Source organism: Camellia sinensis, chromosome 12, assembly GCF_055761805.1.
Source record: "Camellia sinensis isolate YWXY chromosome 12, ASM5576180v1, whole genome shotgun sequence".
In the NCBI taxonomy this organism is placed as follows: domain Eukaryota; kingdom Viridiplantae; phylum Streptophyta; class Magnoliopsida; order Ericales; family Theaceae; genus Camellia; species Camellia sinensis.
This window is the reverse complement of record NC_138972.1, coordinates 51,410,265-51,482,353: the sequence shown is the minus strand read 5'-3', so window position 1 is coordinate 51,482,353 and position 72,089 is coordinate 51,410,265. Positions and strand designations below refer to the sequence as shown.

Below are 72,089 nucleotides of genomic sequence, written 5' to 3'. Positions count from 1 at the left end.
GCATCTGTTTCCACAATTTTCTTCCAATCAGGATTAGGTAAGTGTAAACAAGGTATCTGTTGAACTTTAGCCTTAATTTTTTGGACAGCTAGAGTATGCTCTGGAGACCATGGAGGTGGATTCTTTCTTAATCTCTGATAAAGAATAGCAACATCAGCAGATAAATTATGATAGTAGTCTCGAACATAATTAAGACTACCTAAAAATCTCTGTAACTGAGTTTTGTCCTTAATTTCATCAGGAAATTTAGAGGCAAACTCCATACTTCGGTTAATAGGGATAATACTTCCGTTAGAAATATTATGTCCTAAATATCTGATGGTGGTTTGAAATAATTGCATTTTTGGTGCAGAAAGCACTAATCCATTCCGGATAATAATATTCTTAAAAATATTACGATGTTTAATATGCTGGTCAATTGATGAAGAAAATATTAACACATCATCAATATAAGACAGAGTAAATTCAGAAAATGGATTAAAAATATCATTCATAATATGCTGAAATTCTGATAGGGCATTTTTCAAGCCAAAGGGCATGACATTCCATTCATAATGCCCAAAGGGTACTGTGAAAGCTGTTTTGTAACGATCCTGTTCAGCAATTTCAATTTGCCAATATCCTGATTTTAAATCAAATTTTGAAAAGATTATCGCATCCTGGAGACGATCTAAAAGATCTTTTTTATTCGGAATTGGATATCTAATCCATTTCAGTTTATCATTTAACGGTTTATAGTTAATCACAAGGCGAGGAACACCTCGTTCTAACTCAGCATTTTTATTTACATAAAAAGCGGTACAACTCCACGGGGGGTGACTAGGTCTGATGAGTCTCTTGTCAAGAAGATTTTGAATTTCTGTTTTACATAATTCCATATATTCCTTTTTCATCTGACTAGGGCAAGCTCTAGTTGGAATATATTTTTCATCAAAATCTGGTTCATATGGTAATGTTACTGTATACTTTTTGCGATTCCAAAAAGCATTAGGAACAGTACCACAAACTTCTGTTTGAAATTCTTTTTCAATTAATTTAATTTTTTGTTGAAAAGCAGGTTGTTGTAACCTTTGTTCTGTTGTCAAAAATTGGACTTCTTTTTGAATCAAATTTATCTGGTTTTGTTTGACAGAAATTAAATCACGAATTTGATCTAATTCTTTTGTATACGGTTGAGTAATAAATTCAAAAATTACTGATTTTCCCTGTAATTGAGAATAAATACCGGTTGAGTCAATTTTCTGAATAGGCATCAAAAGACATAAAAAAGGTGTGCCTAAAATGATATTTGTTACAAGATTTCTAACTAGCACAAAAGACGTTGGAAAGCAGAGATCTTGATTACAAATATAAGCTTCTGGAATTTTATACCTGATTTGGAGAGAATTTCCACTGGCATTGGTTAGACTCTGAGTGGTTTTCTCAAAATACCTGGTTGGAACTATACCTTCCTGGATACAGTTCATATCTGCTCCACTATCAACTAGGGCAATGGCATCCTTAATGATAAAATCCGGTTTAATCATAAAAGAAATTTTAATATACCATTTTTGGAAAGTTACCTGATTAACAAGCAATAAATAAGGAGTAGAGGATTCTGGTTCATTCTTATTTAAATCAAGTTTCTGTTCAGTTTCTTTTTCTTTCTGTTTAGGAATTTGAGCACGAAGATATTTAATATCTTCTGTTGCAGCAGCACTTGCTGTTTGCAAGTGTTTAACTTCTGTTTTGAGGATATTAATTTCCATTTTTAAATCCTGAAGGGAAGTAGGCTGTTCGACTACCAATTTAGTTTGGATTCTGTTTATTACAGTCTGAAGATTATATGAGTAATCTGGTATAGGAGGAGTTTCCTGAATTAACTGTTGATGATCATAACACATTTTTAAATATTTAATTTTTACTTCTGGATCCTGGATCTGATCTGCTACTGCTAACATATCTTTTTGAGTATCTGTTAGAACATTAATACTGCTAGGTTCTCCTATATTTAAACCATTCATTTCTACAATGGATTTCCAATAGTTAATTTCGGAGATTTGTTCCTGATTAGTGCTGCAAGGGCAAGATTCTTCTGGTTCACTATCACTGCCTGAAGTGGAGTATAGCTGGTTAATTTCATCGTCAGACGGAATTTCTTCGTCGGTAGAAACTTCTTCGGCTTCTAAAGCTTGAATTAGTTGTTCTTTGATATCTGGATGAAGGTTAAGTTCATTAACCTTAGATTTGGCTTTTGATTTACACCGATTTGCGTAATGTCCTGTTTGGCCACATTTGTAGCATTTAACTTCTGATTTATTTTTCCTTTTTGGTTTACTGGTTGGTGTTTTGGGATAAAACTTCTTAGTAAGTTTCGGATGGCTAGTCTTATGTAACTTTCTGCGGAAATGTTTAGAAGATTTCCTATGGGAAATTTTTCTAGTTTTGGCCGGATATTTAATACCTGGTTTGTAGGCGAATTGGTCACAGAATTCTCCTAATTCTTTTCGTCTTGTTAAGTTTTGTTGTTTCATTTGGTACTGGAGTTTGAGGTCATTACACAAGGAAAGGCCTTCGTCTGTGATGATGGACACAAGTTGTCCATAGGTATACCGGTCGTAAGGAATAGACATCCGGTCATGGCGATCCCAAAGTTTTTTCCGAACGCGTTCGGCAAAAAGAGTGGGAAGGCCATCAATAAATTTGGCTTTCCAGTGGGTACTGTTGGCATCAGGTCGTTGGGTGACCTTGAGAAGAAAAACATCTTTATACCACCGAAAATGGGTTAAAGATGGACAACGAAGATTCTGGAGTAACTCACGGCCACGATCTTGAGTCGAAGTACTGCTACCAATAAAATGGTAGATAATGGTTTAGATGAGGGTATACACAGCATCCTGTTGTTGGACGGGTTGATTTGTGGTAGGATCAACCTCCACCTTGACAGCGGTTAAAATTTCTGTTTGTTGGACTGGAGTAATGATATTATCCCACCAACCTTTAAGAACACCAGTGAAACCATTAATAATAAACTTGGCAATGGCCTGGTCATTATTGCTGTATTGACGGCAAACGGTTGCATACATCATCATCTGATGTAATTTCTTATAAATGCCATATTCAGCTTCACCATCTATATTCCATTCATAGATGGTTTTTCCCTGGTAACTGTTCTGATCATTAAGATAAGTCTCTTCATAGAGAATATCAGGAGGAGTAGGTCGGGAATAGTAATTGCGAGATAAAGGTAGAGTAGCTGGTCGAGAGTTAGAATAAGAATACGAACTCATTTTATTAACGGATGATGGTTCTTGGAAATTCATCTGGTCAGGAGTTAATTCGTCCTGTTGTGGGTTAGTTTCTGCACGGAGCATGTGGATTGATCCACTGCTAGATTGGCCTGGTGGTTTAGGAGGTTCAGGAGGGCGAATATTGAATGTATGCATTTTCTGTAGAAGAGTGTCCATAAACTCAGTATTAGATGCTTTTAATTTAAAATTCGTAATATCTAAAGATGGTTTAATGGATACTGGATGGAGTGTTGAGACTCCTGTTACTGGAGGAGCTAGGGTTCTATCCTTAAAGGTAGACACAGCTTCTTCAATCCTGATTAATTGTTTGCTCATAGTTTGGCAAATTAAATTAGTATAATTATTCTGTTTGACCAAAGAGGCTTCTGAACGGGAAAGTTTTGATGACTGGGCATCAATATAAGCAGAGGCCACTATCGGTAGAATGGTGAGTTCACCATTAGGGGCTAACTCTAAAGCTTGTGCAGGCGGATGAATAGAATGGATAATTTTTCCTTCTGTGGTAGTCCAGGTCTTATACTGGTCTTCTATGGCTGTTATTTGTAGTTGGGTAACAGAATTATACCATTCAACAAAAGGTATGATTTTCTGGTGTAAATCAAGATGTTGATAGAATTGAGTTTTATATTCTGTTAATTGTTCAGGAGTATGGTTATCAAAATACCATTTTCTAAATTCTTTATATTTATTCTGATTAAATTCCTGGTTAATTATTTTTCTATTTTCACTTCCTGGTGTAAAATCCATTAAATTTCAAAATTCATATCACTGGCCGTTGGGCTTTCTGGTGATGGTGTTGGGGCAGTATAAACACCATGAGGAATCCGATTGTGGGAAAGACGAATTCCCTGAATTTCTGAAGTCATAGGGTCATCCTGTGGATCACTGGGTGGTCTACTAGGAGGTCTCGAAGGTAGCTGTTGGAGAATATTTTCAATTTGTCGTCTGGAAGGTAGATTATCAACAGATTGTCTACTGGATTCTGGATAGTCCACTTGATATGGTGGAACAGATCTAAAGCTGTTATTGGAGAAACTTCTAGATGCAGTTCTAAAACTAGCATTAGAAGAATTGCTTCTTGTAAGCATAGGTTTCTGGAATCGGAGGTAAACATTACCTCTGTCGGTTTGGATAACATCATCGATGTTATGTTGTATGAGTGGTTTTGGAGGGACAGCATTGGGAATTTCCCATCTGTCAGGAAAAGTTATATCCTTCCAAGGGAGGATCTTGGGAACTGCTACTTGACTACTGTAAAGATTTGTTTCAATCAATACAATTTTTCCTGTTTCAGTTTTCTTTTTGACATAAGGATTTAAAGTTGTTAAAGCCTTAATGCAAATTCTGGAATGAACTGAAAAGGGGGGCGTTCCTGGTTTATACTCATAGCCATGAGTAAGAACTCGAAGTTCAAGAGTTTCTGAAAGATTAGTGTCACACAAAGCAACACTAAGATTCGGATAAATGTCAAAGTAAACTGGCCCATGAGACAAACTTGTCTCAATAGCTCCCATAAGTGAGGCACGCCAATTACGGCATCGACCATCACGAAGGGTACACTGAATACTGGTGTTTTGACCAAGAAGGGTCAAAGGTTTGAAGGTGATTTGTACTAATCCAATATGGATGTACTTGTACTGTTTAACAAATGGAATAAAATCATTTATGTGAATTAAATGAATGATTTCATCATTATTCTGGATACAAGATGCATGTTCAAATGTCTTGATTATCTTTTTACTAAGAAAGTTAAAAGTTCCTTTGTTATAAATGGTTGCTGGATCCACTGTTGGGATAGTCCATCTATCTAGGGCTTCCTTAACATCCTGATAAGCTACTAACTCAGCGGCTTCGGCTAATGAGGAAACTGTATTTCCTACTGATGTTACTGATCCTGATTCTGGTATTGCTTCTGCAGTGTTTGGTTGTTCTAACATAGTTGTATGGTGATCATATATGCCTAATTTATTAAATTTATATGCATATTATATGATAACTAAAACTTGGCTCTGATACCATGAGAGGTGCTCACTAAAGGTACAGCTAGCATGTCTGTCAACGGCTTACGGGCATCATACGGTCAAACGCAATCTCTGCAACATGACCTAAACCCTACGCGACTTGGGTGACGTCCCACTAACCCTAACCATTAATTAACCTTACAAAAGCACAAACCCAAGAATTAATACACACATAATAATCATATAAATAAAACAAATTACAGCATATATGATCTCATATACCTTACTGTTGAGGGGGTGGCGGTGGCCTTCTGGCCGCCCAAGCCACCAGATTCTCGGTGATCAGCACCTAGATTTCTTCGAGGTTCTGTTCACAACGGGCTAACTGGTCTGAGATGTACTGTTGGGTATATCGGTCAGGGGGAAGACTAAGATAATATCTTTTCCTAGTAAGCCAGAATTGTTGTGCTGACAATGCTAATTCTAATAAATTAACAGAAGGCATACATATTGAAACACAATTGGCAAACTTTTATTGAGGAAGTAAAATATTTTACAAGTGGGGGTTGGAGAGAGGTTACAAAAGAAAAAGGACAGAAAATATAAACGAAAATTCTAAAATTCTGCCTCAACAAGGATGAGGGCATCCCTTTAAATACTACTACGAAGATAATTAAGAAAGAATCCACCTCCATGGTCTCCAGAGCATACTCTAGCTGTCCAAAAAATTAAGGCTAAAGTTCAACAGATACCTTGTTTACACTTAACTAATCCTGATTGGAAGAAAATTGTGGAAACAAATGCTTCCAATGAAGGTTTTGGTGGTATTTTAAAACAGTTTAATCCCAAAACTCAGAAAGAAGAAATTCTACGCTTTCATTCTGGGCATTGGAATCAAGCTGCTTTAAATTATCCGACCATTAAACAGGAATGTTTAGCCATTGTTAAATGTGTCATTAAATTCCAGGATGATTTATTAAATCAGCATTTTATCAATAGAGTTGACTGCTCTGCTGCAAAACAGATATTTAAACAAGATGTTCATAATCTTGCTTCTAAACAGATATTCTCAAGCTGGCAAAGTTATTTATCTAATTTCGATTTTGATATTGAATATATTAAAGGAGAAACTAACTCTTTGCCTGACTTTTTAACCCGGGAGTATTTGCAAAAATCAGTAAATGACCAGTAGAGGCCAGCGTGGGCGTGGTCGTGGCCGGGGTTCTAACCCTCGCTATGATCCATCAGAATACACCAAACAGTATTTCTGACGAAACTGTTCTTTGGATTGAACCATCTGATGAACAGTGGATGTCTGACCCGTGGGAGATTAAACGCCGTTATCTCACCACTCAACAGTCCCCACCTCACTTTGACCAGTACAGGTATATTTATGAACAGATCATGATTGAAACTGGCGCTGCTGAAATCAAGCATACTCTGCATGATGTCAACAAAGCTGCCAGTCCTATCCAATTCAGTAAAATTGTTATCCGTAATATTATGCCCATATCTACCTGGGGCATTCATCCGCATACTACCCGGGATCTTGATCTCCGAAACAAACAGACTAAATATTCTTACTGGGATTACATTGATGCCTTTACCCAGGTTTTCTATTACCAAAACCCGATCAAGAACCACTCTTGGTTTCTCCGTATCACGACCGATGTCCTCAAAAATGATGTTCCCCACTGGTTCCTCATTTGGTGGGATAAGTTCGGTCTTTCCTTAGACATTTTACCCGAATCCGTCATAACAGAATACAACCTTTGGCATGTAGCTTACTCTCGTGCCTATTCATATTTGAATAAAAATAGAGAATTATCCATCAGAAAATCAGTTGTCCATTTTTCAATCCGCTTCAGTATCCCTTGGATATGGAAATGGGACTTTGCATGTGACTACCAGCAAAATATTCCCCGTCTTAAAAGGATCTATTTTGTAAAATGGTGGGATAAAATGGATCTCAAGGATCTCATTCTAAAAATTCAACAGCATACCAAGGCTTGCTGGGATTCTGTTAAGCAGCCTGCTCTACCAGCCAGTTCTCCAGTTACCAATCCTTTTGTCCAGATGCAGAAGGAATTAAAAAAAAAATTTCCTAATCTTTCAGATAATGAATTAATTCTAAAAAGCATGGATTATCTGAAAGAGCAATTTCTTCAATCTGTTAATCCCGAAGATGACGTCTCCATGAGGTCAGGTACCAGTCATACTCAATCCGAACCAGAGACAGATCCAACCGACCACGTGTTAGCAGGAGAGTCTCAATCTGAAGATGAGGTGGAACCCACTCTTGGCGACTTTTGGGATTCCTTCACAGCTGTAATTGCGGAAAAGATGGCCCAGGACAAAAGTAATAAAGGAAAGGACCCCGAGCTTTAGGCGTCGGCGCATCAGGACAAACAACTTTCAGAAAAGCAGATGCTCCATCAGTATCAGGGATATAGATGTTCCCCATTCCGTCAAAGTTGAAGATAAGTAGATAGGTGTAATCTGTCGGTGCAATGAAAGATCTCCACCTGTCCCTTTGTAATAATCTCCCTTATCTTCGTAGTAGTATTTAAAGGGATGCCCTCACCCTTGTTGAGGCAGAATTTTAGAATTTTCGTTTATATTTTCTCTCCTTTCTCTTTTGTAACCTCTCTCCAACCCCCACTTGTAAAATATTTTACTTCCTCAATAAAAGTTTGCCAATTGTGTTTTAATATGTATGCCCTCTGTTAATTTATTAGAATTAGCATTGTCAGCACAACAATTCTGGCTTACCAGGAAAAGATATTATCTTAGTCTTCCCCCAGACCGATATACCCAACAGTACATCTCAGACCAGTTAGCCCGTTGTGAACAGAACCTCGAAGAAATCCAGGTGCTGATCACCGAGAATCTGGTGGCTTGGGCGGCCAGAAGGCCACCGCCACCCCCCTCAACAGTAAGGTATATGAGATCATATATGCTGTAATTTGTTTTATTTATATGATTATTATGTGTGTATTAATTCTTGGGTTTGTGCTTTTGTAAGGTTAATTAATGGTTAGGGTTAGTGGGACGTCACCCAAGTCGCGTAGGGTTTAGGTCGTGTTGCAGAGATTGCGTTTGACCGTATGATGCCCGTAAGCCGTTGACAGACGTGCTAGCTGTACCTTTTGTGAGCACCTCTCATGGTATCAGAGCCAGGTTTTCTATTACCAGAACCCGATCAAGAACCACTCTTGGTTTCTCCGTATCACGACCGATGTCCTCAAAAATGATGTTCCCCACTGGTTCCTCATTTGGTGGGATAAGTTCGGTCTTTCCTTAGACATTTTACCCGAATCCGTCAGAACAGAATACAACCTTTGGCGTGTAGCTTACTCTCGTGCCTATTCATATTTGAATAAAAACAGAGAATTGTCCATCAGAAAATCAGTTGTCCATTTTTCAATCCGTTTCAGTATCCCTTGGATATGGAAATGGGACTTTGCATGTGACTACCAACAAAATATTCCCCGTCTTAAAAGGATCTATTTTGTAAAATGGTGGGATAAAATGGATCTCAAGGATCTCATTCTAAAAATTCAACAGCATACCAAGGCTTGCTGGGATTCTGTTAAGCAGCCTGCTCTACCAGCCAGTTCTCCAGTTACCAATCCTTTTGTCCAGATGCAGAAGGAATTAAAACAGAAATTTCCTAATCTTTCAGATAATGAATTAATTCTAAAAAGCATGGATTATCTGAAAGAGCAATTTCTTCAATCTGTTAATCCCGAAGATGACGTCTCCATGAGGTCAGGTACCAGTCATACTCAATCCGAACCAGAGACAGATCCAACCGACCACGTGTTAACAGGAGAGTCTCAATCTGAAGATGAGGTGGAACCCACTCTTGGCGACTTTTGGGATTCCTTCACAGCTGTAATTGCGGAAAAGATGGCCCAGGACAAAAGTAATAAAGGAAAGGGCCCCGAGCTCTAGGCGTCGGCGCATCAGGACAAACAACTTTCAGAAAAGCAGATGCTCCATCAGTATCAGGGATAAAGATGTTCCCCATTCCGTCAAAGTTGAAGATAAGTAGATAGGTGTAATCTGTCGGTGCAATGAAAGATCTCCACCTGTCCCTTTGTAATAATCTCCCTTATCTTCGTAGTAGTATTTAAAGGGATGCCCTCACCCTTGTTGAGGCAGAATTTTAGAATTTTCGTTTATATTTTCTCTCCTTTCTCTTTTGTAACCTCTCTCCAACCCCCACTTGTAAAATATTTTACTTCCTCAATAAAAGTTTGCCAATTGTGTTTTAATATGTATGCCCTCTGTTAATTTATTAGAATTAGCATTGTCAGCACAACAATTCTGGCTTACTAGGAAAAGATATTATCTTAGTCTTCCCCCAGACCGATATACCCAACAGTACATCTCAGACCAGTTAGCCCGTTGTGAACAAAACCTCGAAGAAATCCAGGTGCTGATCACCGAGAATCTGGTGGCTTGGGCGGCCAGAAGGCCACCGCCACCCCCTCAACAGTAAGGTATATGAGATCATATATGCTGTAATTTGTTTTATTTATATGATTATTATGTGTGTATTAATTCTTGGGTTTGTGCTTTTGTAAGGTTAATTAATGGTTAGGGTTAGTGGGACGTCACCCAAGTCGCGTAGGGTTTAGGTCGTGTTGCAGAGATTGCGTTTGACCGTATGATGCCCGTAAGCCGTTGACAGACGTGCTAGCTGTACCTTTAGTGAGCACCTCTCATGGTATCAGAGCCAAGTTTTAGTTATCATATAATATGCATATAAATTTAATAAATTAGGCATATATGATCACCATACAACTATGTCAGAACAACCAAACACTGCAGAAGCAATACCAGAATCAGGATCAGTAACATCAGTAGGAAATACAGTTTCCTCATTAGCCGAAGCCGCTGAGTTAGTAGCTTATCAGGATGTTAAGGAAGCCCTAGATAGATGGACTATCCCAACAGTGGATCCAGCAACCATTTATAACAAAGGAACTTTTAACTTTCTTAGTAAAAAGATAATCAAGACATTTGAGCATGCATCTTGTATCCAGAATAATGATGAAATCATTCATTTAATTCACATAAATGATTTTATTCCATTTGTTAAACAGTACAAGTACATCCATATTGGATTAGTACAAATCGCCTTCAAACCTTTGACCCTTCTTGGTCAAAACACCAGTACCAGTGTACCCTTCGTGATGGTCGATGCCTTAATTGGCGTGCCTCACTTATGGGAGCTATTGAGACAAGTTTGTCTCATGGACCAGTTTACTTTGACATTTATCCGAATCTTAGTGTTGCTTTGTGTGACACTAATCTTTCAGAAACTCTTGAACTTCGAGTTCTTACTCATGGCTATGAGTATAAACCAGGAACGCCCCCCTTTTCAGTTCATTCCAGAATTTGCATTAAGGCTTTAACAACTTTAAATCCTTAAGAAAACTGAAACAGGAAAAACTGTATTGATTGAAACAAATCTTTACAGTAGTCAAGTAGCAGTTCCCAAGATCCTCCCTTGGAAGGATATAACTTTTCCTGACAGATGGGAAATTCCCAATGCTGTCCCTCCAAAACCACTCATACAACATAACATCGATGATGTTATCCAAACCGACAGAGGTAATGTTTACCTCCGATTCCAGAAACCTATGCTTACAAGAAGCAATTCTTCTAATGCTAGTTTTAGAACTGCATCTAGAAGTTTCTCCAATAACAGCTTTAGATCTGTTCCACCATATCAAGTGGACTATCCAGAATCCAGTAGACAATCTGTTGATAATCTACCTTCCAGACGACAAATTGAAAATATTCTCCAACAGCTACCTTCGAGACCTCCTAGTAGACCACCCAGTGATCCACAGGATGACCCTATGACTTCAGAAATTCAGGGAATTCGTCTTTCCCACAATCGGATTCCTCATGGTGTTTATACTGCCCCAACACCATCACCAGAAAGCCCAACGGCCAGTGATATGAATTTTGAAATTTAATGGATTTTACACCAGGAAGTGAAAATAGAAAAATAATTAACCAGGAATTTAATCAGAATAAATATAAAGAATTTAGAAAATGGTATTTTGATAACCATACTCCTGAACAATTAACAGAATATAAAACTCAATTCTATCAACATCTTGATTTACACCAGAAAATCATACCTTTTGTTGAATGGTATAATTCTGTTACCCAACTACAAATAACAGCCATAGAAGACCAGTATAAGACCTGGACTACCACAGAAGGAAAAATTATCCATTTTATTCATCCGCCTGCACAAGCTTTAGAGTTAGCCCCTAATAGTGAACTCACCATTCTACCGATAGTGGCCTCTGCTTATATTGATGCCCAGTCATCAAAACTTTCCCGTTCAGAAGCCTCCTTGGTCAAACAGAATAATTATACTAATTTAATTTGCCAAACTATGAGCAAACACTTAATCAGGATTGAAGAAGCTGTGTCTACCTTTAAGGATAGAACCCTAGCTCCTCCAGTAACAGGAGTCTCAACACTCCATCCAGTATCCATTAAACCATCTTTAGATATTACGAATTTTAAATTAAAAGCATCTAACACTGAGTTTATGGACACTCTTCTACAGAAAATGCATACATTCAATATTCGCCCTCCTGAACCTCCTAAACCACCAGGCCAATCTAGCAGTGGATCAATCCACATGCTCCGTGCAGAAACTAACCCATAACAGGGCGAATTAACTCCTGACCAGATTCATGAAATTCAGATGAATTTCCAAGAACCATCATCCATTAATAAAATGAGTTCGTATTCTTATTCTAACTCTCGACCAGCTACTCTACCTTTATCTCGCAATTACTATTCCCGACCTACTCCTCCTGATATTCTCTATGAAGAGACTTATCTTAATGATCAGAACAGTTACCAGGGAAAAACCATCTATGAATGGAATATAGATGGTGAAGCTGAATATGGCATTTATAAGAAATTACATCAGATGATGATGTATGCAACCGTTTGCCGTCAATACAGCAATAATGACCAGGCCATTGCCAAGTTTATTATTAATGGTTTCACTGGTGTTCTTAAAGGTTGGTGGGATAATATCATTACTCCAGTCCAACAAACAGAAATTTTAACCGCTGTCAAGGTGGAGGTTGATCCTACCACAAATCAACCCCTCCAACAACAGGATGCTGTGTATACCCTCATCCAAACCATTATCTACCATTTTATTGGTAGCCGTACTTCGACTCAGGATCGTGGCCGTGAGTTACTCCAGAATCTTCGTTGTCCATCTTTAACCCATTTTCGGTGGTATAAAGATGTTTTTCTTCTCAAGGTCACCCAACGACCTGATGCCAACAGTACCCACTGGAAAGCCAAATTTATTGATGGCCTTCCCACTCTTTTTGCCGAACGCGTTCGGAAAAAACTTCGGGATCGCCATGACCGGATGTCTATTCCTTACGACCAGTATACCTATGGACAACTTGTGTCCATCATCACAGACGAAGGTCTTTCCTTGTGTAATGACCTCAAACTTCAGTACCAAATGAAACAACAAAACTTAACAGGACGAAAAGAATTAGAAGAATTCTGTGACCAGTTCGCCTATGAACCAGGTATTAAATATCCGGCCAAAACTAGAAAAATTTCCCATAGGAAATCTTCTAAATCTTTCCACAGAAAGTCACATAAGACTAGCCATCCGAAACCTACTAAGAAGTTTTATCCCAAAACACCAACCAGTAAACCAAAAAGGAAAAATAAATCAGAAGTTAAATGCTACAAATGTGGCCAAACAGGACATTACGCAAATCGGTGTAAATCAAAAGCCAAATCTAAGGTTAATGAACTTAACCTTGATCCAGATATAAAAGAACAGCTAATTCAAGCTTTAGAAGCCGAAGAAGTTTCTACCGACGAAGAAATTCCGTCTGACAATGAAATTAACCAGCTATACTCCACTTCAGGCAGTGATAGTGAACCAGAAGAATCTTGCCCTTGCAGCACTAATCAGGAACAAATCTCCGAAATTAACTATTGGAAATCCATTGTAGAAATGAATGGTTTAAATATAGGAGAACTTAGCAGTATTAATGTTCTAACAGATACTCAAAAAGATATGTTAGCAGTAGCAGATCAGATCCAGGATCCAGAAGTAAAAATTAAATATTTAAAAATGTGTTATGATCATCAACAGTCAATTCAGGAAACTCCTCCTATACCAGATTACTCATATAAACTTCAGACTGTAATAAACAGAATCCAAACTAAATCAGTAGTCGAACAGCCTACTTCCCTTCAGGATTTAAAAATGGAAATTAATATCCTCAAAACAGAAGTTAAACACGTGCAAACAGCAAGTGCTGCTGCAACAGAAGATATTAAATATCTTCGTGCTCAAATTCCTAAACAGAAAGAAAAAGAAACTGAACAGAAACTTGATTTAAATAAGAATGAACCAGAATCCTCTACTCCTTATTTATTGCTTGTTAATCAGGTAACTTTCCAAAAATGGTATATTAAAATTTTTTTTATGATTAAACCGGATTTTATCATTAAGGATGCCATTGCCCTAGTTGATAGTGGAGCAGATATGAACTGTATCCAGGAAGGTATAGTTCCAACCAGGTATTTTGAGAAAACCACTCAGAGTCTAACCAGTGCCAGTGGAAATTCTCTCCAAATCAGGTATAAAATTCCAGAAGCTTATATTTGTAATCAAGATCTCTGCCTTCCAACGTCTTTTGTGCTAGTCAGAAATCTTGCAACAAATATCATTTTAGGCACACCTTTTTTATGTCTTTTGATGCCTATTCAGAAAATTGACTCAACCGGTATTTATTCTCAATTACAGGGAAAATCAGTAATTTTTGAATTTATTACTCAACCGTATACAAAAGAATTAGATCAAATTCGTGATTTAATTTCTGTCAAACAAAACCAGATAAATTTGATTCAAAAAGAAGTCCAATTTTTGACAACAGAACAAAGGTTACAACAACCTGCTATTCAACAAAAAATTAAATTAATTGAAAAAGAATTTCAAACAGAAGTTTGTGGTACTGTTCCTAATGCTTTTTGGAATCGCAAAAAGTATACAGTAACATTACCATATGAACCAGATTTTGATGAAAAATATATTCCAACTAGAGCTCGCCCTAGTCAGATGAAAAAGGAATATATGGAATTATGTAAAACAGAAATTCAAAATCTTCTTGACAAGAGACTCATCAGACCTAGTCACTCCCCGTGGAGTTGTACCACTTTTTATGTAAATAAAAATGCTGAGTTAGAACGAGGTGTTCCTCGCCTTGTGATTAACTATAAACCGTTAAATGATAAACTGAAATGGATTAGATATCCAATTCCGAATAAAAAAGATCTTTTAGATCGTCTCCAGGATGCGATAATCTTTTCAAAATTTGATTTAAAATCAGGATATTGGCAAATTGAAATTGCTGAACAGGATCGTTACAAAACAGCTTTCACAGTACCCTTTGGGCATTATGAATAGAATGTCATGCCCTTTGGCTTGAAAAATGCCCCATCAGAATTTCAACATATTATGAATGATATTTTTAATCCATTTTCTGAATTTACTCTGTCTTATATTAATGATGTGTTAATATTTTCTTTATCAATTGACCAGCATATTAAACATCTTAATATTTTTAAGAATGTTATTATCCGAAATGGATTAGTGCTTTCTGCACCAAAAATGCAATTATTTCAAACCACCATCAGATATTTAGGACATAATATTTCTAACGGAAGTATTATCCCTATTAACCGAAGTATGGAGTTTGCCTCTAAATTTCCTGATGAAATTAAGGACAAAACTCAGTTACAGAGATTTTTAGGTAGTCTTAATTATGTTCGAGACTACTATCACAATTTATCTGCTGATACTGCTATTCTTTATCAGAGATTAAGAAAGAATCCACCTCCATGGTCTCCAGAGCATACTCTAGCTGTCCAAAAAATTAAGGCTAAAGTTCAACAGATACCTTGTTTACACTTACCTAATCCTGATTGGAAGAAAATTGTGGAAACAGATGCTTCCAATGAAGGTTTTGGTGGTATTTTAAAACAGTTTAATCCCAAAACTCAGAAAGAAGAAATTCTACGCTTTCATTCTGGGCATTGGAATCAAGCTGCTTTAAATTATCCGACCATTAAACAGGAATGTTTAGCCATTGTTAAATGTGTCATTAAATTCCAGGATGATTTATTAAATCAGCATTTTATCATTAATGTTGACTGCTCTGCTGCAAAACAGATATTTAAACAAGATGTTCATAATCTTGCTTCTAAACAGATATTCTCAAGCTGGCAAAGTTATTTATCTAATTTCGATTTTGATATTGAATATATTAAAAGAGAAACTAACTCTTTGCCTGACTTTTTAACCCGGGAGTATTTGCAAAAATCAGTAAATGACCAGTAGAGGCCAGCGTGGGCGTGGTCGTGGCCGGGGTTCTAACCCTCGCTATGATCCATCAGAATACACTAAACAGTATTTCTGACGAAACTGTTCTTTGGATTGAACCATCTGATGAACAGTGGATGTCTGACCCGTGGGAGATTAAACGCCGTTATCTCACCACTCAACAGTCCCCACCTCACTTTGACCAGTACAGGTATATTTATGAACAGATCATGATTGAAACTGGCGCTGCTGAAATCAAGCATACTCTGCATGATGTCAACAAAGCTGTCAGTCCTATCCAATTCAGTAAAATTGTTATCCGTAATATTATGCCCATATCTACCTGGGGCATTCATCCGCATACTACCCGGGATCTTGATCTCCGAAACAAACAGACTAAATATTCTTACTGGGATTACATTGATGCCTTTACCCAGGTTTTCTATTACCAAAACCCGATCAAGAACCACTCTTGGTTTCTCCGTATCACGACCGATGTCCTCAAAAATGATATTCCCCACTGGTTCCTCATTTGGTGGGATAAGTTCGGTCTTTCCTTAGACATTTTACCCGAATCCGTCTGAACAGAATACAACCTTTGGCATGTAGCTTACTCTCGTGCCTATTCATATTTGAATAAAAACAGAGAATTATCCATCAGAAAATTAGTTGTCCATTTTTCAATCCGTTTCAGTATCCCTTGGATATGGAAATGGGACTTTGCATGTGACTACCAGCAAAATATTTCCCGTCTTAAAAGGATCTATTTTGTAAAATGGTGGGATAAAATGGATCTCAAGGATCTCATTCTAAAAATTCAACAGCATACCAAGGCTTGCTGGGATTCTGTTAAGCAGCCTGCTCTACCAGCCATTTCTCCAGTTACCAATCCTTTTGTCCAGATGCAGAAGGAATTAAAACAGAAATTTCCTAATCTTTCAGATAATGAATTAATTCTAAAAAGCATGGATTATCTGAAAGAGCAATTTCTTCAATCTGTTAATCCCGAAGATGACGTCTCCATGAGGTCAGGTACCAGTCATACTCAATCCGAACCAGAGACAGATCCAACCGACCACGTGTTAGCAGGAGAGTCTCAACTTGAAGATGAGGTGGAACCCACTCTTGGCGACTTTTGGGATTCCTTCACAGCTGTAATTGCGGAAAAGATGGCCCAGGACAAAAGTAATAAAGGAAAAGGCCCGAGCTTTAGGCGTCGGCGCATCAGGACAAACAACTTTCAGAAAAGCAGATGCTCCATTAGTATCAGGGATAAAGATGTTCCCCATTCCGTCAAAGTTGAAGATAAGTAGATAGGTGTAATCTGTCGGTGCAATGAAAGATCTCCACCTGTCCCTTTGTAATAATCTCCCTTATCTTCGTAGTAGTATTTAAAGGGATGCCCTCACCCTTGTTGAGGCAGAATTTTAGAATTTTCGTTTATATTTTCTCTCCTTTCTCTTTTGTAACCTCTCTCCAACCCCCACTTGTAAAATATTTTACTTCCTCAATAAAAGTTTGCCAATTGTGTTTTAATATGCATGCCCTCTGTTAATTTATTACAATTAGCATTGTCAGCACAACAATTCTGGCTTACTAGGAAAAGATATTATCTTAGTCTTCCCACATACCGATATACCCAACAGTACATCTCAGACCAGTTAGCCCGTTGTGAACAGAACCTCGAAGAAATCCAAGTGCTGATCACCGAGAATCTGGTGGCTTGGGCGGCCAGAAGGCCACTGCCACCCCCTCAACAGTAAGGTATATGAGATCATATATGCTGTAATTTGTTTTGTTTATATGATTATTATGTGTGTATTAATTCTTGGGTTTGTGCTTTTGTAAGGTTAATTAGTGGTTAGGGTTAGTGGGGCGTCACCCAAGTCGCGTAGGGTTTAGGTCGTGTTGCAGAGATTGCGTTTGACCGTATGAGGCCTGTAAGCCGTTGACAGACGTGCTAGCTGTACCTTTAGTGAGCACCTCTCTTTCTGTTTAGCAATTTGAGCACGAAGATATTTAATATCTTCTGTTGCAGCAGCACTTGCTGGTTGCAAGTGTTTAACTTCTGTTTTGAGGATATTAATTTCCATTTTTAAATCCTGAAGGGAAGTAGGCTGTTCGACTACCGATTTAGTTTGGATTCTGTTTATTACAGTCTGAAGATTATATGAGTAATCTGGTATAGGAGGAGTTTCCTGAATTGACTGTTGATGATCATAACACATTTTTAAATATTTAATTTTTACTTCTGGATCCTGGATCTGATCTGCTACTGCTAACATATCTTTTTAAGTATCTGTTAGAACATTAATACTGCTAGGTTCTCATATATTTAAACCATTCATTTCTACAATGGATTTCCAATAGTTAATTTCGGAGATTTGTTCCTGATTAGTGCTGCAAGGGCAAGATTCTTCTGGTTCACTATCACTGCCTGAAGTGGAGTATAGCTGGTTAATTTCATCGTCAGACGGAATTTCTTCGTCGGTAGAAACTTCTTCGGCTTCTAAAGCTTGAATTAGCTGTTCTTTGATATCTGGATGAAGGTTAAGTTCATTAACCTTAGATTTGGCTTTTGATTTACACCGATTTGCGTAATGTCCTGTTTGGCCACATTTGTAGCATTTAACTTCTGATTTATTTTTCCTTTTTGGTTTACTGGTTGGTGTTTTGGGATAAAACTTCTTAGTAGGTTTCGGATGGCTAGTCTTATGTGACTTTCTGCGGAAAGGTTTAGAAGATTTCCTATGGGAAATTTTTCTAGTTTTGGCCGGATATTTAATACCTGGTTCATAGACGAACTGGTCACAGAATTCTCCTAATTCTTTTCATCCTGTTAAGTTTTGTTGTTTCATTTGGTACTGGAGTTTGAGGTCATTACACAAGGAAAGACCTTCGTCTGTGATGATGGACACAAGTTGTCCATAGGTATACCGGTCGTAAGGAATAGACATCCGGTCATGGCGATCCCGAAGTTTTTTCCGAATGCGTTCGGCAAAAAGAGTGGGAAGGCCATCAATAAATTTGGCTTTCCAGTGGGTACTGTTGGCATCAGGTCGTTGGGTGACCTTGAGAAGAAAAACATCTTTATACCACCGAAAATGGGTTAAAGATGGACAACGAAGATTCTGGAGTAACTCACGGCTACGATCCTGAGTCGAAGTACTGCTACCAATAAAATGGTAGATAATGGTTTGGATGAGGGTATACATAGCATCCTGTTGTTGGACGGGTTGATTTGTGGTAGGATCAACCTCCACCTTGACAGCGGTTAAAATTTCTGTTTGTTGGACTGGAGTAATGATATTATCCCACCAACCTTTAAGAACACCAGTGAAACCATTAATAATAAACTTGGCAATGGCCTGGTCATTATTGCTGTATTGACGGCAAACGGTTGCATACATCATCATCTGATGTAATTTCTTATAAATGCCATATTCAGCTTCACCATCTACATTCCATTCATAGATGGTTTTTCCCTAGTAACTGTTCTGATCATTAAGATAAGTCTCTTCATAGAGAATATCAGGAGGAGTAGGTCGGGAATAGTAATTGCGAGATAAAGGTAGAGTAGCTGGTCGAGAGTTAGAATAAGAATACGAACTCATTTTATTAACGGGTGATGGTTCTTGGAAATTCATCTGAATTTCATGAATCTGGTCAGGAGTTAATTCGTCCTGTTGTGGGTTAGTTTCTGCACGGAGCATGTGGATTGATCCACTGCTAGATTGGCCTGGTGGTTTAGGAGGTTCAGGAGGGCGAATATTGAATGTATGCATTTTCTGTAGAAGAGTGTCCATAAACTCAGTGTTAGATGCTTTTAATTTAAAATTCGTAATATCTAAAGATGGTTTAATGGATACTGGATGGAGTGTTGAGACTCCTGTTACTGGAGGAGCTAGGGTTCTATCCTTAAAGGTAGACACAGCTTCTTCAATCCTGATTAATTGTTTGCTCATAGTTTGGCAAATTAAATTAGTATAATTATTCTGTTTGACCAAGGAGGCTTCTGAACGGGAATGTTTTGATGACTGGGCATCAATATAAGCAGAGGCCACTAATGGTAGAATGGTGAGTTCACCATTAGGGGCTAACTCTAAAGCTTGTGCAGGCGGATGAATAGAATGGATAATTTTTTCTTCTGTGGTAGTCCAGGTCTTATACTAGTCTTCTATGGCTGTTACTTGTAGTTGGGTAACAGAATTATACCATTCAACAAAAGGTATGATTTTCTGGTGTAAATCAAGATGTTGATAGAATTGAGTTTTATATTCTGTTAATTGTTCAGGAGTATGGTTATCAAAATACCATTTTCTAAATTCTTTATATTTATTCTGATTAAATTCCTAGTTAATTATTTTTCTATTTTCACTTCCTGGTGTAAAATCCATTAAATTTCAAAATTCATATCACTGGCCGTTGGGCTTTCTGGTGATGGTGTTGGGGCAGTATAAACACCATGAGGAATCCGATTGTGGGAAAGACGAATTCCCTGAATTTCTGAAGTCATAGGGTCATCCTGTGGATCACTGGGTGGTCTACTAGGAGGTCTCGAAGGTAGCCGTTGGAGAATATTTTCAATTTGTCGTCTGGAAGGTAGATTATCAACAGATTGTCTACTGGATTCTGGATAGTCCACTTGATATGGTGGAACAGATCTAAAGCTGTTATTGGAGAAACTTCTAGATGCAGTTCTAAAACTAGCATTAGAAGAATTGCTTCTTGTAAGCATAGGTTTCTGGAATCGGAGGTAAACATTACCTCTGTCGGTTTGGATAACATCATCGATGTTATGTTGTATGAGTGGTTTTGGAGGGACAGCATTGGGAATTTCCCATCTGTCAGGAAAAGTTATATCCTTCCAAGGGAGGATCTTGGGAACTGCTACTTGACTACTGTAAAGATTTGTTTCAATCAATACAGTTTTTCCTGTTTCAGTTTTCTTTTTGACATAAGGATTTAAAGTTGTTAAAGCCTTAATGCAAATTCTGGAATGAACTGAAAAGGGAGGCGTTCCTGGTTTATACTCATAGCCATGAGTAAGAACTCGAAGTTCAAGAGTTTCTGAAAGATTAGTGTCACACAAAGCAACACTAAGATTCGGATAAATGTCAAAGTAAACTGGCCCATGAGACAAACTTGTCTCAATAGCTCCCATAAGTGAGGCACGCCAATTAAGGCATCGACCATCACGAAGGGTACACTGAATACTGGTGTTTTGACCAAGAAGGGTCAAAGGTTTGAAGGCGATTTGTACTAATCCAATATGGATGTACTTGTACTGTTTAACAAATGGAATAAAATCATTTATGTGAATTAAATGAATGATTTCATCATTATTCTGGATACAAGATGCATGCTCAAATGTCTTGATTATCTTTTTACTAAGAAAGTTAAAAGTTCCTTTGTTATAAATGGTTGCTGGATCCACTGTTGGGATAGTCCATCTATCTAGGGCTTCCTTAACATCCTGATAAGCTACTAACTCAGCGGCTTCGGCTAATGAGGAAACTGTATTTCCTACTGATGTTACTGATCCTGATTCTGGTATTGCTTCTGCAGTGTTTGGTTGTTCTGACATAGTTGTATGGTGATCATATATGCCTAATTTATTAAATTTATATGCATATTATATGATAACTAAAACTTGGCTCTGATACCATGAGAGGTGCTCACTAAAGGTACAGCTAGCACGTCTGTCAACGGCTTACGGGCATCATACGGTCAAACGCAATCTCTGCAACACGACCTAAGCCCTACGCGACTTGGGTGACGTCCCACTAACCCTAACCATTAATTAACCTTACAAAAGCACAAACCCAAGAATTAATACACACATAATAATCATATAAATAAAACAAATTACAGCATTTTATCATTAGAGTTGACTGCTCTGCTGCAAAACAGATATTTAAACAAGATGTTCATAATCTTGCTTCTAAACAGATATTCTCAAGCTGGCAAAGTTATTTATCTAATTTCGATTTTGATATTAAATATATTAAAGGAGAAACTAACTCTTTGCCTGACTTTTTAACCCGGGAGTATTTGCAAAAATCAGTAAATGACCAGTAGAGGCCAGCGTGGGCGTGGTCGTGGCCGGGGTTCTAACCCTCGCTATGATCCATCAGAATATCCTCCCCTCTCACGAGGCGGTGGTCAATCCAGTAATCCAACGGCTAAGGATGTTCTCCTTAGACCTGAAGATCCATATACACCAAACAGTATTTTTGACGAAACTGTTCTTTGGATTGAACCATCTGATGAACAGTAGATGTCTGATCCGTGGGAGATTAAACGCCGTTATCTCACCACTCAACAGTCCCCACCTCACTTTGACCAGTACAGGTATATTTATGAACAGATCATGATTGAAACTGGCGCTGCTGAAATCAAGCATACTCTGCATGATGTCAACAAAGCTGTCAGTCCTATCCAATTCAGTAAAATTGTTATCCGTAATATTATGCCCATATCTACCTGGGGCATTCATCCGCATACTACCCGGGATCTTGATCTCCGAAACAAACAGACTAAATATTCTTACTGGGATTACATTGATGCCTTTACCCAGGTTTTCTATTACCAAAACCCGATCAAGAACCACTCTTGGTTTCTCCGTATCACGACCGATGTCCTCAAAAATGATGTTCCCCACTGGTTCCTCATTTGGTGGGATAAGTTCGGTCTTTCCTTAGACATTTTACCCGAATCCGTCAGAACAGAATACAACCTTTGGCATGTAGCTTACTCTCGTGCCTATTCATATTTGAATAAAAACAGAGAATTATCCATCAGAAAATCGGTTGTCCATTTTTCAATCCGTTTCAGTATCCCTTGGATATGGAAATGGGACTTTGCATGTGACTACCAGCAAAATATTCCCCATCTTAAAAGGATCTATTTTGTAAAATGGTGGGATAAAATGGATCTCAAGGATCTCATTCTAAAAATTCAACAGCATACCAAGGCTTGCTGGGATTCTGTTAAGCAACCTGCTCTACCAGCCAGTTCTCCAGTTACCAATCCTTTTGTCCAGATGCAGAAGGAATTAAAACAGAAATTTCCTAATCTTTCAGATAATGAATTAATTCTAAAAAGCATGGATTATCTGAAAGAGCAATTTCTTCAATCTGTTAACCCCGAAGATGACGTCTCCATGAGGTCAGGTACCAGTCATACTCAATCCGAACCAGAGACAGATCCAACCGACCACGTGTTAGCAGGAGAGTCTCAACTTGAAGATGAGGTGGAACCCACTCTTGGCGACTTTTGGGATTCCTTCACAACTGTAATTGCGGAAAAGATGGCCCAGGACAAAAGTAATAAAGGAAAGGGCCCCGAGCTCTAGGCGTCGGCGCATCAGGACAAACAACTTTCAGAAAAGCAGATGCTCCATCACTATCAGGGATAAAGATGTTCCCCATTCCGTCAAAGTTGAAGATAAGTAGATAGGTGTAATCTGTCGGTGCAATGAAAGATCTCCACCTGTCCCTTTGTAATAATCTCCCTTATCTTCGTAGTAGTATTTAAAGGGATGCCCTCACCCTTGTTGAGGCAGAATTTTAGAATTTTCGTTTATATTTTCTCTCCTTTCTCTTTTGTAACCTCTCTCCAACCCCCACTTGTAAAATATTTTACTTCCTCAATAAAAGTTTGCCAATTGTGTTTTAATATGCATGCCCTCTGTTAATTTATTAGAATTAGCATTGTCAGCACAACAATTCTGGCTTACTAGGAAAAGATATTATCTTAGTCTTCCCCCAGACCGATATACCCAACAGTACATCTCAGACCAGTTAGCCCGTTCTGAACAGAACCTCGAAGAAATCCAGGTGCTGATCACCGAGAATCTGGTGGCTTGGGCGGCCAGAAGGCCACCGCCACCCCCTCAACAGTAAGGTATATGAGATCATATATGCTGTAATTTGTTTTATTTATATGATTATTATGTGTGTATTAATTCTTGGGTTTGTGCTTTTGTAAGGTTAATTAATGGTTAGGGTTAGTGGGACGTCACCCAAGTCGCGTAGGGCTTAGGTCGTGTTGCAGAGATTGCGTTTGACCGTATGATGCCCGTAAGCCGTTGACAGACGTGCTAGCTGTACCTTTAGTGAGCACCTCTCATGGTATCAGAGCCAAGTTTTAGTTATCATATAATATGCATATAAATTTAATAAATTAGGAATATATGATCACCATACAACTATGTCAGAACAACCAAACACTGCAGAAGCAATACCAGAATCAGGATCAGTAACATCAGTAGGAAATACAGTTTCCTCATTAGCCGAAGCCGCTGAGTTTGTAGCTTATCAGGATGTTAAGGAAGCCCTAGATAGATGGACTATCCCAACAGTGGATCCAGCAACCATTTATAAGAAAGGAACTTTTAACTTTCTTAGTAAAAAGATAATCAAGACATTTGAGCTTGGTAGGTCCATTTTGGGACCGATTTCGGTGATCTGAATCGTTATCTTTTAGACTCATTGAGTAGAATATTCATATAAAAAATCAAGACGATTGGATATTGATAGCTATATGTTTGAATGATATTTGTTTTAAAAAATGAATGACAAATATAATTTAAAAAATAGCCATTCATTTTTTATAATACAAATTTGATTCAAATGTACAGCTACTGATATCCGATCATCTTAATTTTTGACATGAATATTTTACTCAGTGAGTTTTAAAAAATGAACACTTCAGATCACCTAATCGGTCAAAAAATAGGCCTACCAAGCCCGAACACTCTCTATAATATGAATCTATAGCATGTGAATTACTAAGATAAAAGTTAATTAGATACAAATATTATACCTTAAGGGTTACAAATTCTGTAACGCCCAAAATTTATACAACAAACCATCCATGACGATAAGTAAATAACCATATAAATCAGAGTATAATATCCTTCGATTACATAAGATTTAGTTGTACAAAAAGGTGACCCATGCAAATATACATTCATAAGCCTTAACCTTGAATTTATAGTATGTGTCAACAACAAAATATGAAATGGAAGTTAAACAGATAATCGAAATACCCTGAAGGCTACAACTTTCCAAGATTGTACTTGGTTATATCAATATGGATTTAAATCCAATACAGATAAAGCCTTAGGCTTGTATAAAATAATTACAACAAATAAACAAGATGAAGTTTTTGCTCCAATCCTCCCAAGCACCTTGGCGAAGGCATCTCACCAACACCTGAAAATAGTTTTTTCATATACGGTGAGCCAAAACCCAGTAGAAATAATCCAACACAATATATGAATCTAAACAAAGATATAAGGGTGAGATGCACATGCAATGCCCATGTCAAAATGTTTTACATTTCTTTCCCAAAAACCATGTCATGCTCAGTTTATATCACAATTCTCAATTCTTGCCCTTTTACAATAGAAAACAAGGGGGAAATCTCAAACCAGTACAACCTTTCACAGAAATTTCGTCCGTGAGAAATCGTCAAATGGCACTCATGTAAACGTAGCCTATACAAGTGCTACTATTGCCATTATGGATATTTTGTCCGCGGGATTCGGCACCCATGTATACGTGCGTTTTTCAGGACTTTCACCCTGGACACACAGGCCAACTTGATTTGGTAATACACACGTCTTTCCCACGTTCACCTATTTTTCTCAAAATCATTTACATTTTCAATGTATTAAATAAGAAGCAATGTTCAATTCACATTGATGAAAAATTAGTTTTAGTTCACCTAATTCTCATGCAATTTCTACAACACTCATAGCTATCCTCCACCGATAGCCCAAAACAAATATCTCTAATAAATAGAAAGATTTCAATAACAATATACATTATTATCATTTCCAAGATGTGAGCGATATAACATATCCAATTCCACCATCATCATCAATATCCTCCATCACCATCATCAAGACGTAAGCGATATGACAAAACCAGCATCATCCTTCAATATTTTCCTAACACAAGTCAAACCCATAATTTTAAAGCAAAACCTAATTTTCTTTCAAAATCATTTTTGAGTAGAGAAAGACATCATTCCAATTACATAAAAACCAACATCATTTCTATTATCTTTACAAGATCAACATTTGAGATTTCTAGAACAAAATTCCCTTTTTCTTTACAAATCATTTCCAAAGGTAAAAACCCATCACTTTATCATATATCAACAATAAACACCTTTTTACTAGCATTTCCAATAAACCATTTGAAACCCCTCCTTTCGATTTCCAATCAAAATCCTAGATTTGTCCAAAAATCTCCAAAAATCACAATATTGTTTTAGAAATATCAAATAACTAAGTTAAGTATCATAAGAGGGTGCGTAGAATCCTTACCTCAAACTTAGAAGATGAAGAAGGAAGAAAAGCCCAAAAGTTGACGGTGACGAAACAACGATTTGCTCCAATCAAAACGAGGCCCTTTGACGAGCTCTACACGTAATCTCAAAGGAACAATGTGAGGAGATGCTTCTAAGTGAGTAGATCTGAAGATTTTTGAGTAAAAAAGTAAGTTTAGAGAGAAAGAAGAGTGATTCACGGTTTAGAGAGGGGAAAGAGAAGATAAAGTGAAGAAAATGGTAAGTGAGGCCCTATTTATAGTGCTACATTAAAGTGAAATAAAGTTCCAAAATCAACCCAAAAAAACAAGTCAAAATCCCCAAGAAGTAGGGCCCAAAACCGAATTAAAATCTAAAAAGAAAACTCACAGGGGTCGACCCTTGTGTCGGTGGTGTCGACCCTTCAGGAAGAATTGACAAAAAGACAATGCTAGCAATAGACAAGTGTCGACCCTTGGACCCAAGGTGTCGACACTAAATTTCAACAACTAAACCAAGAGTAGACAAGGGTCGACCCTTCTCAGATTGGTGTCGACCCTTGAGGTCAATAAGAAAAGGCAAGTGTCGACACCACCAAATGTTGGTGTCGACCCTAAATTTCAGTAGCGATCTAGGAACACAGCAGCAAGATGGTGTCGACATCTCCAAAGTTGGTGTCAGCCCTTGGAGCAGAACAAGATAAGGAAATGAGGCAGTGTCGACACCAACAAGGATGGTGTCAACTCTTGAAGCCAAAACCAAACATAAAGAGAAAAAGAACGATCGCCACAGATATGGTTTCCCAGATTCAAAAGCAATAAAATGGGTCTGGTCTAAGCCCAAATCACTATAAATTCCAAGGTTCGGTCCAGTTACAATAAAAGTGAGTTTTTCTACCCAATACATATATAGCCATTGGCTTGCAAAATGTTAAACAAAGAAGAACCAAGCCTTATGCTCCAAAAACATCCTCCATGCTTTTATCTCAGCGAAGGTACACCATCAGTACCTGAAAAGTTGTTTTCACACATGGATGAGTATAAAGCCCAGTAGAAATAATTTATGAAGTTTAACAATATCATGAGGTGCAATACACAAGAAATGCCATGCAAAATTTAAGTTTTCTCATTTCGAAATTTTCATGCCATGCACTTGTTTCAAGAATTGAAATCCACCAATTAATTATTTGATAAAATAAGGCCGGTAAATAGGACACTGGTAATTCCTAGGTTGGTGTTTGCAAGTAGGCTCTCAAAACACTACCAAAATCACTTTACGGGCTCCTAATTGGAAGGAGCTTGGTACCTACTCTGCGCATGTTTTCAGACTTTCACCATGGATCTCAAGCCAACTTAATTTATAATCAACTACGTCCCCTAACCGAACTTACCAAGGTATTTACCCTATTAACTCAACACATTTCCAATATTTCTAATGAATCAATTTCGAAAGCCAAGTACTCAACTTCAATGCGAAAATTAAATCATGAGATTATGTAATGATCAATGAATTTGTAAATATTTCAATTTATCTAATTTGCATGTGAGTTCTACAACAATTAATATAGCACTCCATTAGTTGCCAAAACAATTATCTCTATTCAAAGTATAAATTCCAAGAGACAATAAATAGTGTATAATCTCATATTTTCAATAGATTCAAAATAGGAATAACAATCAAATGTTTCAACCTCATTCTTCCCAACTCAACCAAGATTCATAATATTTCCAAAATTTTTAGTTTTTCTCAACAACCAATCATTTATCCAAACTCAACTCAATCTAGGGTTTTGACAAAATTAAGGCAATCCTCATTTAAAGATGGTTTTTCTCAAAGGTCATAGAATTTCATAACACATATTCTCAAATATTAAAATCCTTGAAACTTTTTGAGGAATTTCCCCTTTTAATGTATTAAATACAGATTTAAATAAAACCCTAATTTCTAATATAGCTCAAATTACCAAAATAACAAACAATAGAGGTAAAACACATACACAATATTTAGAAAATCCCTCCCTCAAGCTCTATAGGAGAGTAAAGGGGAAAAAAAATCCAAAAAATCGACGTCGTCGAAAAACAATCTCCACGGGTCAAAATGATCCCCTCAATATGCTCGTCAAAATGATTTTAAGAACTAGGGTCTAAATATCAATGGATTTTGGTGGATAGAGGAATTTATGTGGGTTGATGAGAGTTTAGAGAAAACAGAAAAAATGAAGTGTAGAGAGAGAGAAAAGTGAAAAGTGAAGGAAATACGAGAGGTGCATCAAATTTCAACAAATAAGGGTTCAAAATTCGAGGCTATCCAGATTTGGCCGCACCTACGGTCCCCCTAGCTGCGTGTGCGGCTCTCCTACACGTGCAATTTACGGCAGATTGAATCTAGTTTGCCCACCTCTACCACATGTGTGGCCCAACTCCCCGCATGTGCGGGCCCCAATCTGCATGTGCGGCCCAAGCCGTTTGCATGTACATAACCAACTTTGAAACCCCAATTGTTGCACTAATCCTCACGTGCGGGCCTCTCCTGACCACACGTGCAAGGAAACTTGATAGTCGAAAAATCATTCTAAGGCATTTTCCACACTCCGGTTCCATCCTTACGCTCAAAACTCGAAAAAGCTTAAGAACGTTAAGAATAAAAGGGTTTACAACATTGACACGTCGCACAATACTCCACAACTCCGGAATTAAAACATATAGTTTGAAAATTAAGGATTCAAGTCAGATCAAAAACCTTAAAAATGTCACATTTATCTTAGAAAACTCTAGTATAAGGGACCTTAAACTTAAAAAAAATAATAATAAATAAATAAATATAATAATAATAATAATTGGTACATGTTCAAGTTTTTGTATATTTTTTGAATTTGTTTGTTTAATAGTTTTTTAAAAATATATTTTTCAGATGCAACTAAGTTAAGTGTATCTAAATGTAAAAAATTTATTTAAAATATTAAAAAAATTCATCAAAATTGAAAAATATGAAAAATAAAAAACTCGACTTTTAAAAAATTGATAAAAAACAAACAATACAACCTCTTAATCGTCACATCCAACTGTTGTTCTTCCTATCCCGCACATTACATGGTTGATTAAAACCTTCCGTCGATTGAGGATACATAGGCTATTCACATAGAAAGCAAGAATCTCACCTGCGAGAACCAAATGGATCTGTTGGGAAGAGCACTGCAAAAGTACTTAGCATTTTTGAATTCCCCCCCTCGCTCTATATTTATATAGACATGTTTGTATATGTGTGTGTATAATCACATTGTTATTTTCTCTCAGTTTTTAATTCATCCTGTCAAAATAACAAGTAACAAAGAAGTCCAATGAGAGAAGTGTCTCATACTTTGATTATTCCACTTTTTGCATTCTTACTTCTTTGCAAGTATTCTCCACTTCTTTGTTATATCTATTATTTTTGAATAATTTTGGTGAAATTGTCAATTGGGTCATGATAAAAAAAATTCCATGTACCGGGTTATTATTGGTTTGTTTGTCATAGCTTGTTTTCAATTCATTAGAGCATCTCCGACTTTATACTAAATTTTTCATCAAATTTGATTTCAAATTTCAAAACTTTATTTGATATGAATTATTTCAATTTTTTCATCAAAATCTTTTTTTAAAAATTTCCTTTTATCCCAAATTCCCCTTTTGTTCCAGATTTTCCTATTCATCAAATTTGATGAAAAAAAAAAAAACCTTATCTTCAATGTTTTATCTTTTTAAATTTTAATCAAATTTAAATCTGATAAAAAAATTGATGAGTTCTTAATTTAATGAGAAAAATAACTCTCACCCATGTTCTTATTAGGGGCAGAACCACATGTGGGTGTCATCTCACTCCTCTGCTTTTGGATAACCCTCGTAGACATCTATTTCAACATGATTCCTTATACATTTTCATTGTTTGGGTTATATAAGAATGTGTTGGAACTTATACATTTTTGTGTTAGAACTTATACTTTGTTGGCCTGTTAGGCAAGTCATTTTACAGGTAAACGTATTAAAATAATAGAATATATTATATAGGTGAAAGTATTACTCTAAAAGGCATCCATGTTTTATGGGGACTTATATACCAAGTTTAAGTTTCGAAGTCATCCCTTTGTTCTATTGTTCCTTTTTTGGGTACATTATAAACACATTCTTAAGATTTGATTAAAATATGAGTTTCTCTTATAGTTTTAGAAATTATATCCCGTCTCTTGAATTTTTTAATTTCATAATAAATGATTATTTTTTTTATTATTAATAAATCATCAAGTTAATTAATAGTTTTTAATATTGTCAAAATTTTATTTCAATTAATAATTTATTTAATTTTGTTATTGCATAGGAGAACAATTAGGAATTTTATTTTTTTGATTAATTCTGTTAAATAAAAAATTCTAATAAGGGGGTATTTGTAATTTTTCAAATCATAAAGGACAATTTATCCTTTATTTGTAAGTAATGTCTTTATTCTTTTCCTCAATGACACTCCTGCACATTATTTGGTTCACTTTAATACTCTTGTATAATACTTTATTCTTTTCTTTTTCTGCAATGTGGACCTTTTTTTTATTCTTTGGGAGTTTTCTGATGCAAGTTTCTATCAATATCATGCATATAAATTGAGAGGTGAGAAACCCTTTCTACTTTTGCAACAAACATTCGATCACATCGGGCTGTGGTGTAATGCTATTCTAGTTTGATAGACGATTCACGATTTCAACAAATTAAGAGTCCGGGTCTAAACTCTTACGTCTCAATAGTAGGTCAGCGGTTTGAATTTCATGTGAATAATCATGTTCTCCATATATATTTGTCACTTTAAGGATAAGAATTTCTGTGTACTAATTATGTATTATCATAATTCACTGACTTTCATTTTAATAAATAAATAAAGCAATGATATCAGGTCTACTCTTCTCATTCTAATTACTTGTGTTTAATGTAGTGTTTGGTCCAATCTTCACTCTCCTAATTAATTTGCTACTCTCTCTTGTAGTTGCAGTTGGTGTTGGAATTGGTGACTGCGATTAATATTGTTGATTGGTTGCCATCCTCTGTTGCTGAATTCTGATCTCCCTTTCTCTGTCTTCTTTATATATACATATAAAGACAAAGGTATGTACACTTGAAATACAATGCTTGAATGCTTCCCTTACTATTCTGTTTGATTCTAGCTCATTTACTTGTTTTCATTTAAATCTCATCACTTTTCATCTTGTATTGTTGCTTGACTTATTTATTTATTTATTTATTTTTTTGGGTGCTTGCCAAACACAAAAAGAACTATATATTTGTTGGAAATTGAAGATTCAATTCTTCACTTGAGCGATTATTTATTTATTTTATTTAAAACTATAAGATTGGTTGCAATGTTAGGTCTAAAACTATAAGATTTAACTTTTTTTTATTATTATTAGTCAATTAATAAATTTGAAGGGAATTATATTCGGACAATCATTTGTCCGACAACTTTTTTTTTTTTTTTTTGGGGGGGAGGAAGGGGTGTTCAATCTCTAGGTGAATAATTACAAATATAAAAAATATTACATCAAATTGATGACTAGCCTAACAATAGTTAGAAAGGCAACAATCATCAAGCCCAATTATCATCATAAATACAAACTTGGAAATAAATAAAATAAAGGACTATTACATACAACTTCAATAATGAAAAAATAAATAAATAAACAACATAAGTATCAAACTTATCTTTATAAAAATTGAATTTGCAATCTCATACCACAAAATAATGGTGCTACAAACCATGAGACCAAAGCCCTAAAGAGAATTTTTTTTCACAAGCTAAGCGTTAAGAACGCTCACTCAATATCCCTTGCACGTTAAGATCCTCTAGAGTGTTGTTCCTAAAGTGATCTCCTGGAGTGATTCATCCAAGGGTGGAGATTCAGCCTCACCAAAACGACGTGATTTTGATAAGTAATTTTGAAAAAAAAAAAAAAAAAAAAAAATCAGGTTTCAAAACATCATTGAATACGTTCCTGTTCAGGCATGAGAGAGAGAGAGGGGGGGAGAGAGAGAAGGGCTGAGAGAAGGAGAGAAGAGGAGGAGGACGCCCCTTCCCACCCCCGACGCGTTGCTGTCGCCGCTGCTATACTCCAACAGATTGAAGGACTCTGTCGCCGCCTTCGTCTTCGATCTCTTCCGCCTTCGCCGCACCGTTAGTTCAATCGCATTCGCAAACCACAGATCCGCCACTCCAACACCTTCGATCTCTTTCGCCTCCACCGTCTTCCGTCGTTGTCCATCGTTGTTTGTCGGAGCAAATCAAAGATATATTCTTCTTTTTTTGTTTTGATTGCAAATCTGAACCGATCAATTTCTTGAATCTGAACAGCTATGCTCTGAGAAAAACTCATTGATTGCTGATGATTATAGCTTTTAGAAGATAACCCATATTCTGCAACTGTCTTTGTTGTTGAAGAATGAAATAAGCATTTCCATTGATTAGAAATAGTGAAACAGAGATAAGAAGAAGATGAAGAAAATTCAAATCTGAAATTTGAATTTTTCTTTTTTCTTTTTTCAAAAGTTTTCTGAGATACCCATCTCAGATTTCATTGAAAATTTATGATTTGAGGTAGAGATTAGAAAAGAAGCAAAGAGAGAGATGAGTAGTGAAGATGTTGAGTGACTTTGATTTGTATTTCTCTTTCTCACTCACTGCTAGTAACTGTTGGGTAGTTGAAGTTTGAAGAATCAAACTGTACCATAGAAACAAAACAAAGCATGCTCCTTTAAATCTGTGAGGAAGATAAACTCTTTGAAATCTGTTTGAAAAAACGTTGGGTCAGGAAAAAAGAAGAAAAAAAAAAGAAAAGAGCATGATCTTTGTCGTTGTTGTTTTCGGTTTTGATTTTTTTTTTTTAAATATTAAAACGACGTCGTTTTCTATCCTTTAATACCAACCGTTAGATCTAACTGTAGAGAGATCACTCTAGAGAAGAAACTCTAGGGAATCCTCACGCAAAATATAGAGCTTGATACACTTTTGCAAGCACTTCTGACAACAAACTTTCTGAACAAGGGGTTCTTAGTTGTTGAAGCATTATTCCAATGATGTTGGTTGTGTTCGTTTGTAAGAGCCCTTCCGATAGTTACGAGGGCAAGTGGTAAATCTCCACATTCATTTACAATCTGTTTTGCTAGCGGTAGCAGATCAAGGTCGTCAGCACAATCGCCTACCTTCTCTCTAAAGAGATGCCATGGTTCTTCACCCACTAGGACTTGAAGTTGGATATACCTTTTATTTTGTATTCCTTTCCATAGATTTCGATTTCGTGAAGTGAAAAGGATCTTACAACTCTTGTCGCTCCCACCTTCCAAAGGAAATCCCAACTCCTCTAGATCAAATTCTTCCCAAATGTCATCCAATATGACTAGAATTTTACTATCGTTCTGTAGAAGCCTCTCACGTAGCCGACTTGATCGTACTATTGGGTTCTCCATGTTGAGTTGTAAATCCAACATTTCTGCAATATAACTTTGAACCTGTTTTAAGTCTTGCTCTTGGCTGACAACTGCCATTGCAAATGCATTGAAGAGATTTTTGGTTCTTTTTGCAACTTCTTTTGCCATTGTTGTCTTGCCCATTCCGCCCATCCCGCATATCCCAATCAAGAGGATCCCATCATCTTTCAAAGCCTCAATGATCTCGTTCATGACCAGAATTCGAGAATCAAACCCCTGGAATTTTGTTGTTGTAGGTATAGGTTGTATGCTTGGTGGTGGTGGATTGTTGGACTACTGAATGTAGTTGCTACCCTCAGCATGGAGAAGAGCAAGTTCCTGAGTCTTCTTCACGGCTTCCCTGCCCAGTGAGTAACGCAACTTGAGATTTGGACACCACCCATTGAAACACCCCTTTTGAACTTGGGCCTTGTCTTTAATAATTGTCTCTGCCTCTGCTGTGTTGTCATTTGCTTTAGTCAGCCATGCCTCAAGATGAGGTCCAACGGTTCTGACATTGTTGCGTGTTTCATCCACTCCTAGTTGAAGCCCTTCTCTTGTCACTTTTAGGCTGTCCAATTGAGTCTCAAGATTTTGAATGTTGGTGTCGAAGCAAAACAGATAACCAAACTGTCGGCAGATCGGAGCAACCAAGTACTCTCCAATTCCCCCCAGAGCTTTCCCCAAAAAGGAGAAACCAATTCCCTCAGCCATTTAAACTTGTTCTTCTGCTGATGCTGTTTTGGTTAAAGTAAAAAAAAATCAACAAACAAATACATATGCACAAACCAATGCAAGAGTTTGTAATTCTAATTCTAATTTGGGAGACACTTAAAAAACAGTCAGTTTCGTGGTATTTTGTCAAATTTGTGCCAAAATATTTTACTTTTCACATCTCTCAAGTGCAGAAGGATTAAAAAAAGAAAAGAAAAGAAAAAAAGAGTAATATATATTGAAAAAATCCCAAAAAAAAAAAAAATCACTAGATACAAAAAAACAGGTTTTCTGTTTTTTTTTTTTTTTTTTAGTGGACTTTCTTTCCCAAAAAAAATAAATAAATAAAAAATTGATTCATCTAGTCACGTAAAGTGTAAATCTTTGTACTAAAGACAATTATAAATTAACCAAAAGTTACTATAAAAACAACCCCAAACACAAGATTGAAAGTTTATATTCTTTTTTTTTTAGGGTAAATTCACTCACGGCCCTTGAGGTTTGGAAAAAAATACAATTCTCTCTCTACTTTTGGCATAATTGCACCAATCTCCCTTGATGTTTTAATTTATTTAACACTTAGGTCCTTTTTCATCATTAATTTGTGAGTTATATAAATGAAAAAATTGTGTTATCTTGTCTTTTCTTCTAAACTATATATTTACCTTGTTTTTTATTTATTTTTTTATTTGTGTGTCTATCCACTATGTGTATTAATGTTGATTACTTTAACTTTATTAGAAGAAAAGTTAGTGTAATTATGTTAAACTTGTAAGATTAATTATATTTTTATCAAAATCTATGAGGAAGTGAGTGTAATTTACTTTTTTTTATTATTTTATTCATGTAACATATTAGAATAACAACCACAAAATGGTGAAAAGAATGAGTGTCCTTGACAAGGAGTAATACTATAAAAACATGATTTTGTACCCAAAAAAAAATTTTATAGAATGACTGGGTTTTTTTAGCATTAGCAGTGGCGGACACGGAAATTTTAGTTAGAGGGGGCCGCATTCAAATTTCACAATTAAATTTTAGGATAATTTTATTTGTACACCATACAAGTTCTCAGTAAATACCATAAATATTTTCGGATATAAATTTCCGAACAAATATCAAACGTTCGGATGTAGATTTATGAAAATAAAACAGGTGTTTGGATATAAATAATTGAACGAACTATATATTTAAATAATTTATTTTTGTTCATAACTTTAAATCCAAACATTTGATTTATTCAGAAATTTATATTCGAACACATTTGTGGTGTGTGATGAGAGTTTGTATGGTGTGCAAATAGTATTTTTCTAAATTTTAATTCTTTTATTAATTGCTAAATCATCATACATAAGTATATCAAAAGATACACTTTTATAGCTCTACAAAATAAGAATATTATTCATCTAAATAGGGGCGGTTCAACAAGAGGTTTAAAGCAAAATTTCAACGAGCAACCTTTTCCAACATTTAAATTATTATAAATTTATAATGAAAAATACATTTTCCTCTCCAACTTTTATAATTAATCTTGAGATTATTCACAATCTTTATTATTATTTGGGTAAAAAACGAATATTTTAATTGGATTTTTGGAGAATGAATTTTTTTTTTAAAGCTTTATTAATGAGGGTCTTTAGGAAATAAAAATTTTAAGTTTTATTATTGAAGGTCTTTTGAATAAGAAGGAATTTTATCATACTTTTATCATTGGAGTAACTATTTTTGACTTTTCATACCTTGTTCCACGCTAACAATTATTTATCACCCCTCCTATGGTTAAATAAAATATGAGCATAAAAAATTACATACCGCACTACATAAATAAATCACAATAAAATTACAACATAAAAATATCTTACAAAACACTCAAAACTTTTCTTCAGATTTATTTTTCAATTACAATAAAAATTATTAACATAAAATAATAATTTTTTTATTATTTACAAATTTTTTAAAATATATGAACTTGTGGGGGCCACCTCTCACGTGGATGATGGAATCCTGGGAGGGAACAAGGATCCTCTAGAGTTTTTTTTTTTTTTAAAGTTTTCTAGAGTGATGCATTGTGTGGTTGAGATTTAATGACAAGTCACATCAATTTTTCAGTATTAAATTTCAACCACACAATACACTATTTTAGAAAAAATTTTTTAAAAAAACACCCTTGGGGCCTTTGGAGGGGCCATCCCTTCTTACTTCACCAGTTGGCAGCAATATAACGTAAATTAATAGTTTGTGAAAGTTTTGCAGGGGCCAGCCCCCTTCTGTCCGCCAGGAGTAACATCGTATCATTCTGAATATATTTTATGTATAAAAGTTATGTTTGGAAGCATATGACAATTAGGAATCATCAATGGATTGGGCTAAATTTATCTAAACCTAAGTTATTGTGTTTAAATTTCATATTTTAACGAGGTTTTTGGATTTTGACTAGTTAATGGATTGATGTGTCGGACCTATTTAAAAAATTAAATTCACGTCTTACTCATAAATCTAAATCTTACAGATCAAAATCAAACCGAACTAGGTTACACATTTTTCATTACATTTTTTTTATATATATTTTTTCATTAGTTATTTTTCTTATTTATTTTCCAACATAATTCAAGTATTTTAATTTATTTTTTTTTAGTTTTATTATGTGTATTTCTTAATTTTTAAAATCATAAAATTGACAAATTTATATAGTTTTGGAGCTTTCTTAATTTTTCTTTTTGAATTTTTATGAGAGAATAGATTTTGACAAATACCAATTACTGTAGGATTACACTAAAGATCAATATTAAGTCTTTATTTTTTTGTTTTAGTTATAGATGAGTTGTCGAGAAATATTCAAGATGATGTGTCATGTTGTATGCTTTTTGCAGATAATATCGTGTTAGTGGATGAGACTAGAGAAAGAGTTAATACTAAGTTGGAAATTTGAAGAGAAGAGCTTGAATCTAAAAGATTTAGGATAAGCAGAATTAAGACAGAGTACATGGGGTATAATTTTAGTAACAATAACAATGAAAGCAGAGGAGAAGTGAAGATTGAGAACGAAGCACTACCTAAGAGTGAACATTTTTGTTATTTGTGATCAATTATTGTAACGGTTGTGGAGATTAAAGTGGATGTGATCCATAGAATTAAGACGGGATGACTTAAATGGGGAAGTACATCTGGGGTACTATGCGATAAACGAGTACCCACTAGACCAAAAACAAAGTTCTATAGAACAGCTATTAGGCCAGCGATATTGTATGGGAAGAAATGTTGGGCAAATAAGAAATATGTAGCAAAGATGAGTGTTGCTGAGATGAGGATGCTAAGGTCGATGTGTGGCAAGATTAAAAAAAATAGAGTTAGGAATTAATATATTTGAGAATGGGTAAGAGTAGTATCGATAGAAGTTAAGTTGAGGGAAAATAGATTGAGATGGTTTAGTCATATACAACGGAGACCAATAGGGACAGTAGTGAAGAGATGCGATACAGTGACGGTAGATGAAAGTATTAAGAAAAATGGCAAACCTAGATTGATGTGAGTTATATATGGCAGACCACCTCTATATAGCCCAAACCATACAACCTCGAAGTCCATAGCCCTGCCTATAACAAAGGCCTGATTTAGCTCGCCCAAATATCTCAACACAAATCCCCCTCTCAATTATATAATACAATCTATATATGTTCATATGCTGAAATTTGGGACAAAAAGACAAGAAAATAAACCTATTGAAATTATTATAAATAATAATAATAATAATAAAAAAGCAGAGAAATAAAGGAATAGACAGAAGACTATGTTACTATGAAAAACAGAGTTTTATGATTCTAATGTTTGCAAAACCCTAGTTCATCTCCATAATCGTTCACAATTTACGTTTTGTTTTAATTGAATACAATCAAAATTTAATACAAATTTTGGAACAAAATGTGTATAGAGACAAGAAATAAATTTGGGTGATTTTCCTCTTTTGCCCTCATTTTGTAGTCCTGTGATTGTCACGTTACTGACCTGTATTAAAGACTTATACGGCGGAGTAACAAAAGGAGAACATTGACACTTGACTAAAAGTGTAGAGAGTTAACTGTCAAGATCTTATAAGTGTAAGGGGTTGAGTGTTACGATTTCATGTGTAGAGACCAAAATGGGATTTAACTAGAAGTGCAGGGGTTAACTGTCACAATTTCATATGTACGGACCAAAGTGATATTTTGTGCAAAGTGCAAGGATATAAAGTGTAATTTATCCAAATTTTAGTGACTAGAGTGACACGGAAAACACACTTGAGACCATATGCGTATTTTTTTTTATCATTCCATTAGCTATTTAGACTGCCCATTTGAAATTAGATCAAATTAACTCAAATTAAAAATTTTAAAGACAAAATTGAAAGAAAATAAAATAAAATTTAAACAAAACCGCATATTTTAAGAACCATAAATATATTTACTCTTTCTATTTTTAACAAACTATCAAAAAAAAATTATTTTAAGAAACCAGAAAACAAGAGTCTAATATGGGAACTTCTAACTCCAAATCACATAGAATTTTGTCAATTCTAATCCGCTTATTTCATTTTAAGTTGGGAAATTGGAATCATTTTCATCTTATTTCTTCAATTATTGATAAGAACTTAGATGTCAGGTTTCATTCAAATTAATTAATAGAGATAACTTCTCTCTAATCCACATAGTGGATTGGAGCATACTGTTGGGCCCACCACAGTCCCGTTTTGATAATCTGAATTGTTTAATGTGTAGAGCTCGTCAAAAACTTTATTTTTGCAACAAATCACGTTGATCGGACATTAGTAGCCCCTTTGTAACGCCCTCAAAATAAACCCATTATATGTATATCATCAACACGCATTACTTAAAGAAAACAATTTATTAATTCATTCTTCAGAGTATTACTAAATAAAAACATTACATGTAACATCAAATTAAATGCCCTATGGCTTACATCTTTCCAAGCCAACACTTGGATACAAAATATGAGTTCTAACTCAAATACAAATAAAGCCCTAGGCTTGATTATTTATCAAATAAAAACAAACAACTAAAGATAATCTTCAAAATCCAAATTATTCCAAGCTAAGTCCTGGGAGGTAGCTTATCACCTGAACCTGAAAATGATGCTCCCATAAAGGGTGAGCCACAGCCCAGTAGAAATATACTAAACCAAATATAAGCATTGAATAAAGCAATAGCATGCAATAGATGGTTAACCAAGAAAATCAATTACATCATTTTACAGTTTCATGACACCAATGCCTAAGACATGTTTTACCTTCCAACATTATCAATATGGCTCAGAACCTGGCCAATCTTACAACAGTGAACCATACATAATATATTCACATTCATCCAGTGTCAACAAACAGATGAGACTCAGGCTCAAATCAAAACACTTCATACTTCCAGTTTGATACACATTTTAGTGCTGTATCAATAAAACACTTCAATATAAATAAGCACACATAAAAGTGATGCTAATGGAGTCCATCCCCTATCTCCTCCCAAACAAAATCCGGTTGAGAGGTCCATCCCCTATCTTCCCCTAAACCGTGGAGTACATCCCCTATCTCCTCCCACACAAAACAATGTATGCAAACACACAACATATACAACACACAATCAATACACATAATGTCTGTATTAATTCAGCAGTCAAAAATTGATGACTTAATCAATGATTAGTTTCAGTTATCCCTAATCCACATGCAGTGTCTACAACAAGCATGACTATCCTCCACCGATAGCCCAAAACAGTTATTTCTAGACTTGGAAATAAATATACCAGCAATTCAATAGACGAGTGATTTAAATTAACCAACTACGCCATTTAATCAATGAATTCCCCAATTCCATGAATTAATTATACAAATTAATTTATTAATACAACTAGGGTTTTTCCCAAAATTACCAAAGTATCCCCAACATATCAAAATACTAAAACTTAGAACAAAACTTATAGATTGGAGTAGGAAATCCCTACCTTGAAGAAAAGAACTCGAATGGAGAAGATGACGAAAACCAAAGTGCTCCAAACCCAAGATTGTTCAGATTAAACGGAAGCCCTCGACCCACTCTATCTTTTTAACAAAGGACTTAGGGTAGAAATACACTCTAAATAGATCAAACCTAAGAGAGAAGGTGTGTAGGGAGAGGGAGAAGACTGTTCTAGGGTTTTAAAATCAAAAAGGAGATGAAAAATGATCCAGAAAGTCGGATCTCGGATTTTTATACCAGTCGCCCCGCTCGAGCGTGGAAACCCCCGCTCGAGCGCCACTCACAGACTCCTGCTCGAGCGGCCAAACTCCCGCTCGAGCGGCGAATGCACACTCCCAGAAGTTTTTGCAGACAGGTCCCCGCTCGAGCTCCCAACTCCCTGCTCGAGCGTCACTCACGACTTCCCGCTCGAGCGTCCAATCCCCCGCTCGAGTGGCCAACAATACACAGGACATACTGGATGGGTGTATTCCCCGCTCGAGCATCCAAACCCCCGCTTGAGCGGACAAGCCAAAATCTGGGCAACTAGACTTGGTTCCTAAGCTCAACCAACCTGCTCCAAATCTTCCCAACACAACCCAAGACTCAAAATAAGGATTAAAGGGTGCAAACAACATACTCTCAACAACCAGCTCCACAGAACCTAAGTCTGTATATAACAAGTAAAGAAAAGGGAAACCGGGATCGCTATAACCTCCCCCCCTTAAAGAATTTCGTCCCCGAAATTAGCACAAGAAAAAGTTTGATTTCAAAAATGACAATACAATAGTGCACAACTTGACCCAAAACTGGTCATTTCATCTCTTTATCAAGAAGCATCTTACAATATATATATAAAACAACATATATTTCAACCTGCATCACTATTATGCATTATTCCTTCCAATGATAGCAATTTCCATATCATATTCAATTGCATGATATATACAACACGTTCAACAATGTAATCAACATATGTAATGTTACACTAAACTTTTATAATGAAGCAAGTTTCAAGATACACCCATTTACCAAAACATACTCAATGGTTTACAACTTAAGACAAATGTAAGGCTCTTAAGTTCAACAATATTACAAAATCTAAATACAAGATTACAAATCAATAAACATGTCCGGATATTTCTGGCGGACTTCCAATTTACGTTCCCAAGTGGCTTCCTCCACTCCGTGATGTTTCCACAAAACTTTGACCAAAGGGATGGTTTTGCCTCGCAAAACTTGATCCCGCCTATCCAAGACCCGAACCGGTCTCTCCTCATACGAAACATCCTCATCAACCACTAAATCGGTCCAATCCAACACATGTGATGGATCCGGCTCATACTTCCGAAGCATACTCACATGAAACACGTCATGTACTCCGGACAACTGCGGTGGCAAAGCTAGACGATAAGCAACCTCGCCGATCCTCTCAAGGATCTCAAAAGGACCAATGAACCGAGGGGACAACTTCCCGCTTTTCCCAAACCTCATCAATCCCCGCTTTGGTGATATCTTCAGAAAGACATGATCACCCACCTCAAACACCAAAGGCCTCCTTCTACGGTCGGCATAAGATTTCTGACGACTCTAGGCTGTAACAAGCCTCCTACGGATAAGCTCAACTTTCTCCGTCGTCTCCCTAACCAACTCCGGACCTAATAGAGGTGCATCACCCACCTCGGCCCAACAAACTGGCGACCTACACGGTCGGCCATACAAGGCCTCAAATGGTGCCATACCAATACTAGACTGGAAACTGTTGTTGTAGGCAAACTCTACTAATGGCAAGTGCCTCTCCCATGACCCACTAAAGTCTAGAACACAACCTCGAAGCATATCCTCAAGGATCTGAATAGTACGCTCGGACTGCCCGTCAGTCTGAGGATGATAAGCCGTGCTAAAGGTCAACTTAGTGCCCAAGGCACTCTGCAAACTCTGCCACAACCTGGCGATAAAACGAGGATCTCTATCTGACACGTCGTCACTGGGACCCCGTGCAATCTCACTATGTCTCGAATATACAAGTCAGCAAGATGATCTACCGAATCTCTCACGCGCATAGGAATAAAGTGCGCCGACTTAGTCAACCGGTCTACAACCACCCAAATAGTATCACTACCCCGCTGAGTCCTCGGAAGACCTACAACGAAGTCCATAGTGACATGCTCCCACTTCCACTCGGTAATAGGCAAGGGTTGCAACAAACCCGCTGGCCTCTGATGCTCGGCCTTCACTTGCTGGCAAGTAAGGCACTTAGATACGAAAGCTGCCACATCTCTCTTCATACCCCGCCACCAAAACTGGCGACCCAAATCCCGATACATCTTAGTGCCTCCCGGATGCACCGCAAGGCGTGAATGATGAAACTCTCGGAGTACCCCCTCTCGGCAAGACTCCGGCACAAACAGACGGTCTCGGTATCTCACACTCAGGTCGGAATACACCGTCAAACCCTTCTCAACCTTTCCACCGGAAATCTTCTCACGGAGAGATTCTACCTCAAGGTCACCTCTCTGAGCCTCTAACACTCGAGTCACAAGTGTAGGCTGTGCAACAACAGAAAACAAGGCCGCAGCCTCAACGGATTCGCCCAGAAGTAAATCAAACTCCCCAAGTGCACCCAACATCTCCCATTCTCGGATGGCTATACTAGCTATGTCACCAACAGGTTTCCTGCTAAGGGCATCGGCCACTGCATTGGCCTTTCCCAGATGATAATGCAACTCAAAGTCATAATCCTCTATAAATTCCATCCACCTTCTCTGCCTCAAGTTCAAGTCTTTCTGTGTAAACAAATATTTCAGACTCTTATGATCCGAGAATACCTCAAATTTCTCACCATAAAGATAATGCCTCCAAATCTTCAAGGCAAATATCACAGCTGCTAACTCTAGATCATGCGTAGGGTAATTCTGCTCGTGAATTTTCAACTGTCGTGAGCCATAGGCAATTACTTTCCCTTCTTGCATTAAGACACAACCCAGACCTTCTCGTGAGGCATCACAATAAACTGCATAACCCAACCCTATCTCTGGAATAATCAATACTGGAGCGGTGGTCAGTCTAACTTTCAACTCTTGAAACGACTTTTCACAAGTCTCACTCCATACAAATTTGACTCCCTTCCGAGTCATTCTAGTCAAAGGCGAAGCTAATCTGGAGAAATCTTTCACAAACCGACGATAATACCCAGCTAACCCCAGAAAACTGCGGATCTCAAACACACTCTTAGGCTGTGCCCAATCTTGCACCGCCATAGTCTTGGATGTATCAACAGACACTCCTTCCCCAGAAACTACATGGCCTAAGAACTTGACCTCTTCTAGCCAGAACTCACACTTCCCAAATTTAGCAAAAAGCTTATGGGCTCTAAGTAACTCAAGCACCACTCTCAAGTGTTCCTTGTACTTCTCCTCAGAAGGTGAATAGATAAGGATGTCGTCCACGAAGACAACTACAAAACGATCTAAAAATTCCCGGAATATCCGGTTCATCAAATCCATAAAAACTGCCGGTGCATTGGTGAGCCCAAATGGCATCACCAGAAACTCATAGTGGCCATACCGTGTACGGAATGCCGTCTTCGGAATATCCTCCTCCCGGACTCTTAACTGATGATAACCCGATCTCAAGTCTATCTTTGAGAAACAACGGGAACCCTTCAACTGATCGAACAGATCATCTATACGAGGCATAGGGTACTTATTCTTAACCATAGCCCGATTCAATTTCCGGTAATCTATATAAAGTCTCAAAGCACCACCTTTCTTTTTAACAAAGAGGGCAGGTACTCCCCACGGCGAAACACTAGGACGTATAAAACCCTTGTCTAGCAACTCCTGGAGCTGAATCTTCAACTCAACTAACTCGGCTGGGGCAAAACGATAAGGTGCCATAGAAATTGGCGCCGTGCCGGGCACTAGGTCAATAGAGAACTCAATCTCCCGATGCGGTGGCAAACCAACAAGATCCTCGGGAAAGACGTCCGAGTACTCACAAACCACCCTTGGCAACACAATCTGAGTCTCATCATCTTCACTAATTGAAAGGTTGGCAAGTAGACCACTAAGCTCACTCCGTCCTCGCGGAATATACCCCAGTGGCAACACATTACCAACCCGGTCCCCCAGAAAATGAAAATACTCTCCGCTCACGGTACAACAAGTGACCCTCTGGCGGTAGCAATCAATAACTGCCCGGTATGACGATAACCAGTCCATACCCAAAATAACATCAAAACCCCTCATAGGCATAACTACAAATGAAAATGGGATTCTATGGTAAGCAACCTCTATATCACAACCCCTAACACCTTGTTTCAAAATCAATTCACCCCCAAGAGGTGACACTACACAAATAGGAGATGCTAACTGTGCTAACTCCAACTCCAAAACAGATGCAAATGCAGCAGACACAAAGGAATGAGATGCACCCGTATCAATCAAAACATTAGCAACCGAGTCGCAAAACAAGAGAGTACCTTTCACAACTGATGGAGCCGGTACAAGATCCTGCGCGGTAACAGCATACACGCGCCCAGACGACCTCTAATCAACCTGCTCACCCCTAGGAGCATAAGATTGCTGCACTGACTGGGACGATGAAGCCCCCTGATTGGCCCTCGAGGCCTGACCCGACTGAGCTGGCTGCTGACCCTGAATCTGCCTCAAACCAGATGCTCCAGGTGTGCCACCCAACTGCGGGCAATACCTCTTCATATGCCCTGGCTGACCACACTGATAACACGAGAGTGGCTGGCCTTTACCCTGACTCTGGCTCTGAGATCGAGCCGAAGATGATGCTGCTCTCTGCACTCCTCCCCTCTGAGGACAAACTGGAGACTTGTGACCCAGTTGGCCACACTTGAAACAGGTAATGTCTCCCTGACTGTCTTTCCCCGAACTAGCACTCGGTACAGGAAAAGTCGATCTAGAAAAGCTACCCTGAGACTGCTGGGGATTAAAACCCTTCTGTCTCCTACCATCACTCTGACCATCCTGATTCCTCTTGGAGCCCTTCTGTCCTTCCTCCTCCTCCTGCATCATGATTTCCATGTGGGCTACAGCATCAACCATACGCCCATAATCCCGAATCATAGTTCCCCCAACTCGCAGCTTGAGGCCACGCCTCAATTTCTTCTCAAACTCGATACAACGGCGTTCCTCAGACGCCACCAACTTAGGTGCAAACCTGGACAAGCTAGTAAATGTAGCCTCAAACTCGGCCACTGAAGAACTCGACTGCTTAAGCTGGCAGAACTGGTCTCTCAGCTTTTCCCTGACTGCTGGAGATAAGAACTTCTCCTGGAAAGCATTCACAAAAGCCTCCCATGTACCTCCTATACGACCCTTAGTAAACTTCCACCACTGACCCGCATCCCCCTTCAACTGGAAAGATGCCAAGGTCACTTTCAACCCCTCATCTTCGATGCCAAGCATCTCAAACGTCTTCGTTGTCTGTTCGAGCCATTCATCTGCCTTAAGCGGCTCTTTAGGATCACCCACAAATTCATCCGGATTAGACCGGAAGAACTCCCTCTTCAGAAAGGAAGGTCCTGCATCCGCAACAACAACCTGAGCTTGATTCTCAGCTCTGAGAATGCCTACTGACTCCCTGAATGCCCCTGCTATCTCTCGGGCTAGAGCGCCCATAGCCTGCTGGCCTACTGGCTCGGCCACATTGGCCTGGCCAATTCCCTCCTGAACTGCCGGAATCTCCTCTGGCACAGGCACCTCCTGCCTAACCGGCCTACCACGCCTACCGCGTCCTCGTCCCCGTCTTGACATCCTAATAAAGGGAACAAAGACATTAGCACATTAATAAATGTGCCGAAGCTAAACACCCACGTCCTAATGCATTGGACAACAATAATTCATTCCACATAAGCACATAATCACATAAGCACCTACGAATTTCATTCCCGGATAATGATAGTCCCAATGCGTTACTATAGTTCCGGTTGGAAGCAGCAGTGATCAAGTGCCTTTCCAACAAGACTACTAGAAACTCAAGGGTCCAATCATCATCCCAGAAACTACATTCCATACCCACATAATCAGATAAACATGTTATCACATAAGCATATAACGTTACACTAAGTCTCTATCAAACGAGACGAACCCAATGTGATACTAATCACTTCCCACGTACCCAAAGTATTCAAACCCGGTACGCTCTGATACCAAGTTGTAACGCCCTCAAAATAAACCCATTATATGTATATCATCAACACGCATTACTTAAAGAAAACAATTTATTAATTCATTCTTCAGAGTATTACTAAATAAAAACATTACATGTAACATCAAATTAAATGCCCTATGGCTTACATCTTTCCAAGCCAACACTTGGATACAAAATATGAGTTCTAACTCAAATACAAATAAAGCCCTAGGCTTGATTATTTATCAAATAAAAACAAACAACTAAAGATAATCTTCAAAATCCAAATCCTTCCAAGCTAAGTCCTGGGAGGTAGCTTATCACCTGAACCTGAAAATGATGTTCCCATAAAGGGTGAGCCACAGCCCAGTAGAAATATACTAAACCAAATATAAGCATTGAATAAAGCAATAGCATTCAATAGATGGTTAACCAAGAAAATCAATTACATCATTTTACAGTTTCATGACACCAATGCCTAAGACATGTTTTACCTTCCAACATTATCAATATGGCTCAGAACCTGGCCAATCTTACAACAGTGAACCATACATAATATATTCACATTCATCCAGTGTCAACAAACAGATGAGACTCAGGCTCAAATCAAAACACTTCATACTTCCAGTTTGATACACATTTTAGTGCTGTATCAATAAAACACTTCAATATAAATAAGCACACATAAAAGTGACGCTAATGGAGTCCATCCCCTATCTCCTCCCAAACAAAATCCGGTTTAGAGGTCCATCCCCTATCTTCCCCTAAACCGTGGAGTACATCCCCTATCTCCTCCCACACAAAACAATGTATGCAAACACACAACATATACAACACACAATCAATACACATAATGTCTGTATTAATTCAACAGTCAAAAATTGATGACTTAATCAATGATTAGTTTCAGTTATCCCTAATCCACATGCAGTGTCTACAACAAGCATGACTATCCTCCACCGATAGCCCAAAACAGTTATTTCTAGACTTGGAAATAAATATACCAGCAATTCAATAGACGAGTGATTTAAATTAACCAACTACGCCATTTAATCAATGAATTCCCCAATTCCATGAATTAATTATACAAATTAATTTATTAATACAACTAGGGTTTTTCCCAAAATTACCAAAGTATCCCCAACATATCAAAATACCAAAACTTAGAACAAAACTTATGGATTGGAGTAGGAAATCCCTACCTTGAAGAAAAGAACTCGAATGGAGAAGATGACGAAAACCAAAGTGCTCCAAACCCAAGATTGTTCAGATTAAACGGAAGCCCTCGACCCACTCTATCTTTTTAACAAAGGACTTAGGGTAGAAATACACTCTAAGTAGATCAAACCTAAGAGAGAAGGTGTGTAGGGAGAGGGAGAAGACGGTTCTAGGGTTTTAAAATCAAAAAGGAGATGAAAAATGATCCAGAAAGTCGGATCTCGGATTTTTATACCAGTCGCCCCGCTCGAGCGTGGAAACCCCCGCTCGAGCGCCACTCACAGACTCCTGCTCGAGCGGCCAAACTCCCGCTCGAGCGGCGAATGCACACTCCCAGAAGTTTTTGCAGACAGGTCCCCGCTCGAGCTCCCAACTCCCCGCTCGAGCGTCCAATCCCCCGCTCGAGCGGCCAACAATACACAGGACATACTGGATGGGTGTATTCCCCGCTCGAGCGTCCAAACCCCCGCTCGAGCGGACAAGCCAAAATCTGGGCAACTAGACTTGGTTCTTAAGCTCAACCAACCTGCTCCAAATCTTCCCAACACAACCCAAGACTCAAAATAAGGATTAAAGGGTGCAAACAACATACTCTCAACAACCAGCTCCACGGAACCTAAGTCTGTATATAACAAGTAAAGAAAAGGGAAACCGGGATCGCTATACCCTTGATCGGAACACATTTTTATTAATAATTTATTTTTAAAATCATATTTACTATTGACAAAAATGTGAACAAATAGATAGATTAGATAGACAAATAGGTAACACGATAATAAATAAAGAGATAACATTTAGACAGATAGGTGAATAAATAGATAACACTTGCAAAAATAAGTTATGATAGGCTGACAGTGGACAAATTGACATATAAATATCTATAATATGATCTTTTCAAATTGTTTTGTCCTTTCAGTCCCAACAAAATAAATATGTATAATATTGCTCTAATTTTTTTTAAATTGAACTTATTTAATAAATAGGTCTAGAAAGTCCTGCCAACCTAATCTAGTCGTTCATGAATTTTCAGTTTACTCAACCATATTATGGAATTCCTGTTGATAGTTAGTTTTGCTTTTTTTAAGTTGTCATTTTAATTTGAGATAATATTTAGGTTTAATAGACCCACATTTTGGAATCAATTTCAGTAATCCGAACAGTTCACTTCTTAAGACTCGTTGAGTAGAATATTCATGTAAAAAAAATCAAGATGATTGGACATCGGTAGCTATAGATTTGTATCATATTTGGTTTTTAAAAAAATGAACGATAAATATAATTGTAAGAATAACCATCCATTTTTTGTAATACAAATTTAATTCAAATATCTAATTACCAAAATCCGATCATCTTAATTTTTTACATAAATATTTTACTCAACAATTCTTAAAAAGCAAACGTTCAAATCGTCGAAATCGATTTTAAAATAAACCTATCAATTCCAAAGCCTTTCTCAAGTTGAGACAATCAACTTTAAAGAAGCCACACCATTGTCTAAAAATGTTTATTACCTGCTTTGTCTTTATCAATTTAAAAAGACAGTGCTCCATGTGCATTTTCCTTTTCGAAAGAAAAGAGTAGAGACAAGATATTCAATTCTATGGGTAATAGAACCCAATAATAATAATAATAATAATAGTAATAGTAATAGTAATAATAATAATAAATAATGCTCGGTTGTGTTTTTTTAAAAATACTTTTCAAAAAATTCTATTTTTTTATTTTTCGTGTTTTTTTATTTTTATTGATTTTTTTTAATATTTTAAATAATTTTTTTATTTTTTAGACATACCTAACATAAATATACCTAAAAAGTAAAAAAAATATGAAAAAAACCTTTTAAAAATTCATTAAATACCAAAAATACAAAAAAAAAAAAAAAACGAAAATTCAGTACATTTTTTGTATTTTTATGTATTTATTAAAATTTTAAAATATTTTTCCACAAATTTTTTACTTTTTAGATACATCTAAGTAAGGTGCATCTAAAAAATAAAAAAAATGTTTAAATTTTAAAAATATTCACTAAAAAAAAAAAAAAAAAAAAACACAAAATCAAAAAACTGAATTTTCAAAAAACTTAATACAAAAAACTCAAACTAAACACACTGAATAATAAATTACACGAATATCTATTCATTTTCTTCTCATTGCTTGGGTTGGAAATGGTTATAAATTCTGGGTAAAACCAGAATTTTATCCTAAGTTCGGTCTATTTTTTAGGTGGGCCCCGTGCGTCGATTTTTACGGGTCAAAGTGGTAACGCGTTCTATGCCGCGTTGTGATTCACGTGGTATATTTGGTTGCTCAAAACCATTACCGAGTGAATGGGAAATTGAAGCCAAAGTGTGCTCCATGGAAATGGAGTTTTGGTAGAAATTCCTTAAGGTTGTAAAATGGCTTGTCCCACATTGATTTGGTGAGAAGTTTTGAATGGGTTAATAAGGCATGAGTTTGGTACTTGGGGTGTGCCCCAAGGGGTACCCAAGTGTTTTAGAGGGAGAGGTTATGGGCAAAATGGGCTAGACCCATTGGACCCAAAAATCACCACACACGCGCACGCTGTCGCCGTCCGGTCGGGCGGGTTGGGCTTGGACGCGGGTGTGAGGTTAGGTTGCGCTTGTTCGGCCTTTTATTTTTGGTAAAATAAAATCCATAAATCAAAATTAAACTGGTTTGGTTTTACTGTACATCCAAACAGGGCCCTTCCCGAAATAAACCAGTCTGGTATTATTGCACACCCAAACAGGGCCCTGCCCGTTTTTGTTATCTATTTGAATATAACCCAACAGATTCAAATCTGTTTGAATTCAAAACCAACAGGTTTCATACCTGTTCAATTCAAAACCAAGAGCTACCTTTACATCTATAAATAGACTAGCCTCCCATTTGGATTTTACTCCAATTTTCGTACTCCATCCTCTGCTATAAATCTCTGCATTTTGCTGCATTTATTTTCTGAAAGAAAGAGTGTAAACACTTAGTGTGTTCGTAAGGCAAACAATTTGTAGTGCTGCTATTGTTTGTAGTAGATCATTTCATCCTGGGAGATAGACGTCCAAATTTTGAAAGCACCGTGGAGAGGACGAATCTGTCTTAAGGACACAGTGTCAAACACTAGACTTGATCAGGTTATAATTCGAAGAAATTAAATCAAGTAAGTTATTTAATTTATTTTCAGTGTTATTATTATTTATTTAAATCAGATTTTAATTTTGTTTTTGTAACAAAATAAAATCTGTTTTTATTTATTTATTTTTATTTCGAGTTTGATTTTTGTAATCAAACATATTCTCTCGTTTCCTTTATTTCTTTATATTCTGGTTGTTATTTAGTACACAACAGAATTTAATTTATTTAAATACAGTAAAAATTGCCCAACAGCTTGTATATATATTTTATATCCAAGACAAATTAAGAAGCAATACACAGTGAAAATCCAAAGCGGACAGGTTGAAGCAAAATAGTTGCAATAGAAGAAAATAGAATGACAAGTCAAGTAAATTGAAAATTTTTATTTTTGTTTTGGTACCTTGGATTTGAGAAGTAGCACAGCAATCACAAAAGGGAGCCCTCTGAAGTAGATGACAAACGAAGGAATGTAATACCACCGAGCAATCGCCAATTGGACCAAACAGTGCCTACTACATGCTAGCATTTCTAATGGACAAGTTAAAATATTTGTTCGTGTCGGCTGATTAAATGACCATGTTAAATGGTTTACGAAATGCTTAGTGTGGGGATATATTTTCTGAGTACCAACACGTGATCAAGGTGACGCCGACGTGTCAGCCGAGGTGCCATGTGTCCTGGTTATTATGCTGAGGTCATCTCGGATAGGCCAATGTTACCTCCAAAGATATCAGAATCCGAGATAAGCGGATAAGGGGCAAGAGTTCTAGAATGAGAGAAGACTTCAGTTTGTATTAAGATAAGACTCTTAGAGAGTTTATCCTAATCTTACTGGGAGTTCAAGATTAGTAGTAATCCTGAGTCCATAGAAGTTAGGCTTCTATTGGGACTAGGTTTATGTTGGCTATAAAAGAGAGGCACCCCATTGGGTCTAAGGTATGCTTTTGATACTCAAGCTTGCGAGTTTAGCACTTGATTTATCTTTGAGAGATATACTGACTTGATCGTCGGAGTGCCCCCGGGTAGATGAACCATCGCCGGAATCTTCTCTTTCTATTACAGGTCAGCCAGGTGCCATCTATTCTGCCGGTGCTCTCCAGCTGGTTACTAAGCGGGCAGTGTGGTCAGAAAATCACTCACACAATTTGGCGCCGTCTGTGGGAAAGAAAGAAGAATAGATGGCCAATGAAAGAAAGAAGAATAGATGGCCAATGAAAGAAAGAAGAATAGATGGCCAATGACGGACAGAAGGATCAGATTGGAGACAACGCTCCTACTGGGAGTGGGAGACCTATCAACCTCTACGTTAAAGGAGACGACCGCAACACAAAAACTCGTGACCAGAGTCACGGAGTGAAAGACGCCGGCCAGAAAAGTGACGCACCAAAGACAACAGATCGAAGCGGATACTACAACGAAGATGACCTCCAGGTATGGAAGGATAGATACCCGTGGAGGAACGAAGACCCTTCTAGAAGGGATGCAAAGATAGGGGGCATGAGCGCTCCCAAGGAGATAACATTCAAGTATAGAAGAACTCACCCTAAGTGAGCAGATCCCGGATTCCAGATCCTGGATCTCGGATCCTAGAAGACATGATCTCGGCCTAGATGAGTAGGTCCGAGAAGAGAAGAGCTGAACCTGAGTGAGTAGATCCAAGATTCTAGCAGACAAGATCTCGGCACTTAAGTCCGAGAAGAGAAGAGCTCAGTGAGCAGATCTCAGATCCCAGAAGATAAAAAAAGAAAACACACAAGGTTGGGCTGCAGTTAGCCAGGTTGAAGACCTTTTATAAGGTTCGCAAAGGAGTATGTGGAAGCCATGTAGGGGGCAGAGAGAAGAAGAATATGTTTACCACTTGTTGAAATTTGTAGCAATTTACAAGTTGGTTAAACCGATATGATGTTTACCACTTGTTGAAATTCTGTGTGAATTTACAAGTTGGTTAAACCGATATGATGTTTACCACTTGTTGAAATTTGTAGCAATTTACAAGTTGGTTAAACCGATATGATGTTTACCACTTGTTGAAATTTGCAGCAATTTACAAGTTGGTTAAACCGATATGATGTTTACCACTTGTTGAAATTCTGTGTGAATTTACAAGTTGGTTAAACCGATATGATGTTTTCCACTTGTTGAAATTTGTAGCAATTTACAAGTTGGTTAAACCGATATGATGTTTACCACTTGTTAAAATTTGTAGCAATTTACAAGTTGGTTAAACCGAGATGATATTTAACACTTGTTGAAATTTGTAGCAATTTACAAGTTGGTTAAAACCGATATGATGTTTACCACTTGTTGAAATTTGTAGCAATTTACAAGTTGGTTAAACCGAGATGATGTTTAAACACTTGTTGAAATTCTGTGTGAATTTACAAGTTGAAGTTAAACTGAGATGATGTTTAACACTTGTTGAAATTCTGTGTGAATTTACAAGTTGAAGTTAAACCGAGGTCATATTTAACACTTGTTGAAATTCTGTGTGAATTTACAAGTTGAAGTTAAACCGAGGTCGTATCGGTAGAAGATTGGTTTAAACACTTGCTGAAATTCTGTGTGAATTTACAAGTTATAGTTAAACCGAGGTCGTATCGAAAGGAAGATGGTTTAACACTTGTTGAAATTTTTAGAAAAATTTACAAGCTAAAGTTAAGCCGAGGTTATGATAAAGGATGATGGTTAAAACACTTGTTGAAATTTTGAGAAAAATTTACAAGCTAAAGTTAAGCCAAGGTTATGATAAAGGATGATGGTTAAAACACTTGTTGAAATTTTTGAGAAAAATTTACAAGTTAAAGTCAAGATCAAGCAATATCTGCGTACTTGCCGAGACTACCAGGTTGTCAAAACTTGTAATATGAAAAACTGAAGTCTTGATAGAAGACATTGAGAAAGTGACAAGTCCTAAGCAACACTTGTGAAAATATTTGTTACAATATTTTCAAGTGTTAGGACAAGGCCGAGATGAGCAAGATTAGAAGTTGTAACAGAGGTATTTTACTCGAAGAGATTGCACAGTCAAGGTGTACTTTGAAAACATGCAAATTATTCTAAGTGTAGAATCATACAAGAGTAAAAAAAAGAAGACATTCATTCAAAGAAGAAATTAGAGAAACACATTTAAAGAAGAAAGAAGGCACTTCGGCCCGAATATTGAAAAATAAAATATTCAGGCTACAAAAATGGCACGTCGGCCGGATTAAAAGCATACAAAGAAGGACAAAATACAAGGTGCAAGGTACAAGGTACAAGGAGTAAAAGAAGGAAACAAAACTACTCGGCATCAATGGCAGGATATAGAAAACAGTTGGGAAGACTTTTCAGCAGACTTCTCGGCCTCGAGCTCAGCATCGATCTCCCGAAGAGTTTAATCAAAGCTCTTCTCGGCGATTGGCACCTCAGAGTTTGAAGGCAAGGATTGAAAGCAAGAATCTGGAAAAAGATACAGAAAACAGAAACAAGAATGTAATTTGTAATCAAGAATGGTGATGAAGCTATCAGGAAATCAAGACAAAAAGATTGCACAGGTGTGTCAAGCGAAGAACAGTGGCAGAAATCAACAGATATGTGAACAGTGTGTATTCAAGAAGATGATTTGGAAACAACGGGTAAAACAGCAATGGTGATTAACAATGAAGCAGAGCTTCTTGGAAAGAAACAAAAAAATAAAACCAGGAGGAACAGTGGCTTACCAGAAAGAGGGAAGCCGGAATGAGAAATTGCCGAAGTCTGACGACGGATGCGAAAATGACAGAATGACGTAAGCTTCATCGGAGGAGAGGAACGAAAGCAGTTGCAGAGCTTGAAAGCTTGGAACAATGACGGATTTAAGCAAAAGAGCTAGAAAGAGAAAAAGACAGAGGATTGAATAAAAAAAGAAAAAAATCAGAGTCAAGAAGATGACAAAGTACAAGAATAAAGTCAAATGCATAGGCACTAAGTAAGTATGTGAAGAACAAGAAAGTAATGACCCAGACACGATGCTAGCAACAGAAAGCGGATATGGCAAGAACAGTGCCAGGCGTTCAAACAATTCAAAACTTGAAAACAGACGAAAATAGAAGACAACAGAGGGCAAGTAAACGGATTCAGAAGAGTTATGAAAGATTAAGCTTAATAAAAAAGTTTATGAACCTACCAAGAGAAATGAACGCTGATATGAAGATCACCGGAGTCAAATAGATGACTGGAAGTCGGGAACCCTCTGAAGAATGTGAGTGGAGCAGTTGCAAAGCTCTTGGAGTTTACGAATTAATGGAACAAGAACCTCAGCTAGAAGGTGTGTTCTTGAGCAGCTTGGAAAGCATGAAGCATGATACTTGACAGAAGTGGACAGTAAAGTCCAGGAAACTTTGAGGTTAGCGAGCTTGATCTCGGATAGAGGGGCACAGATGAACGAACAGTGTAGGTTCCATCACCTCAGAATGCCGAGATAATAGAACCTAGGGGGCAGTTGTGAGGATATATTTTCTGAGTACCAACACATGGTCAAGGTGACGCCGACGTGTCAGCCGAGGTGCCACGTGTCCTGGTTGTTATGCTGAGGTCATCTCGGATAGGCCGAGGTTACCTCCGAAGATATTGGAATCCGAGATAAGCGGATAAGGGGCAAGAATCCTAGAATGAGAGAAGACTTCAGTTTGTATTAAGATAAGACTCTTAGAGAGTTTATCCTAATCTTACTGGGAGTCCAAGATTAGTAGTAATCCTGAGTCCATAGAAGTTAGGCTTCTATTGGGACTAGGTTTATGTTGACTATAAAAGAGAGGCACCCCCTTGGGTCTAAGGTATGCTTTTGATACTCAAGCTTGCGAGTTTAGCACTTGATTTATCTTTGAGAGATATACTGACTTGATCGTCGAAGTGCCCCCGGGTGGACGAACCACCGCCGGAATCTTCTCTTTCTGTTGCAGGTCAGCCGGGTGCCATCTATTCTGCCGGTGCTCTCCAGCTGGTTACTAAGCGGGCAGTGTGGTCAGAAAATCACTCACACACTTAGTTTTTTTTTTTAAATTTATTTGTTAACTCTTTAGATTAATGGGATGGCTTTCTCTCTAATTCATAGAAATTCCTTCTATGCACACTCATAAAATGAATGTATTATATGCACATTATTATGCATTTTGTGATTCATGCTACATAATTTTTTGACAAATGTTATATAATCTTATGATAGAGTTACAATAATTAATAATTCAGAAATGAAGCTATGTAGTTTAAAGTAATATTACACATATTTATAGTAAAATTACACATTTTTTTCATAGAAATTTTGCACCACAAAATATATAATTTTATCATAAAAATGTGTACCACTATCACCAAAATACATAATTTTATTTCTAAATTACAAAAATGTGTACCAACCAAAAATGTAACAAAATCACATATTGTACCCTATAAGAGGTGTGTAGGAGTTTATTTCAACAAATTGAACCATTTATTTTGTATTATTATACTTGTAAATAATCATATAAAAAATTGCATTGATTCAATAAATATAGCTCATGATATTATCATATTTTTCTTTAAAAAAATAAATAGACTATTTTTAAATTATCTTTACAATCTATTTTTTTTAAAAAGGTAAATTACACTTATCTCTCACTGTTACTCTTTGTAAAGCTATATAACAGAATTTGCTGATATCATAAGTTATAATATCAAAAATGACAAAATAGCCTATTAGTTACCTTATCTATTTAAATGAAAAATTTCACTCATCTTCCCTGAGATTTTGCATTACTTATTTATATTAGACAACATCCTAATAATTTAATATAAAACTTATTCTACATTACGTAAACAAAGTAAAATTTATTGTTTTAAATAATGGATTTGTTGTTTAAATTTTTTTTTAAAGCTAAAAGAAATAGATTTATTTTTTTTCTGGAAAAATAAAAGGCCCTGATCTCCTCTCTGTCTCCAACTCGCTCTCTGTGTAGTATGTTCATCAGCCCTCTCCCTCTCTCTGTGTTCTCTTTCTCAATCGGTGCCCACTCTTCCTAGCTCACCGAAGTCCCCTACCACCATTGCTCACGTCCGTCGCACATCGCCATCGCCATCGCCATCGCCCTCTGTCTAATGGACTCCTCATTTCTGGGGGATCCTCACCCAATCTCACCTCATCGCTGACCAGCGTCGAACGCCACTGCTAGCGCCACCGCCACCGCCACCACCACCATCACCGTCGCATCCTCACAAGTTCTCTCTCACTCTCAGTCTATCTGTCTGTCTCTCTCTCTCTCTCTGTTTCTCGCTTTCTCCCTCTCTAGCCTTTGCCCTCGGTCTCTCTCTGTCTCTCTCTCTCTCTCTCTCTATATATATATATAATGCAGTGATCATCCGTACGGAGAGAGGGATTTGAGCCCTGATTGATGATTTTGAAGAGGTTTGTCATGATTTTGCGGTATGATTTTGATTTTGAATATGAGTTTCTCGCAATCTGGGCCGTGGTTCAATCCTCTGTTCGGTTCAAATCTCAGTAAGTTTAAGTTAAGTTGTGTGTTTTTTTAGTGATGTGGATGATGGCTAATTGAAATGGGATAATTTGATTTTAGGGTTTTTTGTTTTTTTTGGGAACTGTTGAATTAGCTGCGATCTTGCTGGTTTTTAGCTTGTTAGTTGGGTTTTTTTGGTGATATTGGGTAATTCGGTTAACTAGGTTTTGATTTCGTCTTTGGATTTGGAATTGGGTCTGTAACTTTTAATCTGAATTGAAGTGCCTTCAAAGTTATGAAATTTAGTTGATTTTTTTTCATGGCAGTTTATACCATATGGCAGTTTGGATCATTGCTATTCCACACAAATATTAGGCGTTTGGGAATACGTAGTTTTCCCCTTACTAATTAGTGATTGCATAGATAAATTCATCCGGAGCTCCCTCCCTTTGTATCTGGCTGTATATAATCTTTCATTTTATGCCCAACATGTGACCGAACATTTTCTGAATTAATTTGATGAAGGTTCTGCTAAATTTGTATGTTGGTTGAGTGCCTAAAAGAGTCATCTACTTCTTTGGAGATGGGACCCAACTGTGTATGTATAATACAGACCTTATACATAGGAAAGGTGGAGTTCCTATATTGCTAAAAAAGTACACTGGTAGTTTGATAAAAAAAATTTACTATCCTGGAAATCATCAGAAATCATGGTGATGTGTGATCTATTTTGCCTGAGTCATTCTTTTATTAGTTTTTTTTTTATCCTTCCCATTCTTGGAGGACCACTTTTTTTCTTTGTAATTAAAAATATATATATGTAACACACTGGTATCTATCTTCATTCCAGACTTCCTTTCCATGAGTTGAGGCAAGTTCAATTATGGCAGACATACCAGGTTATGTGAGAGCCAGCTTGCAAACTGGGAAACTTGTTTTCTTGGCAATTTTGGTTGCTGGAGGAATTGTCTTGCAAGTTTTGGTTAGTTGCATTCTTTCATGTTCATTGCTCTGGGTTCACTATATGCAATTATGTTGCACATCCCTTGTAACAAAATCATTATTAGTTGCTTACTTCTACTTTTGTAATGCCACAGGCTTGTGCTTTGTACAATAATTGGTGGCCAATGCTAACAGGTAGGCAGATGTAAGATTTCCTTATTTTCTTGGGTTTTTTTATATGGCTATATTAGGTATATCTATGAATTGGATTATCAATTTTTTGGTTTGGATTCAAATTTGGGATTTTGACTATTTTGGCGTAAATTCCTAAAGTATAAAAGAGTTTAATTTTTTTTGTTTGAAGATTGTTATGAATTGTTTTACAAATTGTATGGTTTGGAAATGAACTCATCAAAAATAGTTTATGCACTTGTCATTCTGTAGTTGGTTTGATCTTGTTAAAAAACGGTTAATTTCTCTGTTGGCCCTTTACTTGGAGTGTGAGTTCATTGAAATAGGATGTTGATTAATTATGGTCTGAAGCTTGAAATCAAACCAACTTAAATATTCTGAACTAATGGACAGCAGACTTGTGGCATGTTTATGTATTGCAGTTTGATTTCAATGATTAAGAGCATTGGGGTTTGAATGGCTTTCCTTTTGAAGTTTTGATACTCAACTTTCGAAATTTTGATTAAATTTTAGTTTCTGTTTTACATGTCTTTTGTTTATCTGTATGCAGGATCATCATGAGAAAGCATAAAAAATCACAATTTACTTTGGTATTAATGGACAGATTAGGTCCTCGATGGATCAGGCCCCGTCCACCAAGGGTCCCAATATTACCATCGATGGAGAGGTAATACACGTATTAAGGGATCCTTATTCAATTAATTTGTGGAATGTATTCATTTTAAAAACTTATCCATGTCAAGTTTCTTCCAGCTCGTGTGGCTCAACCCTGGTAATAATCATGAGCTTTTATGGGATTATGGAATGTGTGTTGATGCTAGCAGAGGGGCTGCAGTTAGATTACTAGCAGATGGGCTGAATCTTCTAGTATGGCTTACCTCTCTCTCTCTCTCTCTCTCTCTCTCTCTCTCTCTTTGTATTTAAGCTAACTAAAATTCTTTATACTATTCACAGTCATTGTGGAAACAATCAGCTCTATGGCTTACCTCTCTCTCTCTGAGGTGTTTGGAGTCTCACGATAGATTTTAATGGTTGCAGGATTACAGAGAGCACAACGATGACACCACCGTACACTTTGAAGTTATTATGTCCAAGGAGAACTTGATTATGGCAAAGCAAGAGGGCTTGCTAAAGAAATTTAAACTCACCACAACTATCAGCACAAGCAACATGCATCTGTTCGACCCAAAATGCGTGATTAAGAAATATGAAACCCCTGAATAGTGTCAATCTTGAATGTGTGTTCTGTCATAATGATGTTGAAACCGTGAAGCATATTCTTCTTGCATGTCCTTTTGTTTGGAGGCTTTGGTCAAACATTGTGCGATGGTGGGGTTTTCAATGGGTCATGCCAGGTTCTGTAGATGGACTGCTGCAGTGGTGGTATGGGTGTAGTATGTCAAAATTGGAGAAGAAAATCTGGATGGTCATTCCTATGGCAACTCATTGGTCTATCTGGAGGCATAGAAACGAGTGTGTTTTCAATGGACTACAACTAGAATTTGAAGCTCTATGCGACATTCTGAAAGTTCGAGTAGCTTTGTGGACTAAGGCATTGCCACTACAGGTGGCAGCTTTTGTAAATGATCTGGTGTACAACTTGCAGCAGGTCAAGTTTTGCCTGAGGAGTGGTGGTTGAGTGTGTATTTATTATGGCTGTTTTGTTCTGCATCAGAAAAACTGCTACCTGCTCTGGTGTCTTAGCTACAGTTTATCAGTTGTTTACTCTGCTGTCTGCTCTGTTATGCTTGTTGCTGCTCTGTTGACTGGTTCAGCTACGAGTAGAATGGTATGGTGGATGCAGATATGGTATGGGCTACTGGCTTTCTACTCCTGGTTTTCTACTAGTTGAGTTTGAGGCTACATAGACTTGGTGGATGCAGAGATGGTATGAGGCTACTTCTGAGTTTGAGGCTACTAGGTGGTTTTCTACTGGTTTTATGACTCAGCTGCTAGCATCTGTTGTGCTGCTGTGATGGATTTAGGTGTCTTGATTATGTCTGCTGTGATGATGTTTGGTATGGGTTATGGGCTATGTTGTGCTGCTGTGATGATGTCTCAGATATGGGATTGTTGGGATTGTTCTGTTTTGCCAAGAGCTTGTTCCAGCTTGGAGGTCTATTGGTGTTGCATGGCATTGGAGGTCAGATTTGCTTGGGCTACCAATTTGTCTGCTGTGAAGATATGGAGTGTGGCATTGAGTTTATCTGTGGGTATGCTATTGTGCATGGAGTGTGGCAACTTAGCAGCTGTTGGTAATCCAGCAGTAAGGGTATTAGAGAGATTGGAATAGAGAAATTGTGTATCTGCTGCTGAATTCTGTGGTCAACTTATACCAGTCCAGCCAAATTTGGTATCAGTCCAGCCTGCCTTCATTTTCTATTGAGTTCTGCTGAGTTCTGTTGTTTAAAGCTCAAAGGTGCAGCTTGGCTATGCTAGCATATTGAGCTCCAAGATTCTTTCATTGATTAGAATTTTTTAATTTTAGAATTTTTAGAATTTTAGCAAAAGTGCAGCTTGGCTATGCTAGTTTAGAATTTTTTTTTGATTCTTTCATTGATTTTCCTTTTAATTTTTGTTCAATTACTTATTGGTTTTCAATGGATGGATGTTTAAAACTTGTCTCAATTAATGTTTTGAATGGAATGATTGTAAAGTTTGGGATTGAGCAGGAAAATATGATGAATTTTAATGTTATATTTGGGTTGGGTTGAATGAATTTTGTTCAATATTGGATTGAATGTTTATAAACAAAAATTGATTGTTAAAAAAAAAAAGAAAAGAAAAAAGAGAGATTTGGCGACTAACTAATTAGTCGTTGATTGTTTAATGTCATTTGGCGACTAAATAATTGGTCGCCAAATTCTACACTTTTGCGACTAAAATCATTAGTCGATTCCTTACCTTTTGGCGACTAAATTATTAGTTGGCGATTCCTCAACTTTTGGCGACGAAAACAGTTGGTCGTCGATTTTTTGCTTTTGGCGACAAACATATTTGGTCGGGAAAATATTACTTTTCACAACCAAAGTATTTTAGCGACTAAATTAATTAGTCGTGGTAATGATATATTTAGCGACCAAAAATTTAGTCGGCAAATCCAACTTTTCCCGACCAACCAAAATTTTAGTCGCGAATTACTTTTGCCGACCCTCAATTGGCGACCAAAGTAGCGACCAAAAAAATTGGTCGCGGATAACTTTTGCCGACCAAAAATAGGCTTTTAGCGACTAATTTTTTGGTCGGCAAAAGTGTTAATTCTTGTAGTGTATATTTAGAATCATAGATATGGATATGACATGTTAAAGTCATGCTCACACGATAATTAAAAAAAATCCAAAAAAATATGGATAAATTGCATTTTTGTAGTCTAATTGATGATATAATATCTTTCATATTTGTAATTACTCTCTTATCAATTGACAATTTTTTTTTTTTTTACATTTTATCCATATCAACTATATCAGTTTGCTCCCCTCAATTAAAATTTGTAACATCTAACTCTCCTCCTCTACTAATTTTTTTCAATTTGGACTTTTATGATGAAAATACCCTTTTATCAATAGGATAAATTACATTTTACTCTCTTGAACTATCACCCAATCTCACTTGACCCCCTCAACTAAAAAATAATATATTTATTACTTCGAATTATAAATTTATATCAATGTAAATATTTTGTTAAGGATATGTTTCTTAAATACACTAAAATTTGACATGTGATTTATACATGACATCTCAAATGGAATGCCTAAAATGACATTATCAATTTGTTTGGTTTAGTTTTTAAAAGCTATTTTTGAGTTTTTTTTTTCATATATATATATATATATTTTGTCTTTAATGAAACTTTTTTTAGTTTTAGTTTTAGTTAATTTTTTTTTTTTATTTTTTGGTACATCTATTCTGGATGCATCTAAAAAGTAAATATTTATGAAAAATTCTAAAAAACAATTAACTAAAGACAAAAAAAAAAAAACAAAAAACAAAAAAAAACAAAAATATACCAATTTTTTTTCATCTTTAATGAATTTTTTAAAAATATTTCATAAATACTTACTTTTTAGATGCATGTAAAAGATGAGTTCTTTTCAGGTTGTATTCCCCATTTTAGAGGTGCTAGAACTTGAGCATCTTGACAATCTGGAAGGGATACTATCCACCTTCATCGATTTGTCCAAACTTAGATATGTGCATGTATGACACTACGGCACATTGCCCAGAGAACCTAATGGACAATAAGTTCATTTTTTAAAACTTATACGTAAATCTCCCTAAAAATTATATATATTTTACTAGTAATTAGTAAGATAATTATAAATCAGAGTACTTCGCATTTACAAAATTTTAGTAGTTTGCACCCGCCAAATTATTTACATTACAAAATTTTAAAAATTGTTTTTAAATTGAGTGTTATCAAATATTAATATATTCTATTTGTTATCTGTATTATTTGTTATATTTCTATATTGTATAAAGTTATTTGTATTCTATTATTTGTTTTAATTTGTTACTATTCTTGTTTTCTGTTCATATGTCATTTATGGTTTTTTTTTTCTTCTTTTATAAATAACACATTTTGCTTGTGCATCTTATTTTGCATTTATTTTTGTTTGTTCATTCTCTAGAAATAAGAATATTGTCTGGAAATAAAAATATTATCTATTTCAACATAACATTCTTAAAATAAGTTGATAAAATTTAATACCGGTTATTGAAATGGATTATCATTATACTCAAAAAAATACATTTTCAATTATAATTTCTTTTCAAACTAAACTACGTAATAGGATAGAAGATGATTTTGTAGCAAGTTACTTGATCATATTTATTGAAAAAGATATTAATTAAGGTTTTGATGTCGAGTTTATTTTTATTTATAATATAAAGTGTGGCAATTACAACATTTTCATATAGTAACCTTTACTAGACGGAAACATGGTAATAGTTAATATTTTGTTAAATTAATGCAGACAAGAAATATGTCTAACTATATTTTTATTATCAATTATGTTAACAAAGAATGTTTGATTAATACTAATGTTATTTATTTATTTATTGTGCTAGTATAAATCAAAATTTAAAATTTTATAATAATTTTTTCAATGAAAAGTTACATGTGGTTCCCCCCTCCAAAACTCAAATCCTAGATCTGTCCCTGCCATTCACTCTTTTTGGAAATGAGCTAAGATCTTTAGAAATGGTTTTGTCATTTGGTCATGGATGGAAATTTTACTATTAGAACGTAGCTTATTCTATAGTTAGTTTCTTTAGTTGAATGACACGATCATTTGTTTCTCTTCTTTCTCTTTTCATTGTCAAGGATTAGTATTTTTTTTTTTTTTGTGGTCTCAATAGCCAAATGAAAAAAAGGCAATCATATCTTATTTCATTCATTTAAACATTTGGTTGTAAAAATTATTGGTCATATATGTAGACTACAAGAGGAGAGACAGTGATACAGTGATATTCTAATAAAAGTTTTATTTTCAGGTTGCGTTACCTAGCTTGGAGAAGCTAGAACTCGAGGATCTTGACAATCTGGAAGGGCTGGAACACATTCCAATCTTAGTGTGTTCCTTTTCTAAACTTAGAATACTACATGTAAAACACTGTGGCAAATGGCTGTGTGTTTTTCCATCACAATTTCTTACGAGGCTGCGAAATCTTGAAGATCTAACTGTACAAAATTTCAGTTTACTGAGAAGGTATTTGAATTGAAAATGGTGGACTGTAAGGAACAAGAATCAAAGATGCTCTTGCTCTTGAAATCTCTAAAATTAAAGCATCTACCCGAACTGGATTATATTTCAAAGAGAGATCCCATTGGATTTACGTACATTTCACAATTAAGTATTCTACATGTTCATGACTGTGATAACTTGAGATATCTATTCCCACATTCCATGATGAAGTGTATGTTACAAGTCCAAGAATTGGACATAAGGAGATGTAAAATGATGTCAATGATTACTGCAGATGAGAAAGGGCAGGGAAAAAGCTCAGTGGATAAAATTGAGTTCACTCAATTGAAAATTTTGCGGCTTTATCATCTACCAAACCTTGTGAGTTTCTTCCCCGAAGTGATTGCTACTTTGGCTACATCAACAAAACGCCTCCACAATGTCATGCAAACTCTATTCAATGAGAAGGTAAAATGAAGTAGAATGCTGGTGAAACCAAAGCTACTTACCTTTTATACAATGATTCATACAATTTTTTTTTTTTTTTTTTTAAATTTTTGTTTTGGTTCAAGTAACAAAATGAAACGGGCAACCATGTCTTATTCAAATAATTTGCAATTCAAGGTTAAAAAAGTTCTAGGTAACACATACAAAGTACAGAGAGGTATATATCTCATAACCATTACTACTATCATTATACTACTTTTTAAACATTTTATATTCCTTTTAGTAGTATGGTGGTTAATGCAATTGTTTGGTTCGCAGGTTGCATTCCCTAGCTTGGAGGAATTGGAACTGCATGGATTTCAGAACATGAACGAAATATGGTGCAATCAACTTCAGACTGGCTCGTTCAACAAACTATTTAGCCTAGATGTCTCAGATTGTGGCAGTATGAGAAATATGTTCTCTCCTTTTATGGCTAGACATCTTGTGCATCTAAAAAGGCTAGTCATTAAAAATTGCTCGATGATGGAAGAAGTAGTTGCAAAGGAGGAAGGTGAAGAAGAAGAAGAAAATAGAACTCCATTGCCTAAATTGGAGTGTTTGGAACTCAAAGATCTACCAGAGCTGAAGAGTTTTTGCCACGTTACTCATGATTGGGAATTGCCATTGGTAGATGACATCACTGTCCTTAATTGCCCTAAAATGAAGACCTTCTCTCCAGGAGTCGTATGCACCCCAAAGTTGCAACGTGTATTTGTGAAGGAGCGAAAGTACAAGTTGCCCCTAGGCATAGAAGGAGAAGACTGACTATGGATAAGCGACCTCAATCAAACCATACAACTAATTGAAAAGGTATGTTGTTTATATGAATACTTTTGTTTCTCTCTCTTTTTCTTCCATTAAGTGCATAAGCCACATTTTAACGTCCAAGTATCCAAAAAGGAAAACAAGCTCCAGACAATTGAGAAATAAGTATTTTAAAACTATCAAATCATGATTTTTTCAAAAATTAAAATTTTGTTTACCATATTGCTAAATTTGCAATTAAAAGAAGTATCAAATGAATATATCTGAATTACATTTTACATAAAATTTTCTTCCTTTCAATTATAAAAGATCAAAAGTTCGTTCTTTCTAAAATATGAAAGTTTCTTTTAAGTTGTGTTTGGATCATAAATTTAAATAGAGATTTAAAAAAAAGAAAGAGAAAATGTGAATAAAATATAATTACATTTCACACATTTTTTCTTTTTTTTTCTTTCTAAATCTCTATTCAAATCTATGATTCAATTTTGGATTTATCACTAGTGAGCATTACACTTAAAATTATTATTATTTAAATTCATGATTAATGATAGTACACCCGAAGTGTATCCAAACAATTCACTGTAGTTTATAGAAAAGTCAAAATAACAAGGACCAAATTGACATATTCTGTAAACTACATGGATCAAATTGAAATATCGTTTGATTTTTCGTCCATCAAACTTAACCGCCGTTATTTATTGGACTAATATGACACAATCCGTAAAATTAAGAGGCAAAATTGATCAAATTAAAATAACAAGAACCAAAATGAAAAAAAGATAAACTACTGGGACTATAGTTGTAATTTGTCCCAAAAAAATTGTGAGAGAAATAGAGAGAGAGAGAATTGAGCCAAGAGAGAGAGAGACAGCTGAGTTTCTGTGGTTCAAAAGAAGGAAAAGAAATGAATGAAGGTCGGTGGAATGGAGGCAGCCTGGCAGGCCCCCACTTGGGCTTGCTTCCTTTATTATTATTTTATTTTATTTTATTTATATCCATCTCTCTCTATATAATTAAACGTACAATTAGCAACATTATAAGATTTTGTAGCCTAATTTATAAAATGATATTATTGTTTTCTCATCACAAAATATATTTCGTTTGATGGTATACATTATAAATATTCATAACTAACGATAATAATAATAACAACAAAAATAATAAGTGGTTACAAACGAGTCGTGATTCAATCAATTAGATCCAAAATGAATCAAATTTAATAATTTAAAATAAATCTCCAATTGAGATTAAACCCACCATTAACGTAATCAAATATGAATTAAAACAACACAATTTGGGTTAATTAAAAGAAATCCCAAAAATTAAATTCATATTCATATTCATATTCAATACTCAAGACCCAAGAATAATTAAAACTAAAACTAAAAAAAATTGCCAAGCAGGCCTAACGAAATCGAAATCAAGAAGTAATATAATTTATTTTCACCAATGTAAATAGAATGGCCCACAACACCACAACTACAATAATAATAACTACACAATCAAACAATTTGGAAATTCATACCAATCCAACTCCAATCAATACCCGAGCCCACAAACATATTAAAAAAATTACAAAAAAAATACTGAAAAGAATAATAAATTAATAAATTAAATTTGATTCAACTCGTTACAATCTTTCCCCCTTAAGAAATTTCTACCTCAAAATTCACCTTGATAAAAGAAAATAATGAGATTTACTCTTAACATAATTACTTGAGCCTTAAAATCTCAATAACCATTTTCTCATTGAGACATTCCTTCAATACCCCAAACATGTACTAAGCTCACTATCAAGAATTTAACGCTCTCTTATCCCCCATTGTAAAAGACACCGTAATTAAAATTGAAACTCTCAGACTCACTTTAATCAAGAGATGTAAACACAACAATAACTCCTCAATGATGGTACTTCTTATGGCTTGAATCAAACAAGAATAACGAACAGTCTAATCCAATCAACCTAAATATCGAGATAACATTTCTTTCTAATTACATCCATAAAATTATTTTACCAATATAAAGTAATAAATTTTCAATAGACTCAAAAATAAAATTTCTACACCCACTAGCTATCCATAATATTAAGATACACTACTCTATAGAAGCCACCTCTCAACTTAAAACCATCGTACTAGAATTTCAACTAACAATCCATAATATGAAGGGAAAATACAAGTGACTTTTGCAACATATAAAGGGTTAATTATAATCAATCAGACTCGCAATTGGAATACAACCGCACTCACCATCTCATTTGAACACGTTCAAACACCTCCACAAAATTTAATCACTCCACACAACTACTTCAACATGTCACAGTAACAAAAGAATCCAACTATTTTAAAAAGCACTCAGAAAAGTATTCAAACGTTACATACCATTAAAAATGACTCACCATAAATTATCTTTTCCATAATCTAGTGCAACAATCTACTTAAAATCAATCCAAAGTGATTATCTCAAGACTCTTAACTAATGAGAACACCCACCCTTTAAAGATACACTTCAATAATATATTTTGTAACTTCTACCATCACACGACAACTAATACATCTCAACATTAAAACAAATCCGCACTCGGTTACCCAATTTGAAACTAAACTAACACAATTAATAACTTGAAATATTTCATCTCATAAGAACCTCCATTCATTTCCTAATACAATCATATTCATTTTGAATTACTTTATACAAAGCAGAATTCACAAATCACCATAGTCTCAACGTTCCACCTATAACCATAAGAAACACATACACTCACGAAATATATTACGACCACACCAAACACACTACTCGAAAATTCTAAGCCATCACCTTAATTGCCCAAACAAGCAATATATTTTTTTTAAGGGTTTATCTGTCCCTTTCACTCGACGAATCGACTCATAGTTTATGCAAAATTGTCTGCATCCACCCAAACAATCTCACTCCAATATAAAATGTACCCAAACGCTTTGACAATGCACTTTGACTCCACATAAAATTTATCAAGACTAGGTACACATTCTAACCATACTAAGGTATTCCCAACAAAAGTTAATTTAGAACCGCTCCCACTCTTTGAAATCAATGCGATGACAATAGCTCTCAAGTTGCAATACAATTCCACATCACACTAATATTACGATAACCCCAAAGATCAAACTCAAATTCGACAACTCTTACTATATGAACTCACTTATCAACAAGTATTAATACTGCTCTTGAGGACAGTTAACAGAATAGTCTACCTCTCACCCTAGAAGTATGCAGAACCAATCACAATGAGACACTTGTAAAGATTAACACTAAAAAGACTCTAAAATTTCTGAATCGTTAATAAATAGATTAACCTCAAATGACAATAAAGGTAGCGTTTGGTAGAACTTTAGAATTATGATTTGAGAATAGAGTTATATTTTGAGTTTGTGAGTTTTGGAATTATGATTTAACTGTGAAAAATTTGTTTGGTTGAGTTTTGAAAAAAGTTTTGAATTGAGTTTGAATTGAGTGATGTGACATATGATATTTGATTGAAAAACTTACAACTCATAACCAAACACACAATTCAAAGTTCTATTCAAAGCTCATAAATTTTTTTAAAAAATTCTAAAAATCCTTTTTATTTAAAATATAAAAATAACAGCTGCCAAAAAAAAAAAAAAAAGAACACTGTTCCGGTCAACCGGCTGGACGTCCGGAAGGATGACCGGGTAGACATGTTTTCAACTGTGGGTGTGGAGTCAATTCTTGAAAGCTCTCACCAAACAACACACTCTTACCAAGGGGTGGAATTAAACTTACAAAGCTCTACCAAACAGAGCCTCCAAGCGAAATTCAATGTACTTCCCTTGCCCAAAAGAAAAAAGAAAATACTACATATCTGATACAAAGTTCTAACTAAGATAATCTTTTTAGAAAATAAAATCTAATTCTTATAACTATATGTCACAAAATAACAATATTAACTATTGTATCAAACCCACCACGAAAAGTCTACACAACTCGAGACAAAAGATTACACCAACAAATACTTGTACTTATTTTGAAATCTTCTCTGAAGTCTCTAGTCAACTCACTTCTACCTAAAATCTAAAAGATACAACCACGAGGTATAATACCACTCATTCACTCTAAGAAATTTTCTATGTCAACAACGGTTATTCCAAAGCAATTTTTAAGACTAACAAAATAGCGAGGGGTCCGTCGAATAACTTCTCCTGAGATAATATCACCACAACCACGATGAAATAAAATTAAAATAAGGAATCATTCTCTATCAAGCAAAACTAAATACTTCTTAATTATGACCACCACTAACCACTCAATGCCAAACGAACCCAAATTAAACCCAATAATAATATTAGATCAACATACCAACAACACAAATTCTTACCACTTATAGCAAAATGAAGGATCAATATAAAGGGTTCACAACTCTTGCACAAAAAATACAAAACAATCTTATAGCTAAGTACAAGGGATACAAAAATAATCTCCATTTCAATTGCACGAAACATATCATCTCTACACACACCAAAGTTAACTGAAAATGCTCACATATACTTCTCATCTTTAAAATTTCTAACCTATAAATAATAGTAACTATAAAAGTTAACATCAATCTTTCGCAATGGATCAAGCATAAATTTCCATGAAAATACTCAAATTATAGTCATATCAACCATTTCAAGGCACCTAATCATAATCTCCATAGAATAACAACATCCTCACAAGATCATTTCAAACAATTTCTCTAAAGACATTGCTTTGCTGACACAACCCTCGAGACATCAATCACATCATATCCCTAAACACTCATATATTGTACTTGGGTACATCAACAACCAACTCTGAGACAATTGACTCCACCAAACTTGGAAACATTCAAAACTCGGCTACATATCCTAAAATGTCTACTCACAAGTCACTATTTTTTTGCTATTAAAAATTCAATGGAATGGTGCAATCCCAATCAAATTTAATCTCATTCCAATCTATCACAAAATTATTTATCTCATTTTCCCTCTTAGGATTTGCAACAAAATTATGAATAAAACAAACTCTCTAAGAAACACATCTCTTACTACGCTATAATTTTTGTCATGCTAAGACCACATTTATTCACCAACACACAAGAAAAATAATTGACATAAGGCCCATCACTAACCTCACAAGTAGTCAATCAAGCAAGTGAAACAACCCAACCATAACTAACTTCATCTATCTCAAGGAAAATTAAAACTAGTTTTATGTGTTCCGATGTCAACAATCCAAAATATATTATCTTAGGTTACTTTAATCATCATTAAAGTCGCAACCAAACCATACTACTACAAGAAGTTTAATCTCTAACTCACTCTACTTTTAAGATTTTTCATTTAGCACATTTCCACAAACTTGATAACAACAAACCATTCACCCTGCAACATAATTTCTACTATTTTGAGGACACACTTACACCTACAATCATACAAATCGGTTAAAACATGCTTCAATGCTAATTCTACAACATCTTGACCCATCATTCTAGCCATATTAGTCTAACCTATCCCTTCTTCTTGGGGAAAGATATCCTCATGAAAGGGGAACACCCCGAACACCCCGATGGCCTCTACTACAGCCACTCCCGTTTTATGACATTAGATATAAGAGACAGAATTAAGCTGAAAAGTAAGTACTCTACACTAATTCTCACACGCCGCATACAGATTAAACATAAACATACACATGTATCTACATCACATAAGGCAAACCACATAAGCTCATAGTCACATAGAGCACATATGAGTTACCTCTCCAAGATATTGGTTCATCCCACAAACGTTTAAAACCTTCTAAATAGAAATAGCATTAATCAGGTGCTTTTCTAAAAGGACTTCTAAGAATTTCATGGATGCAAATCACATCTCAAAAGTTTAACCTCATACCCACATAGTCACAAAACACATGTTATCACATAGCACAAAAGATATACAACATTTTCAATGAGTGAAATGAACCCATGGTGGTAAAAACCACTTCCCGTGAGCCCCAAGTATTCAAACCCGGTAGCTCTAATACCAACTTGTAACGCTCCAAAAAATATTGAAATCTAATGTATCCAGATTAACTCATATATGAGGACCAAATCCCATTACTTCCAATTATTAACATACAGGAACATTGGGTATTATAGACATTTCAATAACCAATATCAACATTCAGTGTGAGATTTAACAAAAAAGCCACCACATGCATTAATATATTCATCATCCTTAAGATATGAGTCTATAGCATGTGATAATAACAAGTTAAAGCAACAAAATACAAATTAATACCTTAATGGCTACAAGTTTTATGGCTTTGCCCGGTTATAATAAAGTGGTTTCCAAACCCATACATAGAGAGCCCTTGGTTTGCAAAAGAAAACAAAACAAATAAATGACTAAGCCTTGTGCTCCAAAAAGATCCTCCACGCCTTCACTTTGGCAGAGACACACCACAATTACTTGAAAATGGTTTCCACTAAGGGATAAGCATGAAGCCCAACAGAGATAATCTAAATAAAGTGCACCCAGTTTAACAATATCATGAGGTGCAATGCATAAGAGATGCCAATGCCAAAATCATAGGTTTTCTCATTTTGAAATTCTCATTGTTCAAAAATATAACCAATTCAATCATCCGTTTGACAGAACAAAAAGCGGTAAATACGACTCTGGTAATCCCTAGGCTAGTGTCTGCAAATAGGCATAACTAGTGCTACCAATCTCTATTTTACTGGCTCCTAACCAGAAGGCACATGATACGTACTCTGCGTGTGTTTTTGATGTTTCATCCTGGATACTCAGGCCAGCTTAAACAATACCAATCTACACCCCCTATCCAGACTTACCAAATGCATTTACCCCATAATTCAACACATTTCAAA

The 72,089-nt window shown here is 36.2% G+C and overlaps 2 protein-coding genes across 2 annotated transcripts; one reads left to right on the top strand and one right to left on the bottom strand.

The window, feature by feature from the left end:
* Positions 1-32,968: 32,968 nt before the first annotated feature.
* On the bottom strand, positions 32,969-33,544 carry LOC145803563 (disease resistance protein At4g27190-like). Its single transcript, XM_082896865.1, has one exon. It carries the CDS (start codon positions 33,542-33,544, stop codon positions 32,969-32,971), a length of 576 nt encoding a protein of 191 aa, XP_082752991.1.
* A 24,426-nt stretch (positions 33,545-57,970) lies between these two features.
* On the top strand, positions 57,971-59,607 carry LOC145804148 (DNA topoisomerase 2-like). Its single transcript, XM_082897906.1, has 5 exons — positions 57,971-58,104; positions 58,220-58,259; positions 58,807-58,923; positions 59,010-59,123; positions 59,295-59,607. The coding sequence occupies exons 3-5, from the start codon at positions 58,873-58,875 to the stop codon at positions 59,478-59,480; spliced, it is 351 nt and encodes a 116-aa protein (XP_082754032.1). The 5' UTR covers positions 57,971-58,104; positions 58,220-58,259; positions 58,807-58,872; the 3' UTR covers positions 59,481-59,607.
* Positions 59,608-72,089: the final 12,482 nt, after the last annotated feature.

Bases quoted from the DNA above. Each gene is read 5' to 3' on its own strand.
- LOC145803563 (XM_082896865.1), bottom strand. From the start codon at position 33,544: ATGGCAGTTGTCAGCCAAGAGCAAGACTTAAAACAGGTTCAAAGTTAT.
- LOC145804148 (XM_082897906.1), top strand. From the start codon at position 58,873: ATGGATCAGGCCCCGTCCACCAAGGGTCCCAATATTACCATCGATGGA. The intron at 58,924-59,009 runs GTAATACACGTA...AGTTTCTTCCAG, and splicing joins ATATTACCATCGATGGAGAG to CTCGTGTGGCTCAACCCTGG. The intron at 59,124-59,294 runs GTATGGCTTACC...TAATGGTTGCAG, and splicing joins CAGATGGGCTGAATCTTCTA to GATTACAGAGAGCACAACGA.